The following is a 72,089-nucleotide window of genomic DNA, read 5'->3' as shown; positions in this document are numbered from 1 at the left end:
TTTTTGAGGGTAAATCCAATGGATTATTATAATTGTAGAAAACAAACTCCTCTGTACATAATGCAAATTTTTTGACATACTCAGAGATGTGTAGAGAAAAGTCTTCTCTCTGTTTCTGGTAAACACTTGGGGCATTTACACATGCTATTCTGCCACTTTTTTTAGTTAGCTATACAACTGTTTCCTCTGTAAAACTTTAATATGGTTTCCTGACTATACCAAAGCTGGCTCAATTGGTTCTTGAAGCTAGGGGTCTGAAATCAAGGAGTTGGCAGGATTGGTTCCTTCTGGAAGCTGTGAGTGAGAAACCATCCCATGTATTTCTCCTTGCTTCTGTGGTTGTTGGTAATGCTTGGTATTTCTTGGTTTGTAGGTGCATTACTCCGGTCTCTACCTCCATCTTCACATCACCTTCTTCTCCCTCTGTACCCCCTTTGTGTCTCTATCTGTGTCAAATTTTGACACATTGTAATTTCATTTTCATTTGGCTCAAAATATTTTCTGTTTCACATATTTAGGATATTTATCTGAAACCCTTTTGTAATCAATTTTTAGTGTATTTCTGTTATGGTATTTGAAGCATTTTTATGTTTATAATATTAATATGTAATCCTATATTTTTATTTGGAATTTTATTTACTTGTCCTTTTTTTCAGTCCTTATTTTTTCCTCTTGACTTTGGGATTTGTCATGTTTCTTTCTGATTTTGTTTTTCCATTATTGTTTGGACAATATAATTTCTTTTAAATTCTTTTGATCATTGTTATTGAAATTGTAATGTTCATACTTTATAATGTCTAAAATTAATAGAATTTTTACCCTTTCCTTGAAAAATAAAAGTTTAATTCTGGTCACCATGCTCTTTCCAGTTCACTCAGTAATGTTATCCAAACTTAAACTCTGGAGATTTTTTTTTAAATCCAACCAATTCAACATTAATATAATTTGTTTATATAACCACTATTTGTTTATTCTTACCTACATTTTAAATAACTTAATTTATTCACAATTCCTTCTAGAATCCAAGAATTTCCTTCCAGGGTTATTTTTCTTCTTTATTTTTATCCTTTACATATTCTTTTAGTGAGGGTCTGTAGGTGATTGTTGGAGTTTTCAAAGGGTCCCTTGTAAGTTGTGCCCTTTATCCCTGTCCATGTTCTGACAGTTGAGAAAGACATTTGGATAGGTATAAAAGGACACAATTTTTCTTCACTAGCTAAAGAAGCTATAAAACAGTGGCAGAGGGCGCCTGGGTGGCTCAGATGGTTAAGCTTCTGCCTTTGGCTCTGGTCATGATCCCAGGGTCCTGGGATCGAGTGCCGCATCGGGATCCCTGCTCAGTGGGGAACCTGCTTCTCCCTCTGTTTCTCTCTCTCTCTCTGTCTTTCATGAATAAATAAGTAAAATCTTAAAAAAAAAGTGGCAGAGGTGATGTCTTTAGAGGAGCTGAACAGAAGATATGCTTTCTGTGGGTAGCTCACTCTTAAGCAATAAGAGATTCACTCTGTAGAGATGTTTCTCTTAAATTTTCCTGAGTTTTCTTGGTTAAAGGGATAGATGGAGGTCTAGATTTGCACTAGTTTATATCTTTGGAGGAAGCTATTATGAGTGACATGTCTCAACAGAGCAATAATGTTTCCCATTAATAATAATAAACTCTCTAAGTTTTTGTTTAGTTTCTTTTTAGTTTTAGAATAATTGTGTTTTGAGAATAGAACTCTAGGTTGATATTTGTCTCCTCTTAATATGTGGAAGATATTTTACCACTGTCTTTTGTCTTTTATTACTGCTGTTGAGAAGTAGGTAATCAATTTTTTTTTCAGTTCATTGTAAGTAAACTGTGTTTTTCTTCTGGATACTTAAAAAATTTTATTTTTGTCTTTCATTGTTTTCACTTAGACTAAAGTATTCTAAATGTGTACATCCTGTTATTTATCCTGTTATTAATATTTTGGATATTTTAATGGAGAATATATGTCTTTCTTAAATTCTGGATAAGTTTCAGCCATTATTCCATGTTATTTATTCCTCATTCATCAACACAAAGCTCCATTTTTCTTTATCCTTCATGTTTTCTATCCTTTTTTTTTCTTTTGGTGTTATATTACATGCAGTTTTCCAGTTTTTAACTTCTTTATTAAACCTCCCTTTAATTGCAACTAATCAGTGAATCAACTTTTATTTTAGTTTTAAATTTCACTGTGTATGTATAAACACTCACACACACACACACACACATAATTTATAGACCTTCTCTTTGTTTTGATGTTTTTAGTAATTTGGGTTTGTTAAGTCTTTTTCTTGTGAATTTTCAGTTTAAACAGGATTCAGTGGGGATATCTCTCGTCTCCATTTCACCTGACATTGGCTGGGTCAACTCAACTATGGAGGTAGTATCTACTATTTTTTGGCTATAGATTTTTCTCTGCATAGGTGTCTCCATTGGGCAGCTTGATTTCCTCAGAGTGTTATGTCTGAATTTCAAGAAAAAGTGTGCCAAGATATAGAAAGTGAAAGTTCCTAGTTTTACAAACCTGGGTCCAGACACTAGGACAGCATCACCTCCACTGGGTAAGGAGTCAGAGCCCAAATTCTAGGAGAAGACTTTAACTTCTTCTCTCAAAAAGAAAAGTCAAAGAACTTTGAGGACATGTTTCAAATCTCCACAAATGCACTAATATAATATGATTCATTCTGGACTTTGAAAATCAGAGAAATACAGAATAAAGGAAGCTTTTTTAGAAACTTCAAATGGATAGTCAGAATTTCTAAAAATAGCACTGTTGTCTGAAATAATGACTGTGATCGTTCACTTTGGGCTACATAAATAATGATCAATGTACATAATTCTATGTAACATTATCTCTGCCAGAGTACCCCTTTGCCCTGTTTTGTATTATGTGATAGTCTACTGTTTTTAAGCATAACAAGTGTTTATACACATGTATAAAAATATTTTACTTTTGTTTCTTCAAGAACGTTGCAACATCCCTAGGAACTTAGTGAATGTATGCTGAGTGGTTGGAGAAACACAGTATAACACAACCTTTCAAAAAAGAGAGCCATTGTTGAATGAGTGAAAACAGCAATAAATACAATTTGACAGTAAAGTTCATTTTGGTCATGAAATACTTATAAAATTTCCTATAGACTTGCCACTAGAACTCTTTGATATTTAAGAGTATTATTTAAAAAATTAAGAAGTATAGTTTCTCCCAGGCAGCCATTTTAAGGCCTTAAGAATGAGTGATTTTATGTCCAGACGAAATTTTCTAATTTCATTCTAGTTTGCCTTCTTTTACAATACAACCTCTTGAGTTGGGAGTTCAAGTGCTAAATTTCATCTTGGGCTTCATGTTTTCACTAAGTTTAAAGATGGCTTTACAGTTGTCCTGCTGACAGGGCTTCAAAGACACAATTATAAAAAGGCAGTCAGTTGGTTGCATGATCAGGGAAAGCAAAACAGGGCTTTAGTGCAATTTAAAGCTGAGCATCCTGAAAAGAGCTCTCTGGAAATGACTCATAAATAGTTTCCAACAGGGCTCCAGTCAAATGATGACAAAAATCTTTTAAGTCCCAAATATGTGCAAATGAATCCCAATTTGGCTTTGAATTATGCTTTTCCTTTTATTTGATTCATTTTGAAAGTCAGCATAGTGTCATCATTGTTTCTTTCAGAAGTAGCAAATACATCTAAACTTGGACATATGGAATTATTGTGCTTCTGGTGGATGAATTAATCCCCCCAAAGCTTGAAAACTTAAAAGCCAAACTTTTGGCATATTTTCAGCTAGACTCTCAGGCATCAGACTAAGTGGATCTTAATTTAAATGCATGGATATAAATCTAATAGAGAAGGCTATTTATGCATATTATAAATTATTGGTGAACAGTGCATGAAATACAGTCTGAATTGTCCATTGAAAACCCACATTCAGGTATTTAGAGTGAAATACTATGACTTGTTATGTATTCACTGCCTAAGCATTCTTTTTCCATGGGAGAAGAAACACATTTCCATATGCTAATCTAACCAGGTAGAAAATTATTTTGCAGACACACTGACATATGAAGGCTTTTTCTCCATATACAATGACACCACTGTTCAAATATTGTTTTATTTGAGTTTTATTTAGCCTTTTTCACTCCGGGTTTCTTACATAATTCTTTGCTAATCTAATATCTTAAACTGATCATGTTCAAGATAAAAGTTTCTCCCATTTCTCAGCCTCTTAAGTTAGAACAATCAGAGCCTGGCTTTGACTTTTCCTTCTTCCTCTACTTTCACCTATGCATCCCAAATCCTTTTGACTTTGCCTCCTAAGTGTTTTTAAAATCAATCATTCATTATCAATTTCTTCTGCCACTGCCCTAGTTCAGCCTGTTTCTCATCTTTTGCTTAGATCAATGCAACAGGTTTCTTGCATGTCTTCTGGCTTCCAGATTCTCCTTAGCTTTTTAAATATATCCTTCCCACTGTGGTGAGCAGTTACCTTTTAAAAATACAGATCTATTCATGTCACATTCATTTATAAAGGCACTGGAGTTTCCTATTACATACTACAGAATAAAATCCAAGCTGCCTAGGCTAGCTCGAATCTTTCCAGTCCTACTTGTTGCCACCTTTAACTATGCACCATCCCATGTAGATTATTTGCAGTTTGCCACACATCTATGATTTGGCTCATGTTCTTTCTTCTGCTTGGCACTGTATCTCAATTCTGCCCTATTTGACAGTGTCCTATTCATCTCTCAAGTTTAAACCTAAAGTCACCTTATTTCAAAGTCTTCTTTGAAGTAAAACAAGCTGTTCCAATTTTAGCTTTTTTTTTCTTTTTATGCTGTCAGGATTTTCATATATGATGAATAATATTGTCTAAGTACTATTTAAGCACTTCCTTAGTTAACTACCAATCTTTTAGTCTGTTCAGGCTGCTATAACAAAATACTATAGACTTGGTGGCTTAAACAACAGAAATTTATTTCTCACAGTTCTGGAGACTGAAGAGTCTAAGATGAAGGTGCCATCAAGGTAGGTTTTATTCTGAGAGCTCTTCTTCTGGCTTATAAGCATGCATTGTCTTACCATGTGCTCACCATGACCTCTTCTTTGTGAGCTCAGAGGGAGAGCAAGCTCTCTCAAGTCTTTTCTCATAAGAACATTAATCCTAACAAGAGGGATCTACCTTCTTGATTGCATTACCCTAATTACCTCCCAAATTACCATAACACTGGGGATTAGGAAATCCACATATGAATTGGGGGTGGGGCACAAATATTCAGTCCATTGCATACGACAACCTTATTCTGTGGGTTAGGAAACTGAGGCTCAAGGATTTGCTTGTAAGTGGCAAGTCTGAATCCAGAACCTACAGTGTAACTATTTTGATAACTTAACTTTGAACTCCTTTGATATATCTTATCTTCTAATTCTACTCATCTTTGTCTCCTGATGTCTAGCACATATGAGATAATTGCCTTAGTCTAGGTTCCTGGGTAAAAGAATCAAAGATAGAGAATTATATTTAGGAGGTTATTGGGTATTGTTTTTATGATCGATATGTGTAAGGGAAAGAAGGAGGCAAGATTAGACAAACCAAGGAATTAAACTGTTATGCATTTGTAACAAAACTCTCAGCTCATCCTATAGTCAGGGAGCTCTAGAGCTAAATGGCTCTTAAAATTCATCTCGTCTTGAAACGAGTTGGGAGTTGGAGATTTATATTCCTGCTTTGACTTTACAGGACCCATAAGTACTCTTGCTATCTGTGTCTTCTTTTATACTCTCTGATGGGTTGATTAACTTCTCCTTTTCTACTTTATGTCCCACTAATACTTGGGAAGTCATACATTCAGTATTTTTGATGGATACTTTCCATTTTTAATGTATATACTTATTTGTGTTTGAAGTTAATAAGTATCTCATTTCAACTCCCAATTGACACAAGGATGTCAGAACACTTTGTTTACCTCCTATCATAGCGTATTATATGATATTGTTCAGCACTTTACTTCCACTGTGTTTCTCTATACTAATTTTAGTGGTCATTGTGATTGCTGTTGAATTGGGTAGTTTCTCTAACATGTTTACCATTCATTAGTTCTTGTATTTCACTCTTTTTTGGGGGGTTCAATTTTTCATTTTCTTGATGTATCTCCTTTAGCAGTTCTTTCAGTGCGGATCAATTAAATATAAGTTCTTTCAGTCTTCCTTTGTTGAACTTCTTTGGTTTGCTCCACATTTGGATCATCATTTAGCAGATTGTAGAATTTTAGAGTGATAGGTATTTACTTTCAGCACTTGAACATATTATTCCATTTCTTCTGGCTTCTACTGTTGCCTTTGAGGAGTCTTCAGCTGAAATCCTCAAGAGGGACTTATTGAGAGCCACCAACCCTAACATTCTAAATAGCTGGGGTGGGGTGGGATGGGGGATGAATACCTCAATTCTAGATTAGGGATCTTTTTTCTTTAAGATTTTATTTATTTATGTATTTGAGAGAGCAAGAGCAAGAGTGCACACATGCATAAATGGGGGAGCTCGAGGGGGGAAAGGCAGAGGGGGAGGGAGAAGGACAAGCAGACTCTACACTGAGCACAGAGCCCCATGTAGGCTTGACCTGGGGGTCAATCCCAGGACCCCGAGATCATGACCTGAGCTGAAACCAAGAGTCAAATACTCAACCAACTGAGCCACCCAGGCACCCCTGGAGCAAGGATCTTGATGGCATATCATTGCTTACTAGAGTAAGCAATCTGTTATAAGGAGAAAAGTAGGGAAGGAAGAAAAGATGGAGAGAAACTCCAGCTAACTGTTTATATTAAGGTTAGAGCTTTGGTCATTTTGAAAAGACTCTTCTACCAGGAGTCTTTAGTGCAGTGACCAAATATTTTTTAAAATTCATTTTCTGAAGAGTGCAATATTATTTTCTCTCTCATTTCTAGTGCCTCAACCAGCCATTGAAGCAGCATAAGAATTAGTTATTTAAATTCTTATTTAGCAGAGGGTATATTTTATTTTCATACGCACTCAAAAGGAAAGGCTTATGATAACACTTGTAACCCCATTAAACTGAAAGGTTTAGACTTTAAGGAAAAGACAAGTTCCTCATTAGTGAAGCCTGGATAACCTCAGCATACTCAGTTTATTTAATTGTTCCATTCGGTCCAGGAAATTTCCTTGGAAGAAACTCTAATACTGGTATCTCATTATTTCTGTGAAGCAGAATGGGAGGAAATACTTCTTGAATAGACAGTGCAGTGGATGGCCACAGTGAAGTTACGTGACCAAGAGTTGTCATATTCTCTCTTATTCTGCGTTGACATTGTGCATATTCTATGATTGCTAACCATGAATATTTATTGAATGTTGCAGTATGTAGAGTTTATCTTCTAATTTATACCCCACTGCTTTCATAAAGGATTTGAGAGAGTTTATACAAACACATGATTTTTTAAAATTTAAATGAACTTGAGTAAAAGAAAATGAGAATCAATTAGTGTGAAAGTTAATACACAAAATGCCTGCCCCACAGCTTGACATAGTTAATAAAGACCTCATCACAGCTCTAGACTTCCTGATGACTTATGATAAGAGAAAACCTAACAGGTATGAAATTATGTCTATGCTTTAGATAATGACATGTAGCTATTTTCCTAGTACAGAGGTTTGCAAAAAGAAAACCATTGTGGATCTCCATTTCCAAATAGCACCTCAAAACTAAAAAAGGGAGAGAGAGAGATTGATATCTTACATTATCTAAGGTGTGATGCTAGAAATATGAACTTATATAATATTTTTACCCAGAAAATAGGAACTTAAAATCTGGTTAGACAAATAGGTAAAAAAGAATAAAAAAAAAAGGATAAATGGTCACTTTCCTGTTAAAATGGCAAATGGATAACAACAAATAATTTCCTTCACAAACCTCATGGAGGTGACAAACTATAAAATTATAAAAGCACTGCAAAACTTGAGCAAATACTAGAGGGTAGATGTAGTTATATTGAGAAAATTACTGTGGCTAAGCAACACTTCCAGTTCTATAACCCAAGAGTAAAATTGGAAAGTGTCTTTTTTATCCATTGTCACTTTGTATATTCCACTTTATAGATGCGTTGCTTACATCAAGAAAAGCTGATTTCTGCCATTGTATTTCCTTTGATCTTTCTCAAAATTATCTGTTTCTCTCTAACCATACTCATTTGTCCTTAGGTTATGAATTAATCTCACTTTGGTCACCTTTGCAAAGATGCCCTTGGGCGCCTGGGTGGCTCAGTCCATTTAAGCCTCAGCCTTCAGCTCAGGTCATAAACCCAGTATCCTGGGGCTGAGTCTCGAGTCAGGCTCCTTGCTCAGCAGAGTCTGCTTCTCCCTCCGCCCCTCCTCCCACTCTTTCTCTCAATCTCTCTCTCGCTCTCTCTCTCCCTGTCTCTCAAATAAATAAAAAAATAAAATCTTTAAAAAACAAAGAAGGATGCCCTTGTTACTTGTTTTACCACAGCTGCAGAATTACTGTTTCAAAAGTCTCAGGTCAACCTTCATAAGTTGAAACTCAACATGGCAACAAAAACTCTGTATATACTGTGGCTGCTTTTCTAATCTCATGATCGAGATCATTCTTTTGCAACTTGTGTTGTAATATAAATTTTCATGAAACTTTCATATTTCTGGGTCATTGTATATGCTTTTTTCTCTATCTGGATGTCCTCTCCTGTCTACATGACCATCTCCTACTTGTTCTTTGAATTGTATTAGACTGTTCCTTCTAAGAAGCATTTGTGATACCCCCATCTACATTAGTGTTCTTTTGCACTGCATTGCATTAGCACTCTACACATACTTCTAACAGTTAATACTCTCATAGTTCACAAATATGTCCATTAGATCATGACTCTCTAGTTTTTTAAAACTATGCTCTATTCTATAGAGTTTACTAAATCTGTGCTAGAAAGAAAAAGTAAATTCAGATTAGTATTTTAGCTCTGATAAATGGTTGGTGGCAAGGGGAGTTAAATTGGCCAAAACAAGATTTAGGGTTGGTTCTAGATTTGATATTTCAAGTATTCCATGATTACTTTTATAATGAGTAGTTGAAGGTAAATGTATTCTCTAATGAATAACCTCTCATTCATTTCATGCAGCTCTTTCAAATTCTCTTCATAGATATATTAACTTCTTGTATCAACTTTGGCAAGTCAGAAAAATTTCCTGCATATTCAGCTTTAAATGAAAGGGGCATGTTAGAGATCTCTTCTCTGGGTCTTTTTTTTTCTCTCCAAGCTCTAACAGTACCCAAGTAAGTTTCTGTAACATAACCATATCAGGTTATGACCTTTTATAAGATAATTTCAACATACTGCTTTTTAAAGTTTTCCCTCACTCTGAGTATGCCTTAAGTGTAGGTTTAGTTTGATAAAGCCTCATGTATTTACTAGGATTTGTCCACCCACATTCCAGGAAAGCATTATACAGACTCCTGAGGAATCCATGCTGCTTTCACAAAGCCTTATTGTTGCCATGAGGTACAGTTGGCAGCAGACACATTGTGGCAAGGTCAATATCTACAGGGGCTGAGTTTTAACACTTTGGAACAACTAAGGCTAAATAATATTTGGTTTTCGTTGGTTCTCATAGAAATACACTGAGATTAGGTAATTTGTATCAGGCTTTTTGATAAGCAATCCAAACCAGACTAGATAATGAAAAATCCTTTTTTCTTTTTAGTGAAAATATCTTATGGAGTATAAAGGTAGCAATTCAAGTGTAGCAAGTTACTGCAGATGGGATGGGTACATACTTTCTTTAAGGTGCTTCTGACTTCTGTTCTGGCCTATGTCATGCTGGCCTCCCAAGAAGAGAGGATTTCTCTTAATTTATTTCCTTCCTTTTTACTCTCCCTTTTCTTTTCTTTACTTCAGTTCCCTTTCATGTGGGTTTGGTAAGGGAATTCTTATTTTGGATTAACCAGGCTATTAGGATGTGTGATAAAATATTATCTTTTCATGAGTCATGCTGAATCAGCATCTTATAACTGTGTTTTTACCTAAAGTACTATAAATAAGAGTATTTTAAAAATTGCCTGTGTCTAGATATATATACCAATTTAAACAAGAAGATTAAGAGAAAAAAAAACCCTTTCAAATATAGATTTATTTTATTTTGTCAATTCAAAACAAACCAGAAAACAGTAAATTTTGTGTAGGGGTAGTAAAATAATCTAGGTTTACAAGTTAAATACACAGAATAACACCACCAATTGAATGATGATCTATCACCATTTATGTATTTCCAATTTGGGATAAATATTTTCTGAAAAAAATGGAGTAGTGACTAGACATGAGGATGAGATAAAGGAGCATTTGCTACTTGCCAAGCACTGCTATGAGTTCAGATTTAATGTTTGCAATATGTCTATATGAGCTATTTTTTAGACACATGTTATATAGAGGTACCAAATAAAAAAGTAGAGGTCTCCTTCTCTGAGCTTTTAATATTTTTTACTAAATATTATCACAGTGAACAATTTTGTGTGTATTCTTAGGGAAAGTAATGGGGTTTTTTGGATAATGCTTTGTAAGTAATGTCCTTTTTATATTTTCAAATGAAACCAAACTATTTGCCCCACACACCACCTTGATTTTTTGACTACTAAATAATAAATTTTAGACATTTTTCAATATTGGCTTATAGAGACATGTCTCATTCTTTTAAATACAATGCAGGGAAAAACTGAGAGCTTTCACCCTAAGGTCAGAAACACGGCAGGGATGTCCACTATCACCACTGCTATTCAACATAGTATTAGAAGTCCTAGCCACAGCAATCAGACAACAAAAAGAAATAAAAGGCATCTGAATTGGCAAAGAAGAAGTCAAACTCTCACTCTTTGCAGATGATATGATACTGTATGTGGAAAATCCAAAAGACTCAACCTCAAAACTGCTAGAACTCATACAGGAATTCAGTAAAGTGGCAGCATATAAAATCAATGCACAGAAATCAGTGGCATTCCTATACACCAACATCAAGACAGAAGAAAGAGAAATGAAGGAGTCGAGCCCTTTTACAATTGCACCCAAAACCATAAGATACCTAGGAATAAATCTAACCAAAGAGTCAAAGAATCTGTACTCAGAAAACTATAAAATACTCATGAAAGAAATTGAGGAAGACACAAAGAAATGGAAAAACGTTCCATGCTCATGGATTGGAAGAACAAATATTTTGAAGATGTCAATGCTACCTAGAGCAATCTACACATTTAATGCAATCCCTATCAAAATATCATCCACTTTTTTCAAAGAAATGGAACAAATAATCCTAAAATTTATATGGAACCAGAAAAGACCCCAAATAGCCAGAGGAATATTGAAAAAGAAAAGCAAAGCTGGTGGCATCACAATTCCAAACTTCCAGCTCTATCACAAAGCTGTCATCATCAAGACAGTATGGTACTGGCACAAAAACAGACACATAGATCAATGGAACAGAATAGAGAGCCCAGAAATGGACCCTCAACTCTATGGTTAACTAATCTTTGACAAAGCAGGAAAGAATGTCCAATGGAAAAAAGTCTCTTCAACAAACAGTGTTGAGAAAATTGGACAGCTACATGCAGAATGAAACTGGACCATTTCCTTACACCCCACACAAAAATAGCCTCCAAATGGTTGAAAAACCTAAATGTGAGACAGGAATCCATCAAAATCATAGACGAGAACACAGGCAGCAACTTCTTCCTAGAAACATTGCCAGAGGCAAGGGAAGCAAGGGCAAAAATGAACTATTGGGATTTCATCAAGATAAAAATCTTTTGCACAGCAAAATAAACAGTCCACAAAACCAAAAGACAACCGACAGAATGGGAGAAGATATTTGCAAATGACACTACAGATAAAAGGCTAAAATCCAAAATCTATAAAGAACTTATTGAACTGAACACCCAAAGAACAAATAATCCAATCAAGAAATGGGCAGATGGGTATTAAAGAGGGCACATACTGAATGGAGCACTGGGTGATATATGCAAACAATGATTCATGGAACACTACATCAAAGACTAATGATGTAATATGTGGTGATTAAGATAACATAATAAAATAAATAAATAAATAAATAAAATTTTAAAAAATGGGCAGAAGATATGAACAGACATTTTTCCAAAGAAGACATCCAAATGACCAACAGACACATGAAAAAGTGCTCAACATCACTCGACATTAGGGAAATCCAAATCAAAACCTCAATGTGATCCCACCTCACACCAGTCAGAAGGGCTAAAATTAACAAGTCAGGAAACGTCAGATGTTGGTGAGGATGGAAGAAAGGGGAACCCTCCTACAATGTTGATGGGAATGCAAGCTGGTGCAGCCACTCTGGAAAACAGTATGGAGTTTCCTCAAAAAGTTGAAAATAGAGCTACCCTATGACCCAGCAACTGCACTACTGGGTATTTACCCCAAAGATACAAATGTAGTGATCCGAAGGGGAACGTGCACCCCGATATTTATAGTGGCAATGTCCACAATAGCCAAACTGTGGAAAGAGCCAAGATGTCCGTCAACAGATGAATGGATAAAGAAGTTGTGGTATATGTGGAATATTATGCAGCCATTAAAAACCCCCAAAATCTTGCCATTTGCAACAACGTGGATGAAACTAGAGGGTATTATGCTGAGCGAAATAAGTCAATCAGAGAAAGACATGTATCATATGATCTCACTGATATGAGGAATTCTTAATCTCAGGAAACAAACTGAGGGTTGTTGGACTGGTGGGGGTGGGAGGGATAAGGTGGCTGGGTGATGGACACTGGGGAGGATATGTGCTATGGTGAGCGCTGTGAATTGTGCAAGACTGTTGAATTACAGACCTGTACCTCTGAAACAAATAATACATTATATGTCAAAAAAAAAAAAGAAGATAGTAGGAAGGGAAAAATGAAGGGGGGTGAAATTGGATGGGGAGACGAACTATGAGAGACTATGGACTCTGAGAAAAAAACTGAGGGTTCTAGAGGGTAGGGGGGTGGGGGTATGGGTTGGCCTGGTGATGGGTATTAAAGAGGGCACGTGGAGCACTGAGTGTTATACACAAACAATGAATCATGGAACACTACATCAAAAATTAATGATGTAATGTATGGTGATTAACATAATAAAATAAAATTAAAAAAATAAGCTTTGAAAGACATGTAATCAGGGTACAAATGAAATGAAAAAAATAAAAAATATAATGCAGTTCTATTTTATGGAAATGGCATATTTATTCAACAAATTCCATACTTAATGTGCATTTAGGTTGTTGCATATTTTTCCTACTCTAAATTATACTATAATAAACGTTCTTATTCATATATCTTGAAGTGCTTTTGTAAGTATATACCTAAAACAAAATGCTAAAAGTGCATTTGATGGGTCAAAGGATATCTGTATTCAAAACTCTGATGGGCATTGTTATTTGCTTTTCAAAATCGATATGGCAATTTTATGCTTCTCAACACCATTACATATATGTTAAATATATACCTGTATTTGAATTCTATACTCCAGAAGTTTTTTGAAGATCAGTGATCTAATAACCTGGTTCATGGTAAGAATCCAGCTCAGCATGACTCAAAACCCCTGTACACATCAAAAGGTACCTCAGTGTAGATTAGTAGAATTTGAAAAAAAAAAAAAAAACGAAAGGGTACATAATTAGGCAATAGTATCAATGTACTGAATAAATTAAATAATGTTAGTTTGTAAATTTCATGTTAGATTTTTTAAAATTTCTTGAGTAGATAAAAAATAAAATCTAAGGCAGGGTAAATACTAATGGGGAAATTTTCTTCCTGGGAGAATAAGGAAGAAATTGAATGGAGACATCATGAAGAATAATAAACAAAAAATGCATTATTTTACTTGCATTTGATTTTAACCAAGTACTTGGTGAGTTGCTTTTATGGTGAAGGAAGCATTATACTAAACCTAGAAATTCCAAGAAACCAAAGGAGGATTGTGATTCTCTAGAAGTTTACAGTTAAACCTTGAGGAGTCAAAAGACAGTTTAAGAAAATACCAGAAAAGACCCTACTAAATCCGTATGATTATCAAATAAATAGTACCATAAATAAACACCTAGGAATTCAGGTAAGGAGAGATGGCTTAGACAAGGGAATACTTTAAAGAGATGATAAGATTTGAATTGGGACTTGAAGAGCCTCTAGACTCCAAAGAGGCTGGGTGAACAGGGAGGGTATTCCTGGGATACAGCAAATTCAGTTACTTAATCTGAGGTTTCATACCAGTATTGTTTAATAAGTTAGATCCTTCAGAACTGAGTTGCTTAAAGAAACTCATGTTTCTGCTTTTAGTTTTTTTGATTCTGCCTGGGGCCAAATGCAGAGGGGAGTTTGTTTACTTTCTTTTCCTTTTTTTGTGCAAACACAATTTTGTGAAATAGCTTTGTAGATGAAAACTGGCAGAATTTAATAAAAACTTCAACTGTCTTGTTATCACAATATATTACATTGTATTATGCTATGTTATATTGTATATTTTATATTCCATGACTTCTTTTTTTGTCAAAGGACCTTGTGACTTCTTATCAGCAATGTTAGAATAATATCACATATATTTGGCTGATGAGAGCATAAGGTCAGCCTGAAATAAAGATAGGAAATCAAAGAATATTAAAAGGTTTTATCCAAGTTACCTTCACAGAACTCCAAATTTTTATCATCAGAGTCTTTCTTTTGGGTAAGAGCAAGGTATGCTAATTATGGCTCACTGTCCAAATCCAGTCCACCATCTACTTTTGTATAGCACACAGTCTAAGAATGTTCTTTACTTTTATTTTATCTTTTAAAGATTTTATTTACTTATTTGAGAGAGAAGGATGGAGAGAAGGGGGGAAGAGCAGAGGGAGAAGGACAAGCAGACTCAACACTGAGCAGGAGCCTAACCTGGGGCCGATCTCATGATCCTGAGATCATGACCTGAGCCAAAGCCAAGAGTCAGATGCTCAACTGACTTAGCCACCCAAGTGCCTAAGAATGTTCTTTAAATGGTTGGAATAGAATAATATTTTGTGACACACAAAAATTTTGTGATATTCAAATTTCAGTGTCCATACATAAAGTTTTTGAAACTCACTGCAACAGCAGAGTTGAGTATTACAACACAAACTGCATGACCAACAAAATACACAATTTTCATTATCTGACCCTTTACAGAAAAAGTTTGTTGACCTTTAGGTTGGAGGATGGATTTACAAGGTCACAGTAAAAAGTGCTGCCTCGGTAGGTACCAAGACAGAAAAGCAAGGAGCACATTACCATCCACACTAACAGTTTCCTGAATTTGTTCAGAAAAGGTACCTATGATAATCATCAGTGTTTTTGTCCCCATCTCCCATTAGCCCTGCTGCCTTCACCACAGCTTATCATCTCAGCTGAAAATCAAAAATATTGGAACCAATTTCCAATCAGCTCAAAATTCTCACTCTTAATTCTCTGTTTCAGGACTGAGCCCTTATCAAAACCTCATCTCATCAAAATCCTCCAACTTTCCAGATTTATTTTGGGAACTTCTTTTACTATTATCCCTTCCTGGAAAATCCCTATCCAAATTTCTTTACCTTGAATATGCTGAAAAAGGTTAGAGCATGAACACCCTAGACCAGAGGTTCTTTAAACCTTGTCCATGGACCCCTGGGAATCTCTGTAAGTGTTTCACGGTGTTTGTAAGATCACACTATTTGCATAGTAATACTAAGATGCTATTTGTTTTTCCACTGTGCATCTTTACGTGATGGTACAAAAGCAAGGATGGGCAAAACTGCAGGTGCCTGAATCAACATAGTAACACTAAATTATGTTAGCAGTCTCTATTCATCATCATCCATTCTCATTAGGAAAAAAATCCAGTTTCTCTTACAAAATTTCTGGATGAAGTAGTAAAAAGTATTAATTTTACTAAATATCAGCTCTTGAGACCATGCCTCTTTAATATTCTATATGATTCAATGGCTGTACACATAGAGCACTTCTGCTGTATATCAAAGTACGATGAGTATCTCCAGGAAAGCACTTGCGTAATCATTGGAATTATGGGATTATGGGTCCCTTTGTACATGGTACATATTTTTTACTTGAAAGAATGCCTGAGAGACTAACTATGGTTATTCATACACAAATATATGGAAGACATTTTCTCAAAAATAAACAAAATGAGACTGTCACTTCAAGGAAAACAACTGATAATGTTTGTTGCCTGTGATAAAACTCGAGCTTTCCAAGTGAAAATTAGAATTTTGAAAACCTTGTATCTGCTACCATGATCTTGACAGCTTTCCAATACTTCAAGACTTTTCTAACAAGCTCCATGATGATATTAGTAAATGTGATTTTTGATATTGCATAATGAAATGTGCTAATATTCAGAAGAAATGCACAACTTAGTGACCAGTACTACAAATCATGCATGGGTAAACTATTCTTTTGAAGTGTAAGACCAGTCGATTTTGATACAACAGATATGAAGAATTCATCAGTGTACTTTCATATTACATATTTCATCTAACCTTTAAGAAACTACTATTTGTAAAGATTTGCTATACTGCCACAATTATCTGAAAATTATTAAAATACTACTGATTTTCCAGCTATGTATCTTTGTGAGACCAGGATTTAATATGCTTCAACCAAAAGTATAAATCACAACAGATTGAATGCAGAAGCAGATATAAGAATTCAACTGTTTCCTGATGGAGTGGTGGGAGGGATGGGGTGGCCGGGGAGGGTATGTGCTATGGTGAGCGCTGTGAAGTGTGCAAGACTGTTGAATCATAGATCTGTACCTCTGAAGCAAATAATACATTATATGTTTAAAAAAAAGAAGAAGAAGAAGAAGAAAAAGATAGCAGGAGGGGAAGAATGAAGGGGGGGAATCGGAGGGGGAGATGAACCATGAGAGATGATGGACTCTGAAAAACAAACTGAGGGTTCTAGAGGGGAGGGGCGTGGGGGGATGGGTTAGCTTGGTAATAGGTATTAAAGAGGGCACGTTCTGCATGGAGCACTGGGTGTTATATGCAAACAATGAATCATGGAATACTACATCAAAAACTAATGATGTAATGTATGGTGATTAACATACTATAATAAGAAAATAAATAAACTAAAAAAAAAAAGAATTCAACTGTTTCCTATGACGCCAGACATTAAAGTTGCAAAAATGTAAAATAATGTGATTTTTCACTCTTTTTTAAAGAAAGTGTAGCTATATTTAGAATGTTATTTATGCAAATATGTTTATTGGGAGTTTACTGCTATTTCTAAATAAAGTAATAAATAGTAAAGATATTTTCAGTTTCAGTTTCTAATATGATAAATAAATTGAGCTATGACACTCATCAACAAAACCTCTTTGGAGTCCTCAGTTATAATTAAGATTGTAAGAGGTCCCTTAACCACAGAGTCTGAGAATCATTGTCCTATAGGTCAGAGAAAAGAACTGGAACAAAAGAAAATTATAATCACCTTGCTTAAAGTCAAGGTGAAAACAATTCAGCTGTGGTAGAGACGGTGAATTGGGGTTCAGTTTAATTTAAAACATATGTAGAGTCAGCCCCAGGAGAACCTGGACGTAAGGAAAGAGGGATATGGGGAGGGGAATATTCAAGAAATGTCTACATGGAGACTGACAGAGGGCTGTGACCAGGTTTGGGCAGGGTAGGCTCTAGGACGTCTTGTACTCTTGCTTAGAAGAAGGTGGTAAGTTGTAACCCACACTTTTTAAAAAAATTCCTGGGGTTGTAGATTTTTAAAATTGATATATAATTGACATATAAATATTACATTAGTTTCAGTTATACAATGTAATGTTTCAATATTTGTATATATTGTAAAATGATCACTATAGTAAGTCAAGTTAATATTTATCAACGTAGTTCCAAATTTTATTATTCTTAGAATAAAAATTTTTTAAATCTATTCTCTTAGCAATTTTGAAATGTACAATACTGTATTATTACCTATAGTCATCATGTTGTACATTACATTTCCATGACTTGCTGATTTTTAACTGAAATTTGGATCTTTTTGTACCCTTTCATCATTTTTCTCATTCCCCTTCCCTGCCTCTGACAACCACCAATCTGTTCCCCATACAAGTGAGATCACACAGTATTTATCTTTCTTTGTCTTATGTCACTTAGCATAATGCCATCAAGTTCTATCTATGTTGCTGCAAATGGCATGATTTCCTTCTTTTTTATGGTTAAATAGTAAGCCATTATATATATACACACACACACATATATATACACATATTTTGTTTTTCATTTCTTCTTAATATTTTTATATTATTAAGGTTTTTATTTTATTTCCAGTATAGTTATACATATAAACATAGAATGATATATTAGTTTCAGGTGTACAACATAGTGATTCAACAATTCTATACATTGCTCAGTTGTCATCATGATAAGTGCATTCTTTAATTCCCATCAAATATTTCACCGATTCCCTCCACCTCCCCTTTGGTAAGCCTCAGTTTGTTCTGTATAGCTGAGTCTGTTTCTTGGTTTCTCTCTCTTTTACATACCCTTCGTTTTGTTTCTTAAATTCCACATATAAATGAAATAATCCGGTATTTGTCTTTCTCTGACTTATTTTGCTTAACATTATGCTCTCTAGCTCTATCCATGTTGTTGCAAATGGCAAGATTTCATTCTCTCTTATGACTGAATAATATTTTATTGTGTGTATATACCACTTCTTTATCCATTCATCTATTGATAGACACTTGGGCTGCTTCCATAATTTGGCTATTGTAAATAATGCTGCAATAAACATAAATGTGCATATATCCTTTTTTTAAAGATTTTATTTATTCATTTGAGACACAGAGATACAGAGAGAGAGAGAGAGAGAGAGAGAGCGCATGAGCAGGGGGAGAGGCAGAGGGAGAGGGAGAAGCAGACTCCCTGCTGAGCCAGGAGTCTGATGTGGGGCTTGATGCCAGGGCCCTGGGATCATGACCTAAGCTGAAGGCAGGCGCTTAACCATCTGAGCCACCCAGCCGCCCTGCATATATCCTTTTGAATTAGTGTTTTTATATTTTTTGGATAAATACCCAGTAATATAATTGCTAGATTGTAGGACAGTTCTATTTTAAACTTTTTGAGGAAACTCCATACTGTTTTCCACAGTGGTTACACCAGTTTGCATTCCCACCAACTGTACACGACATTTCCTTTTTTTCAGTATCTTTGCCAACACTTGTTCTCTCTCTCTCTCTCTCTCTCTCTCTTTATTGTAGCCATTCTCACAGGTATTTTTCTTCCAATCCATGAGCAAGGAATGCATTTCCATTTCTTTGTGTCATCTTCAGTTTCTTCCATCAGTGTTTTATAGTTTCAGAGTACAGGTCTTTCATCTCCTTGGTTAGGTTTATGCCTAGATTTCTGTATATTGATTTTGTATCTTACAACTTGACTGAAATTTATTTATCAGTTCTAGTAGTTTTATTGTGGATGCTTAGGGTTTTCTACATATAGTATCATGTCATCTGCAAATAGTGAAAGTTTTATTTCTTCCCTATGAATTTGGATGCCTTTTATTTCTTTCTCTTGTTTGATTGCTGTGGCTAGGACTTCCAGTACTAGTTGTATAAAAGTGGTGAAAGTAGCCATCTTTGTCTTCTTCCTGATCATATGGGGAAAGCTCTGATTTTTCACCATTGAGTATGATGTTAGCTGTGGGTTTTTTACATACAGCCTTTATTATGTTGAGGTATGTTCCCTCCAAACCTACATTGTTGAGGGTTTTTATCATGAATGGATATTGTATTTTGTCTAATGTTTTTCTGCATTTATTGAAATGATTGTATTGTTTTTATCCTTTCTCTTATTGATGTGATGTATCATACTGATTGATTTGTGAATATTGAACCACACTTGCACCCTGGGAATAAATCCCACTTGACCATGATTAATGATTTTTTTCATGTATTGTTGGATTCAGTTTGCTAATATTTTGTAGAGGGTTTTTGCATCTATGTTCATCAGATTTTAGTATATGTGTTGCCGAAGTGAGCACTCTATGTTCATCAGAAATATTAGCCTGTAATTCTCTTTTATTGTAGTGTCTTTATCTGGCTATGGTATCAGGTAAATGCATGCCTTGTAGAATGAATTTGGTGGTTTTCCTTCCTCATCTGTCTTTTTTGAAATAGTTTAAGAATACCTCTTATATTTTTTTGGAATAGTTTGAGGAGAATTGCTATTAAATATTCTTTTAATGTTTGGTAAAATTCACCTGTGAAGCCATCTGTTCCTGGAGTTTTGTTTGGAGATTTTTGATTACTGATTCAATTTCATTGCTGGTAATCAATCTATTCAAATTTTCTATTTCTTCCTGATTCAATTTTGGAAGGTTATAGGTTTCTAGGAATTTATCCATTTCTTCTAGATTGTCCAATTTGTTGGCTTATAATTGTTCATGTTATTCTCTTATAATTCTTTGTATTTCTGTGGTGTTGATTATTATTTCTCCTCTCATTTATGATTGTGTCATACCTTTCTTTTATTTTTGTTTTTATTTTGACGAGTCTGGCTAAAAGTTTATTAATTTTGTTGATCTTTTCAAAGAAGCAGCTCCTGGTTTCATTGATCTGTGGTAATTTTTTTTTCCTATTTTGCTTATTTCTGTTTTAATCTTCATATTTCCTTCTGCTGGTTTTGGGTTTCGTTTGTTCTTTTTTGTAGCTCATTTATTGTAAGGTTAGGTTGTGTACTTGAGATTTTTCTTGCTTCTTGAGGTAGGCCTGTATTTGCCGCATCCCAAATATTTTGGACCACTGGGTTTTCATTTTTTAAATTTTCATGTATTTTTTCTTATTTCATCTATTATTTTTTCATTGACCCATTCATTGTTTACTAACATGCCTCCATTTATCTGTGCTCTTTTCAAACTTTTTCTTGTGGTTGATTTCTAGTTTCATAGCACTGTGTTCAGTAAAGATGGATTGAGGGGCACCTGGGTGGCTTAGCTGGTTGAGCATCTGACTCTTGGTTTTGGCTCAGGTCATGATCTCAGGGTCATGAGATCGAACCCCACATCAGGCTCCACAGTCAGCAGGGAGAATACTTGAGATTCTCTCTCTCCCTCTGCCCCTCACCCTGCTAACACACACACTCTCTCTCTAAAATAAACAAATAAATCTTAAAAAGAGAGATAAGATGAATTGAGTGATATCACTCTTTTTAAATTTTTTGAGATTTGTTTTGTGGCCTAACATGTGAACTGTTTTGGAGAATATTCCATGTGCAGGTGAAAGAATGTGTGTTCTGCTGTTTTAGAATAGACTGTTCTGAACATACCTGTTAAATCTGTCTGTTCCAGTGCCACTTTCTTCTGGTTTGCAAAATTTTTGCTGAAAAATCCACTGACAGCCTTATGGGGTTTCCCTTATATGTACATGTTTTCTTTTCTCTTGCTGCTTTCCAAATTCTCTCTTTATCACGATTTTTTTTTTTGTGCCATTTTAATTACTATGTGTGTTGGTGTGGACCTCTTTGGGTTGATTATGTTGGAGAATCTATGTCTCTCGGTTCTGAATTTCTCTTTCCTTTCCCAGATGAGGGTAGTTTTTAGCCATTATTTATTCAAGTAATTTTCGGCTTCCTTTTCTTTTTTTTTAAAGAACTACAGGATTACCAGTATTCTCTTTTTTTTTTTTAAGATTTATTTATTTATTTATTTATTTGACAGAGAGAGACACAGCGAGAGAGGGAACACAAGCAGGGGGAGTGGGAGAGGGAGAAACAGGCTTCCCGCGGAGCAGGGAGCCCGATGCAGGGCTCGATCCCAGGACCCTGGGATCATGACCTGAGCTGAAGGCAGACGCTTAATGACTGAGCCACCCAGGCGCCCCTCTGCTTCCTTTTCTTTCTCTTCTCTTTCTGGATCCCTGTAATGCAAATGTTATTATGCTTGATGGTGTCACTGAGTTCCCTAAGTCTAATCTCATTTTGCCTAATTTTATTTTCTCCCACCTGTTCAGCTTGATTACTCTCATTACTCTGTCCTCCAGGTTTCTGATTCATTCTTCTGGTTCATCCAGTCACTATTTATTTTATCTAGTGTATTTTTAATGTCATGTATTGTGTTCTTTATCTCTAATTTGTTCTTTCTTTTTACCTCTTTGTTACTGATATCCTCTACTCTTTTCTCCAGCAGTTACTTTGAATTCTCTATTAGGCATATTGCTTACCTATGTTTTACTTAAATTTCTTCCTTTGATTTTTTTCTTATTCCTTCATTTGGGGCATATTCTTCTGTCTTCTATTTTGTCTAACTCTCTGTGTCTGCTTCTGTGTGGTAGGAAAGACAGCAATGTCTCTTGCACTTGAAAGTAATAAGAAAAGGTCCGATAATGTCCTGCCATGCAGTGTCCCCTGTTCACCAGAACCTGGAGCTTCAGAGCTGTCTGCTTTGTGTGACACATGTGCCCTGCTATTGTGGCTGAGCTGCTTTTTTCTTCAGTCCAGTTGTCTGCAATGGCTGGCTTTGTCTGTTGTGGGAAATGTTTGGTTCCTTTGGTGTTAGTGGGCAGTCTGGGAACATTCTGGGCTTGAGTTGAGTCAGGCTAGATATTTTCCAGAGATACATAGCACCAAAGTGTTGGGCACTTTCCCTGTGTTGTCCCCTGAGACACTTCTGTTGGTGGGTGGGCATGCAGTCAGACCACTTCTCTCCCTCCAGCTCACTGCTGAGGCCTAACTCTGACTGGAGTGTGTGGTCTTTTCCTCTTGCTGGAGCAAGAGTCACTTGGAGTGGCATTGGCCCCTGAATTGGCTGCTTGCACACTGCCAGTACTACTTTGGTTGGGCTCCGGCCAAGAGAGTTTTGGAGAAGGTGGATCAGTGGAAGAACAGTGCTGGGGGCAAGATGCAGTAGGGGGTGCTGCTAAAATGCTTTGTGTGCCTGTGGTTGTCTATGGGAGGGGCCCTACAGCTCTGGGACTGAAGCAGCCTGTATGGCTCCCCAGAAGCATAGCATGGGGGTGAGTGGATGGTAGGGCTAAGGTTCTAAGCAAGCTTTGCATGCTGTTGTTCCCATGTGGGAGATCTTGCAGCACCTGGACAGAGTCAGGCTATCTGGAGGGGTAAATTGGTAGAAACAATGTGGAGAGGGGCAGGGCAGCAGTGTTAGCAAGTTAGGTTGAAAGTCCGGTAGGTGGCCATGTGTTTATGCTGGGGGGAAGAAGAGGGAAGGTGCCTGCCAATTCCTTTATTCCTGGAGGAGTTCCCCGGAAATATCTGTCCCTCTGGGACAGGTTTTGAGATTAGTAAATAACTCTCCTTCCTATATGCCCCCAAACACCTTTCAAGCTGCTGCTTGTTGTGCTGTCTCTTTAGAGCATGGACTCAGTTTTCTCTCACCCTCCAGGCTCTCCCAGAACTAAGCCTGCTCATTTTTTTTTTCTTTTAATGCCAGGTATTAGGTGTTTGGGTGGCACAGTTTGTTAAGCATTGACTCTTGGTTTTGGCTCCAGTTGTGATCTCAGGGTTGTGAGATAGAGCCCCCAGTAAGGCTTCACACTCAATGTGAAGTCTGCTTGAGAGTCTCTCTCCCTCTGCCTCTGCCCTTCCTGGTTGTGCTCGCTCTCTCATTCTCTAAAATAAAATAAATAAATCTTTAAAAAAATTCTAAGTTTTGAGTTCCACTGGTTGTAGGAACTTATGAAATTCAGGCTTTCTGGTTTCCAAAGCCAAATGTTATGGGGATATGTCTTCCCCATGCATGTTCCCTGTTGTGGGGGTCTGATTCCTCTCTCTCCTCTCCATGCCTGCAGTGTCTCTCCCTTCTGCAGACAGTCCTGTGTGTCCATTTAGTTCCCAACTGCATCTCTTCCCTTCTTACCCTCTTCAGTGTGGCCTCTTCTCTACTTTAATTATGGAGTTTATTTTGCCAGTGACCTGGGTTATTTACACTGATGTGAGTATTATCTAGTTGTATCTATAGGACAAGGTGAGCCTAAGGTTCTTGTACTCTTCCATCTTCCCTGGAAGTCTTCCCCTTTTTCCTATACCACATGTTCTTTACCCATTCATCCGTGTATGGACACTTAGGTAACTTCCATATCTTGGCTATTATATATAATTTTGTAATGAACATGGGGACGCATATATCTTCTTGAGTTAGTGTTTTAATTTTCTTCAGATAAATACCTGGAAGTGGAATTGTTGGATCATATGATAATTCTCTTTTTAATCTTTGAGGAACCAATATACTATTTTCCATAGTGGCTGTACCAATTTATATTTCTACCAGCACTGTGCAAGGCTTCCCTTTTCTCCACATCCTTGCCAACTCTTGTTATTTCTTGTCCTTTTGGTAACAGCCATTCTAACAGGTAAGAGGTGTTATCTCATTGTTGTTTTGATTTGTATTTCCCTGATGTTTAGTGATATTGAGTACCTTTTCATGTACCTTTTAGTCATCTGTATGTTCTTTGGAAAATTGTGTCCTCAGGTCCTCTGTTCATTTTTTAATTGGATTGTTTGTTCTTTGGTGTTGAGTTATATGAATGCTTTATATATTTTGGATATTAATCCCTTATCAGATGTTTGCAAATATTTTCTCCCATTCAGTAGGCTGTTTTTTCATCTTATTGATGGTTTCCTTTGCTGTGCAGTAACTTTTTAATTTGATGTAGTCCCACTTGTTTATTATTGCTTTTGATGCCTCTGCTTTTGGTGTCAAATCCAAGACAACGTTGGCAAGACTGATGCCAAAGGAGCTTAATGTATGTTTTCTTCTAGGAGTTTTATGGTTTCAGGTCTTACATTCAAAACTTTAAGCCATTTTGAGTTAGTATTTTTGTGTGTGGTGTAAAAGAGTGGTCCAGTGTCATTTTTTTTTCTTGTGGCTGTCCAGTTTTCCCAGTACTATTTATTGAAGAGACTATCTTTTCCCTATTGTATATTCTTGGCTCCTCTGTCATAAATTCATTGACCCATGTGTGTGGGGTTATTTCTGGGCTCTCTATTCTATTCCACTATCTATGTGTCTATTTTAATGCCAATGCCATAATGTTTTGATTACTATAGCTGTGTGATATACTTTGATGCATAATGCCTCAAGCTGTGTTCTTTCTCAAGATTGTTTTGGCTATTTGGAGTCTTTTGCGGTTCCATAAAAATTTTAGGATTGTTTTTTCTATTTCTATGAACAATATCTTTGGAAATTTAATAGGATTGCATTGAATCTGCAGATTGCTTTTGGAGTATGAACATTTTAACAATATTAATTTTCATGAGCACAGACTATCTTTCCATTTACTTATATTTCTTTAACTTCTCTTATAAATGTCTTCTAGTTTTCAGTGTTTAGATCTTTGACCTCCTTGGTTAAATTTATCCAAGATTTTTTTTATATGATTGTAAATGGGATTTTCTTAATTTATCTAATAGTTTATTAGTAGTATATAGAAATGTAACAGATTTTTGTATATTGATTATTGTAATTTTTTTCCTTTACTGAATTCATATATTAGTTCTAATGTTTTTTAAGTGAAGTCTTTATGGTTTTCTATGTATAATGTCATGTCATCTGCATCATTTCATCTGCATCATATCATAATTCTTCCTTTCCAATTTGGATACCTTTTATTTATTTATTTTTCTTGTTCGCATTTTTTTTTTTCATAGTACTTCTGGGCAGGCAGCTTTGGAAAACAGCATTTGGGGTCTCTCTATCCCTTTGATTTAGAGGAACCAAGTTTGTAGAAAACAATGAGAGCTTTTTTTCCCCCTATCCCCTAGCCACTGTAATGTGGTGAGTATACTCAACTTCAATGTCCTCTAAAGTAATGAAAACTCCAGGAATATTGCTTGCCCTTATATTTAACTCTACAACTTTGCTCATGTTTAAAATGTAAATAACATCATTTTATAATTAGAAATAAAAAGTTCAAATCAAATATATGATCAGGAGTTCTTGATTTCCTTTCTCATTCTTTCTCCCCCTTTTCCTTGTAATACTGCTCTTCTTCTCTGTTCTAGGGTAAATAACTTTGTATGTTGCCTCAATTCCTTTCATGGAATGAGGAAGACTACAAATAATAATAAAGTTAGCAATGCAAGAAATAACATTTTGTACATGAATTTAATCTAAACTGTGATTTTAGATTACATCTTTTCTATTTCCTATTTCCATCATACATTGTGCATTTTCCTCTCTTGATGTTGCAAATATTGTAGTTTGGTATTTTTTTCCAATAGTAAAATAATATGATGGTAAAAATGTTAAAAAGGAAAGAAGTAGAGGAAATTTTACATGAAAGTAATGCATTTTGGTTAACAGTACAACACTCCATTAATAATTATTAAGTGTTTATGAATTAACCTTTATGTTGTGACTTTGGTGATGTACTCAAATTGTGTTGCATATGAAGGTTGGCAAGGGAAAGATGGTAAAGGTACAAGCTTGTCAGGTTACTCAGAGGAGGAAGATTGGGTAGTAAAAGCCAACAAAAAAGTAAGTGTCTGCTTTCCTTATTTTCTTCATATATTACTCTTGTCCCATTTAGGGGATGACCAAGAAGACAGTGATGCAACAAATCCTGTGTATAAAACTTATGAGGAAGTAGAAAAGGCATGAACCATTGAGAATGATTTTGCATTCCTTTTAGGAAGAGGATCAGAAGATCATAATAAGTTCTGGAAATTATATATGTATATGTAATTGCAAATTGCTTAGCATAACTGACTAAACTTCAAATTTTTCTGTGAAAAATGTGTTCTTTTCAAGAAAATTTTTCATATTTTAGGGATCATTTGTAATTATTCTTTTTTATATCCAGCTGAAGCGTTGTGAAATGCTTCAGAGTTTGTGTATTGAACAATGTTTTGCACAAACCAGTAATTCACTTAGTATGCCTTCCAGGGAACTTGGGCACATAAAACTAGATGACTTATTTTCCTTTTACACTAAAAAGTTTTGTAGCCCTAGATAAGTCATATACCTGTCACATACACATGGTGTGTGTCTATTTGATGCCAACATAACCAGAAAGAAAATGGAAAAATTGGATCAAACTAGTTATTTATTAATTGTTTTATTGAATTCAACTTCTTCACATTTTCATTTACTTTCACTCTTTCTCTTACACACTGAAATAGGTTTAAACACCCAGTTTACGTTTTGGACTTCTTTTTTTTTTTTCCCAGATCACTCGTGACATATTTTACACTTTTAAAACTTTAAGAAAATAATTTGATTGACTTTATTTTTGCACTTAATGTACTTTAAAATATTTTAATGGATGACATTAAGACTGATTGATTTATATTCCTGAGGGTTTCTAAGCTGACAGAATTTCTTCCTAAAATTCAAATAAAGTTTGTATGAAACTATGTTGCCTATGCATCTGTGTGGGCTTCCTGTGTTTATGAATGGAGTTTTGTCCTATGGAGGTGGGAGGTGGAAAGTTTACACTTAGGATCACTAATGAATGCCTGGCAAGCCCTTGTGAGGTAACATATATCTAGGCAGATTGAAAAGTTTCTTTTAAAAAAATAAAGTTTACTCTGAGAAACAAACTGAGGGTTCTAGAGGGGAGGGGGTTGGGGGGATGGGTTAGCCTGGTGATGGGTATTAAAGAGGGCATGTATTGAATGGAGCACTGGGTGTTATACGCAAACAATGAATCATGGAACACTACATCAAAAACTAATGATGTAATGTATGGTGATTAACATAACAATAAAAATTATTTTAAAAATGAAATAAATAAATAATAAAAGGGGGAAAAACTAATGATGTATGGTGATTAACATAACATAATAAAATAAAATTTAAAAAAATTTAAACCCATTGTCATTTTTAAATGTTTTTATAGATTTAAACAATAAAAAGATGCAGAATTGAATCTGAAATCTCTTCTGTCTATCCCAATTAAACTGTGTTTTTTTTCAATTATGCTATTCTAAGTGCTTGGTTGCCTTTTATGCTACTAAGGTTTTGAAACCAACTAATTTTTTTTAAAGATTTTATTTATTTATTTGAGAGAGAGAGAGGACGCCTGAGTGGGGAAGGGGCAAAGGGAGAAGGAGAAGCAGACTACCTGCTGAGCAGGGATCCCAATGCTAGGTTCGATCCTAGGCCCCTGGGATCATGTCCTGAGCTGAAGGCAGACACTTAGCCTACTGAGCCACCCAAGTGCCTCTAGAAACCACCTTTTATAGAAAAATACCTAGCCTAGTTTTTTGTCATTAAAATGCTATTAAATCCTGTCCACTATTGAAGCTAAATAATTGACAATTAAATAATTTTAAAATATTATAATTGGCTTATCTTAAAGGAAGTTTTACTATTTCCAATCTAAAAATATTCATAAATGCTGATGTCTTTTTGAATGAAAAATGGTTGAGCTAATTATAGTTGAAATAATGCTCATAGTTTGTATGTGACCAACGCATTTGCTGCAATTGTTGACTTCTAAGTAGGTGGTTTTGATGTTATTTAGAGGCAAACTAAGACACATTCAACCTCAAAATCTTTAAATATCTAGAAGACTACTATATCCAAGTATGAAAGTAGTAGAAAATTAATTGACTTGGAGTCATGTGACATAGAGTCACATATATTTTGATTTTTAAAATATCTTTTTCTTTTTTTCCTTCCTTCCTTCCTTCCTTCTTCCTTTCTTCTTCTTCTTTTACTTTTCTTCTTCTTTTTTGTGTTTTAAATACACCTCTTGGAGCAAATGAATGACTTTTATGGGTAGTCATCAAAATAGTAAGTTCCCCTTTTTATAATGAAGACATCTAACTTTAATCCTGAGATATTTCCCTTCAATATAATGAAATATTTAACCAAAATTAACTCTAAAAGAAAAAAAAAAGGAAATCTGATTTGAATGGTAAGTACCAATCAAAAATGATAGAAAATTCTTAACAAAAAGTTGATAGAAAATTCTTTTAAAAAAAAAATTTATTTAAATTCAATTTAGTTAACACATACTGTATTATTAGTTTCAGGAGTAGTATTTAGTGATTCATCAGTTGCATATAACACCCAGTGCTCATTACATTAAATGTCCTCCTTAATGCCCATTTCCCAATACCCCATCCCCTAACTTACTTCCTCTCCAGAAAACTTTAGTTTGTTTCCTATAGTTAAGAGTTTGCCTCCCTCTCTGTTTTCATATTTTTTTAAAGATTTTATTTATTTATTTGTCAGAGAGAGAGAGCACAAGCAGGAGGAGTGGCAGGCAGAGGGAGAAGCAGGCTCCCTGCTGAGTGGGGAGCCCAATGCTGGACTCGATCCCAGGACCCTGGGATCATAACCTGAGCTGAAAGCAGCTGCTTAACCAACTGGGTTACCCAGGCGTCCCTCTGTTTTCATCTTATTTTATTTTTCTTTCCCTTCCCCTATGTTCAATTTGTTTGGTTTCTTAAGTTCCACATATGAGTGAAATCACATGGTAGAAAATTCTTAATATCAATTCTTAATACATTTATAACTGTTATGAGAAACTGAGTTCCTAGTTCTATTTAAGTATTGAGCCACAATTAACCAATTATTTATTGACTTTACAAAAATTAAAGAATTATATGGAGGTGCATCAATGTCATGTCACATATCCTAATATACCATTTTTGTTGTTGAATTAATTCTCTTACCTTAAAAATGATTAAGATACATAGATATCAATTACATATAATATTTTTAAAAACTAAAAATAAATATAATTGATAATGCTTTCAGTAGAGAATATGAATAACAGAGAATATTGCTCTTGGCATCATTAACTGATAACTGGTCAAGACTGGTCTTAAAGCTCTTTTTCTTTCTTCTTTCTTTCTTTCTTTCTTACTTCTTCTCTCTTTTTATTTTTCTCCTATAGTTTTTAAATATGCTTTCTGTTTCCAATCTTGTTTAGTTAATATCTCAAACTTTAAAAAAATATTTTTTTTACAGAATAAAATCAATTTGTATTACCTCAAGCAAAACCATCTTATCTTTATAATAATTTATCAAAAACATTTTTAATAATAAGCTGTTAGAATACTTAGACTTTAGGAAGACATCTAAAAGGTGTTATATTTTATTAATTTACTTAACTTTATTAGAAAGAAAAATTAAGCTTTGGCTAGTACTATCAACATTAACATAAAAATTTAATATATATTTGATCCTCAAATGTTATTGTACCCTGAACCTGACCATGCATTCTTTTACGGTTATTTTTATCTAAATCTTTGTTCCATAGGTCAAAATGGAAAGGTTTTGTAAGAATTCTGAAACAGCAGCTACAAATCTGTTGTTAAATTTATAATAATGAGAAACATATGGATAGGTCCCCTTGGGTACTAGAGTTCCACAATTCAGAGCAAAAAGGTGAGGATGGACATTTGGGAGCTTATTGCTGAGTTCATCACTTTTTGAAGACTAAGACAGGATGCCCCAAATCAAAACACGCCAATTTATCTTGAAATAGAATTTATTACAGATACAAAACTGTGTTAGTTATGTGTTATATGTGTTGTCTTGCAGGGTAGTCAACTACTTACATTTTCACAATTAGTTTTCACATTTATGTTTATCTCCTTTCTTTTGTGTGTAATTGTTTAACAAGTTGTTTCAATGATATGTAAGCCTTGAATGTAGCTGTTCCCAGCTAGTACTATTTTGAGATTTTAGGAGACTCAGCAAATATAACCTCTTTTGCCCTTCCTTAGTTAAAAATTTTAAGAGAGAGAGAAAGCAGTGAAGTTAGGTGGATGGAGTTCAATTATTCAACTGAATAAGGCTCTGTTTTCTGCAACAAAGATCTCCCAAGTCTTGGAACACCAAAACTGAACTTGCCCATCTAGGACAGGCTGCAATGAGACAAAACCTCTCTTAGGGCACTAAGAGAACAGATGACTACGAGCTCTCCTCTGGCTCAAGATGGAAAAGCAGAAGGGGCAAAGCTGTGAGTATCTAGTCCCTCCTCCCAAGCTCAGTGCTCTGGTCACCCACTCTATTTCCCTGGAGATCCAAGGGTGGAGCAAGAGGCCAGGGTATCCAGGAAAACTCCCCTTCATGTAATCAGACATTCAGGAAAGAAATAAGTCCCAAGAGGCTGCTTTACTTATTTTCCCTAAGTGTGCTCATGTTATCAAATAATTGTTTTTACTAAAGAAAATTCATTTATTAGCTAGTAAATATAATTTCCAATTTAATTAATCAAGGCATATAAAACTAACTGCCCATAGAGGGGATGATCAAGAGATAACCAGTGCTTCCACAAATGGGTTAATATTATTTCAAATAAAAGTGAAGAAATTTGGTGTATTATTTAACTTCCATTAAAGTGTTACTTAAATTTTTTAAATACTTCCTCTAGGTCTGTGATAATAATTACTACTTTGGGGGCTCTCCAAAGATCAAGGTATTATGGATTCCCCCTTTATTCTCTGAGGCAGTAAATCACTTCTTGTTCCTTTTACTCAATTCATTATATTAAATGTCACTGCAAAACAGGAAACCTTCTTATTTTGCAACTTGCACAATAAAGCCACATCTCTGGTGATAAGTAGTCATCAACCATAACATATGCTGAGTTCTTGTTTCAAGAAGATTCTATAAATAATAATATCAATACTGATAAATATTCATTGAGAGCCTACCATTTAGAAAACATTGTACAGGGCTCTTAATATTCACTCTGTAATTTATTCTCCAACTAAGGTTCAGAGAGTTTACATAAATATCCCATGACCACACAGCTTATAAGTAATGGACCCAGGATGTAAGCCCTAGTTTGTTTTATTCCAAGATATGTGCTGCTTTCACTCTACCACTGCATGGTAAAGGAAGAGCGCTAGTTCTCAATTTGTATAGGTATGAACTTCTATGCTCATTTATTGCATACATAAAAAAGGAAAGGTAAAACAATGTTTTCTGCTATGAAAGATTAAGAATTTCAACGTACAGTAAGTAAATTTTTCCCATCTCTTCTTGCTCACTCTTCCTCCCAATTTTTGTTAATACTCTATTGTTAATATACCTATTAGTGACAACTTTTGTAATTTTAAATACTACTTTTAAACTTATTTTTCTTGATCTATCAAATTTAAATGGTATTTCTTGATGCCACTTTATATTTGTGTAATGATTTCTTAGACAGATTTTTGTTTTCCCTGGTATTTCTAATTGCCTTTTTTTCTTAGTGACAAAGTGTTTGACTTCACTCTACTACTAAAATCATTCAAATGTTTAATTATAGTATTTGTTCAAGTAATTCTTCTTGAAGACATTCTACTTGGATTTAAATTAACTGGCCACTGCCAACCTGAAATTATTTTTCTTTGTAATCTTGAATTAAATCTACTCTTTCTTGGATACTGTTTCCTTTTTCCACATTTTGTTGGAGAATATTATGTAGGCTTTTTTTCTTTCAGGAAGTGTGTAAAAATAAACTTTCTAAGTCCTTGCACTTGTAAAAATAACTGTTTTTCTTTCATACTTTATAGTCTCATGGGATATAGAATTTTAGATTCAAAAATTTTGCCATTAGGACTTTGAAGGAATTTCTCCATTTTTTTTAACCTGTAGTGTTCCTGATGAGAAATCTAATAACAATTCAATTTATTTCGTTATCTGTAACTTGTTCTAGCTACCAACTTATATAGATTCTTACTTAGTTCTCTGTGTTTTCAGTTGTTGATAAAGAGTCTTGCAATCAGTTTCCTTGTTGAATGTCCTGATACTATTTGGATTCTCCCAGTCACAAGCAGTGCCCTTCCAGCATAACCTATCCCCTCTGATGCAGTCTTTCACCTATTTTTTCTGCTTTGTGACTTTTTATACTCTGGTTTATCCAACAGTTCTTCAATTTGAAATTCACCAATATCTCAGGTTTCCTTATGATATCCATTTTTATTCTCAGCACTGTAGGAAACATTTTTCTTTTGTAAATATTACTGTTATTTCAATGGGAAATTGGGAGGCAAGGCAGGTAATCAAGTATGCCTGGTCAACCTTCTTAAATTTGTATGGGTAGGATTTGGGTAATATCCAATATATAATTTCTAATACAATATTCAATATATAAATAATTTGATATATTATTTTGGTAAAAAATAAAGTGAGAATAAACATTACAAGATATCATCAACTGTATCCATCAACAACATCCAGCAATCTTAGATTTCCCAAACCAGTTAGGTTTCCTATTTGTCACATTTACAATTTTAAACCTTGTTCAATTCCTCAGATTTCTCTGACACCTCCCCAAGCATTTTAGGCCTTCTCCAGAGAGAAAATAAAATTAATTAAAAGTATTTCTTTAGCTTTTCATCCCTATATCTATACCTTGCCTGCATGCATGCCCATTTTTTTCTTCCTTCCATATATTACATTTGGAAAGGATATCCCTCTTCCTGTTCTACAGAATTATTCCCCTATGCCTTGGACCCCTTCATGGCCTAGTTCTACCACCATCCCCATGTTCTACTCTATCTGCAACTTTTTCTTCAAACTGCCTCCTTTGTATTAACATTTGAATATGCTCATCTACAGTCTCAACCAAGCCACCCTCGATTCCATATTATCTAACAGCAATAACTTGTATATTTCACATTACTTTCATAGTCATTTTCAAAAGAGTAATATCTATATTGTTTTCATTTCATCACTTCTGTTACATATATATTTATTTATTTCATATGTGTACTATAACATGTTTAAGTATGGTAATCTACTATACATGGAGTATTATAGCTTGCTTTTTTCACTTCACAATATCATTGAGGCAATATTTAAAAAAAGTTTTTAACAGCTGCAATGTATTCTGTTATATGGTTATAATGTAATTTATCTAACCAGTTTTTTATTGTTTGCCATTTTGGTTGTTTCTGGCTTATATTATGCAACATTCATGTAAAATATTATTGTCCATGTGTCATTTTGTGTGTGTGTGTGCCTATATGAAGAGAAAACTACTGAAAAGTAAAATTGGGTTAAAAGATATTCTTTATGTATATTCTTAATGTGAACAGAGATTGGCAAATTTCTCACTTTAGAAATTATTCCAGTGTCATTTCCCACTAGCAGTGTGTGAGGAAGTCTGTTTCTCTCAAAGTTCTAGTGGTGACTCTCTAGGCTTTCCTCTTCTTTCTTTTTTTCCTCCCTCCTCCCCCTTCAATCTCCTTTGTAGGCCTCTCTTCTTCTTTCATTAAATATTGATACTGGGCACTTGAGTGGTTCAGTCAGTTAAGTGTCTGCCTTCGGCTCAGGTCATGATCCCAGGGTCCTGGGATCGAGGCCCATATCAGGATCCTTGCTCAGCAAGGGAGCCTGCTTCTCCCTCTGCCTGCTGCTCCCCCTGCTTGTGCTCTCTCTTTCTTTCCAATAAATAAATAAAGTCTTCAAAAATTTAAAAAAACATATTGATACTTCTCAATCTCTTTCCTGGGCCTTATGATCTTCTTACTCTACATACTTTCCCTGTTCAATGTCATCTTCTTTCTTGGCTTTATTTCCAATTTATATCTTGAAGACCTCTAAGTCTATCTTCAGCCAGAACACTTTTCTGGGCCTTATGCTAAATTGTCTCTCAAAAATTTCACTAAGCTGTTTTTTGGTCATTGTGAACTTAATGAGTTTACAATTAGTCATCTTTCCTCTGAAGCTGTTTTGCTTTCAGTATATTTTAGCTCAGTGAATTATTGAAGCTCTAGACCTGACAGGAATCCTTGAATCTTGCGCCTTCCATGCACTTCCCCTTCAAAAAAAACCCTATAAAGCTCTATGTTCAGCTAGTTCTATTTTCCAAACATTTGCCAAATCACTGTTTTTCTACACTCTCTCTGCTATCACCCGCATCCAGTTCACCATTAATTCTTGTGAAATAATTTTTATGACCATCTAACTTATATCTGCCCGTAGTGTTCCTCCTCATCCAGCCTCCAAACTCTAGAGTGAATATTTATTTTTGTAAAAATGTGTATCTAGTAATCTCACATCCTTGCCTAAAATCTTTCAATAACATCCCAGTTCCTTAGGATAAAGTGCTTCTGCATCTCACACTACTTCAGTGTGAGACCAGACAAACCTAAACTTTAAGTCCTTTCTCATTTTCATGGTTTATTGTGCATGCTATTCCTTCTGCCTATAGAACACTCTTTTTCACCATTAAATTGCAGCTGAAATGATTACAGCTTTGTAATGGAGCTTGAAGTCTGGAATTGTGATGCCACCGGCTTTGCTTTTCTTTTTCAACATTCCTCTGGCTACTCGGGGTCTTTTATGGTTCCATACAAATTTTAGGATTATTTGTTCCATTTCTTTGAAAAAAGTGGATGGTATTTTGATAAGGATTGCATTAAATGTGTAGATTGCTCTAGGTAGCATTGACATCTTCACAATATTTGTTCTTCCAATCCATGAGCATGGAACGTTTCTACATTTCTTTGTGTCTTTGTCAACTTCTTTCATGAGTATTTTATAGTTTTCTGAGTACAGATCCTTTGACTCTTTGGTTAGATTTATTCCTAGGTATCTTATGGTTTTGGGTGCAATTGTAAATGGGATTGACTCCTTCATTTCTCTCTCTTCTGTCTTGTTGTTGGTGTATAGAATGCCACTGATTTCTGTACATTGATTTTATACGCTGCCACTTTACTGAATTCCTGTATGAGTTCTAGTAGTTTTGGGGTGGAGTCTTTTGGGTTTTCCACATAAAGTATCATATCATCTGCAAAGAGTGAGAGTTTGACTTCTTTGCTGATTCGGATGCCTTTTATTTCTTTTTGTTGTCTGATTGCTGTGGCTAGGACTTCTAGTACTATGTTGAATAGGAGTGGTGATAGTGGACATCCCTGCAGTGTTCCTGACCCGTGGGGAAAAGCTCTGTTTTTCCCCATTGAGAATGATATTTGCTGTGGGTTTTTCATAGATGGCTTTTATGATGTTGAGGTATGTACTTCTCTATCTCTATACTCTGAAGAGTTTTGATCAAGACAGGATGCTGTACTTTGTCAAATGCTTTTTCTGCATCTATTGAGAGGATCATATGGTTCCTGTTCTTTCTTTTATTAATGTATTGTATCACATTGACTGATTTGTGGATGTTGAACCAACCTTGCAGCCCAGGGATAAATCCCACTTGGTCATGGTGAATAGCCCTTTTAATGTACTGTTGGATCCTATTGGCTAGTATTTTGGTGGGAATTTGTGCATCCATGTTCATCAAGGATATTGGTCTGTAATTCTCCTTTTTGATGGGGTCTTTGGATTGGGGATCAAGGTAATGCTGGCCTCATAAACTGAGTTTAGAAGTTTTCCTTCCATTTCTATTTTTGGGACAGTTTCAGAAGAATAGGTATTAATTCTTTAAATGTTTGGTAGAATTCCCCTGGGAAACCATCTGGCGCTGGGCTTTTGTTTTTTGGGAGATTTTTGATGACTGCTTGAATTTCCTTAGAGGTTATAGGTCTGCTCAGGTTTTCTATTTCTTCCTGGTTCCGTTTTGGTAGTTAGACATCTCTAGGAATGCATCCATTTCTTCCAGATTATCTAATTTGCTGTCATATAGTTGCTCATAATATGTTCTTATAATTGTTTGTATTTCTTTGGTGTTGGTTGTGATCTCTCCTCTTTCATTCATGATTTTATTTATTTGGGTCCTTTCTATCTTTTTTTTTTTTTAATAAATCTGGCCAGGGGTTTATCAATCTTGTTAATTCTTTCAAAGAACCAGCTCCTAGTTTCGTTGATCTGTTCTACTGTTCTTTTGGTTTCTAGTTCATTGATTTCTGCTCTGATCTTTATTATTTCTCTTCTTCTGCTGGGTTTAGGCTTTATTTGCTGTTCTTTCTCCAGCTCCTTTAGGTGTAAGGTTAGATTGTATATTTGAGACCTTTCTTGTTTCTTGAGAAAGGCTTGTATTGCTATATACTTCTCTCTTAGGACTGCCTTTGCTGCATCCCAAAGATTTTGAACAGTTGTGTTTTCATTTTCATTTGTTTCCATGAATTTTTTACATTCTTCTTTAATTTCCTGGTTGACCCATTCATTCTTTAGTAGGATACTCTTTAGCCTCCATAGATCAATGGAACAGTATAGAGAGCCCAGAAATGGACCCTCAACTCTATGGTCATCTAATCTTCGACAAAGCAAGAAAGAATGTCCAATGGAAAAAAGACACTCTCTTCAACAAATGGTTTTGGGAAAATTGGACAGACAGGCAGAAGAATGAAACTGGACTATTTCCTTACACCACACACAAAAATAGACTCCAAATGGTTGAAAGACCTAAATGTGAGACAGGAGTCCATCAATATCCTAAAAGAGAACACAGGCAGCAACCTCTTCGACCTTAGCCGCAGCAACTTCTTCCTAGAAACATAGCCAAAGGCAAGGGAAACAAGGACAAAAATGAACTATTGGGACTTCATCAAGATTAAACCTTTTGAACAGCAAAGGAAACAGTCAACAAAACCAAAAAACAAGCAACAGAATGGGAGAAAATATTTGCAAATGACATATCAGATAAAGGGCTAGTATCCAAAATCTATAAAGAACTTCTTAAACTCAACACCCAAAGAACAAATGATCCAATCAAGAAATGAGCAGAAGACATTAACAGACATTTTCCCAAAGAAGACATCCAAATGCCCAACAGACACATGAAAAAGTACTCAACATCGCTCGGCATCAGGGAAATCCAAATCAAAACCTCAATGAGATACCACCTCACACCAGTCAGAATGGCTAAAATTAACAAGTCAGGAAACGACAGAAGTTGGTGCCGATGCGGATAAAAGGGAACCCTCCTACACTGTTGGTGGGAATGCAAGCTGGTGCAGCCACTCTGGAAAACCGTATGGAGGTTCCTCAAAAAGTTGAAAATAGAGCTACCCTACGACCCAGAAATTGCACTACTGGGTATTTACCCCAAAGATACAAAGGTAGTGATCTGAAGGGGTATGTGCACCCCGATGTTTATAGCAGCAATGTCCACAATAGCCAACTGTGGAAAGAACCAAGATGTCCATCAACAGACGAATGGATAATGATTTATATATATATATATATATATATATATATATATATATATACCACATATATATATATAGGAATATTACGCAGTCATCAAAAAAACATGAAATCTGTGCCATTTGCAATGACGTGGATGGAACTGGAGGGTGTTATGTTGAGCGAAATAAGTCATCAGAGAAAGACATGTATCATGTGATCTCACTGATGTGAGGAATTCCTAATCTCAGGAAACAATCTGAGGTTGCTGGAGGGGTGGGGGGTGGGAGGGATGGAGTAGCTGGGTGATAGACATTGGGGAGGGTATGTGCCATGCTGAGCGCTGTGAATTGTGTAAGAATGTTGAATCACAGACCTCTACCTCTGAAACAAGTAGTGCATTATACGTTAAAAAAAAAATGAAGATAGTAGGAAGGGAAAAATGAAGGGGGGAATTTGGAGGAGGAGACGAACCATTAGAGGTTATGGACCCTGAGAAACAAACTGAGGGTTCTAGAGTGGAGGGGGGTGGGGGAATGCGTTAGCCTGGTGATGGGTATTAAAGAGGGTACATATTGAATGGAGCACTGGGTGTTATACGTAAATAATGAATCATGGAACACTACATCAAAAACTAATGATGTAATATATGGTGATTAGCATAATATAATAAAATTAAATTTAAAAATCCGTCAAAAAATAAAATTTTACAACAGAAAAAAATTGTAGCTGAAATATCATTTCCTTCCAAAGATATTCCCTAGTTTCTATAACATGCTAGGTGTCCCTGAGCTTTCCCTATCATGGTAATGTAACATTTGATTAATAAGCACATGCTTAAAGGCTACATTTCATCTTAGAGTATATTTTTAAATACCAAGGACTATTTTGTTCTTGTTCATCAATATATTCCTTGGGCTTACTTAGCACAGTGTCTTGCACACAGTAAATAATCAATAAGTGCATAAAGATATGAATAAATGATTAATTGCATGTGTCTGTAGACACAAGTAAGGCAAAAAGTAAGACAAGAACATTAATTTGTTTTCTTAGAAATGTGAACGGAATCATGCCAATTGATGTTAGTACCCCTGTGATTCATTGCATGCATTTTCAGGATGCCTGGTTAATGGTATAGATGTACAGTCTGTGGCCTTAGGAGATAGTGAGACATCGGGCTCACTGTGGCTGGAACCCATGACACTATCCTCAGCATGGCAAAGTAAGGAGACCAATATGAATACACAGTCATGCATTTTTTCAGGTTTATTAAGGTATAATTGACATATTCAGCTATAAATGTTTAACTAGTGCAATGTATATAAAATTTGGTAACTATATGCAGAAATTCATTACTATGTGAGGGGTTAATAAATGATTTTTAACAATTATTGCTGCAAAGAAAGGTTCAAGAATTTCTATTACCAACTATTTTAGTAAGTTGTTTCTTCTGTACTCTATGCCGCTTGTAAAAAGTGGGAGTAAAAAATCTGAATTATTTGGCATTTACTGGGTAAACAGCATTTCATTTTTACACAAACATTGACATTAATTAAGTCTTCCAACATCTGAGATGTAGGTAAGTATACTGCTAACTTTGCAGAGAAGGAAATGAAATCACAGTGGCCTGGCAGATTGCCAGGGTCACTGAAAAAGTCAGTGTCGGGACTGGGAGTACTACTCAGGAATTTTTGGCTGTGATTCTTCTTTTCAACTAAACTACATTCATAAGGGAAAACCATATTGGACATATTTCTGTTTTTGTTTCCTATCAAACCTGGAAGGCTCAGTAATCTCATGAGAATTCCTGTTTCTAATCTTAATTTTATGACTGAGCACATCATAGTAAGCATAACACAAGCATTTCCAATGTCATACATTCATATGAATCAGAATTTTGGAAAATATTTTTACTTTCCATTCCTTTTTTCTCTTTTTTTTTCTCTTTCTAATTTTCTTTTTGCTCCTTAAAAATGTATTTCAACCCATGGAACTCAACCCTTCCAGAAAAGTAACTGTGATTATAAAGTGAAAGATGTTACACTAAAAACCACTTTGTAGTATATGATATTTTGGCCATATTGTGTAAATAAAAAATATAAGAAAATGCTTATCCATCTTTGAAAGAAAAATTGCATAATTGTTTAGTGTAAAACCTAGGTAATATCAGTCAAGTCAAATGTAAAACAGATCTACCCCCTTTTTCCCAATAGTTCTATCTGATTCATTCAAGTTTATTATAGACTGAGGTAAATTGTCATGAACAGTTTATGGCAAGTACTGAGGGAGCTTGGACTCTGATGTAGGGTGAGTTGGGCTCTAATTCTATCTACATCTACCACCAACATGCTGAGTGACTGTGGGCAAATCTTTTTTTGTGCTTTAATTTCATCATCTGTAAAATGAGGATACCAACAGTACCCACCTCGTGGGTAATCATGACGGTTAAATGACTTAATTTATGAGAAGCATTTAGAAAATTATTTATATTTAATAAATGTAACCCATTTAGAAAGATGCCTGGCACACAGCTATACTTTATAACTATCAGTTATTAATATTGTTTAAGATGTAATTGATATGTTTTGTATTTCTAAAATTAGTTTTAGGTAAATATTCTATATGCAAAAACACATTGAGTATGGAAGGGGAAAAGAAATGTTAGAGCAGGAAAGAGAGATGCAGTTTGGCAGAAGGCCAGGTTTCCATTTGTAGCTTATTTCTGTAACATTTCCATAAACTTCCCTTGAGTACAATGAAAAACTGTGTAAAGCCATACTCCTGGCTTTGAATGAACCCACAGCACAAGGGAATTTTCACAGTAAAATTGAAGAGGCTGGCTAAGAATGTTCAGCTACTTTTCCCTCACAACAATGAATACAGAAAAATGTAGGCATAACATTTTTAGCATATTTTAAAGTTGCTCTCAGACAGTAGCCAATTTTGATAAACATTTGCTAAGGGAATGGCAATGATGTCTATGCCTTACATTTTACTGGGCTGCATAAAACCTGATATTTGAGGAGGAATAGCCTTTACTCTATCATTTTAGAAATAAAGATAGCTGATGAAAGGTGCTTCTTGATAAACAAGAAATTGTTTGTAGGGTACATGCTTTAAAACTACAGCTAGATGCCCCAAAGCAGAATTTAAGGGTAAAAAAAAACCATATTTTTTTAAATTTAGTAATCATCTGTAGACTTAATACTTAGAAATACAGTTCCAAATTTTGGTTGCTAGTAAATTTTAGATAGCATTTGAAGCAAGGGCTGGAGAACAACCTGGAAATTAGAGCATTCAGTGTGTTGGTATATGTTACAAGTGTAGAGAATCATGTAAAAATACACTGATAAAAATTAGAGTATGTACTTAAGTTTATAACATTGTACAACTTTAGAGAAATCTAAATTTAGAGACACCATTCTGTCTGTATTAATCTGAGACAGATTAGTTAGTGTCCCTTTGAGTTTTTACATTACCACATAATAGTAGTGAAAAACATGGATTTTAGTGAGGTAGAACACAGTGTTTGTTTGGTGCTTAAAAAAATGCGTCAAACTGAAATGAAATTGGTCTTCGTGACACAGGCCTTTATCATGATTAACTAGAGTGGTTTTGCGGTGCCACAAAAAAACTGAAAATAACTGTGCCTTATTCAGCATTAATTTTAGGATTATAAAATTTCCAACAAAAATTTCTCCAGCATAGAAATTTAAATGATGAATTAGGAATGCATTGAATGATACCATGCTATTTTCTCTGGGGTTTTGCTTTTCAAACTTCAACTTCCAGATGGAAAACCCTACTTAATGAAATTTCTGGTTAGTGGATCTATGCTTTCAAAAAGCAGTTCAGGAACTACAGTTTTGTCAAAATGGCAATAGAAAAAAAATATCCTATAACAACTGTATGCAATTTTTAGGACAAAAATACAATTTCAGTGTTTTAAGTACCGTTCACATTTTTAGTCAGTTTGCAATTAAAGTTGAATAAATGCAGTTAAACATAGGAGTTGAAAGTAAATCTTATCTCTTTATGGAATCCAAGAAAAGAAGACCTTTTCTGGATATCACTATGTTAGTCATTATGTTAATCATTAGATAATTATTCTGTGCAGCCTAAAAAGTAAAACTACTTTCAGATTTTTTCATGTATTCTTTTCAATTGCATTAAATCAGCTAAATATCCATAGAAAATCCAATTTGTAGTTAGAAAACCTGACACTGTTTATACTTTTTTTCTGTTATCTTATGAACAAACATTGGATTAGAACCGGATCTCTTTTGAAGCATCTTATTTTAATTTCATATAATAGGTTAGGTGGTCTGTGGATCAGAACTGTTAACTTCATATCTTGGTAATTCAGGATCTTGGGCTGCATCCCTGATTTTCTGAATCAGGATCTGTTTTAACAGATTCCCCCTAAAGTTTGAGAATCGCTACTCTGAGTAGCACCTACAAGAGTGCCTGGCTCATAATAGGTGCTTAATAAGTGTGTTGATCAGCTGGCTGACTACGTGAATAAATGATTTCATGGGAAACTGGTCATTAAGAGAGTTTGAAACAAAAAAGTAACAGCAATAGACTTCAGTGAAATATTCTAATCAGTGCATAAAATTTGGTATTTTATCCTGAGATAACCTAAGTAGATACATTGTTAATTCTCAAGGAAAAGCACAGTTGTTTAAAGCTGTCTTATCATGAATGAAGTGGGAGTTCTCTTATAGAGTCTGAGACTGAAAGTCATTTTCTAATGACTCTGGGAGGAGGGAAAGAAGGAAGAAACCCTAGATGGACTTTAAGAGATATCTCTAAGTAGAATTTTTATCTTTGTAGTTGCATAACTGAAAAACTTTGGCAAATTTTTGCATGTTTTTTCTATCAGGGCAGTGATGAAGTCTTAAAATGGATTATGTGATGATAATCAATGCAGTGAATCAATATTAATGTATTGTTTTCACCTGTATGTTAAAAATGACCCTCCCAAATCTCCTTTAGTAAAGCACATACTTTGAGCAGCTTTTCCTGTGGGAAGAATCTCTAAGTGCTGATGCTGGCCTCTTCTCCCAGCTTCTCTCCTGAGATACATAGCCCAACTAGGGGGACAGTCTCGTGGTGGAGCAGCATGTAGCCAACTGGCCACTAGGGAAGTCAGAGCCATGGCTGAGGCCTCTTTAGCACTGTACTCCTAGGAGCCTGACTCTCTTGGGCTAAAAAAGAGTTTTCTCTACTGAATGGAGGATGTAAAATAGTACTTACAATGAAACACTGTTGTGAGCACCCTTATTTTTTAAGGTTAGCTTATGTCTGAAGACAATAGAATTAGTCAGTGATTCACAGAGACATCAAAAATTTACCAACTGGCATTTTATGGCATGATAACATGTTCATGATTAAGGAAATTTCTTGATTCTATTTCACTAAAATGAAGTCTGTTTTTGCAGGGTGAAAGATTTTTCAAAAAGTTTCTTTGTCGTAATAATCTTATACTAAATGCCTTATTTAAAAATATAGGCTCTTGTGGGAATCTGATAAAATACTTATATTATTGTACTATCCATGTCTTCTCTTAAACTGGAAGCCAAAATGTATCAAAATATTTATAGAGAAAAAAATAAAGATTTCTGTTTTGGAAATTAAACAAAACAAAACACACATATAACATATAGCTTAGATGCCATCAATGTGTAGCTGCTACAGAAAATAAAGTCTTGCATTTTGAATTTGATTCTCCAAATAAGATGTTTGGGTATAGCTTTTCCTTAATTAGTGCCTGTGTGCAACCCTGTGTTACATTCCTTGTTAGTGATGCACATTTTTCACTTTCATCCCTCCCTGTCACCAGGTTTCCCCCCAGCCCAAGAAGTTCCTGGAGGGGAAGGTTTTTTGCAGCAATCACTTTGTTCATTCAGGCATTGTGCCATGTCTTTGCTCAGCTTTTTTTATGCATCATTTTAGTTAATATTCAAAATGTCTCTATATTTTTATGAAAGAGGAAACTAAGGATTAGTGGGGAAGGTAATGTGTGCAAAGCTCCCCAGCTGTTATGTGGCAGAGTTGAAGATGATACTTATACCCAGTCTCTCTGACTTTAAAATCTCCATCCCATCCTCTTTATGTCCACAGCATCTCTACAAACCAAAGATACCCCTTTCTATTCCAGAAGTTAAGGTGGTTTTAGGTTCATCTGTACCCATTATTGAAATGGCAAGTAAATGCTATTTGGTAAATATTTTACTATGTCCAAAGCTAATTCCATTGATTTTTAGAAGAGAATAATCAATAGCATTCATCTGCATAGCTGTTGTTGAGGACCTGCTGTACTCCAGGGCTGGGCTGGGTACATAAAAAACTACAAGGAAGAATCAAACAGCCTAATGGGGAAATGCATATGTTAATTGATATGGTGATCAATACTATGATTTTAAACTACAAAACAATGGCTATGGAAACATAGTGGAAGAAGTGACTAACTTTGCCCAGGTCATCCTGGAATATTGTAGAGGGAAATTAAAATCAGAACCATGACTTGAAGGATGAAATGGCATTTCCAGAGTAGGTAAATGAGGGGGACAGTTTGAGAGAGTGGCACGCACAAGATGTGAAGGTCTAAACAGGTGGTAAATTGGGGGAACTATAAATAGCTTAATCCCAGAAGGATTAAGCTTTATTCCAACTTTCAGATCATTCACAGATAATTTAGCTGAATAGTCTAGGCTTGGTTAATTTGAACAGAAGAAAGGATATATTTTGATTCGGGGTGGGGGGTAGGGGTAGGCCTGGTTGGAGAAGAAGGATTAATACTTGGAGAGTTCCAGAGAAGAGAGGAAGCTATTGGACAGAAGCTCTTAGCTTGTTATGCAAATTACTTACAGAGATAGTACTAGCTGGAGCCAATTCCTGAATTGCAGCAACAGGATTAATCTGATCCTTGTAGATCTTCTCTCTTTTAGTTTGTTGTCCACTGAGAAGTTTTCCTTGTTTGTGTAAACTTCAGAATTCAGCTCACACCTGTCTCAATAAAAGGTCTCTAAGAAGGAAGGGGAAAAATTTAGGGAGTCTGAGAAAGGGAATCTTTCCAGTTTATTTCTCCCTTATGACTTCATAAATACTCAGTTTGATTACATAAAGGTGATACTAATTATATTAAAAAATGAATCACCAAAATCTGTAAGATGCTAGCAGTGTTCAAGCTAAACCTTCTATTGCATCATTTCATTTGGCTCCCTTATTAACCCTTTAACATAGAACTAGGTTTATCTCCCATTTTCCAGAAACTGAGTCCCGGAGAGTTTAAGAGACATACCCAGATTGTGCAGTTTGTCAGTAACAGAGCTGAAATTTGAACTTGAGCCTGACTGGGAGTCCAGAGCAAATACATTTTACTATCTTGCATGAGGCTGACTCTCATTTATCTCCAATTACCCGGTAGCCCAGTAACAATTCTCCAATACAATTAAATAAACATTCAACTAATCAATTATTTTGTATCATACTAAATTTGTTTCACACAGTTTCACAAGTTTTCACAGTTTCACATCACTTTCACAAGTTTTGCTCACTTTGCATGGTTGAGCAAATAGAATTTAAATAAGTTGAAAGCAACATTGGTTACAGTGGACAATTTATGACTTTGTCCAGGTTTCTATAGTTTAGAAACTGGAAGCAGCCCTGTACTCAGAAACCTTTTCAGTGTTTGAAAAGAGGCATATATAAAATGCCATTACTTTGTCTAATCATGAGTGGAAATAACCAGGATGAACCTTGATAGAACAGTGTGTTTTAGGTATAGAATAGAATACTTTGGAGTACCAAGTTAATCCTGTGGCCATGTAGCTCTCCCACAGAACTCCTGTTCATTTGCTGGCTTAAATGTAGAATAATAGTGCAGGGTTCTTAAGTTTCCATCACTAGGTTTCTGGAAACTAATTTGGATAAAATAAGAACATTTTCATGTATTTCCCAAAAAGGAGAAAGTTAGATATTAACTATTTAAAGGACTCATATTTATATTTGTTTTTAAAATTATTTTTCCATTTAAAATTTGTTTTATTATACATCCTTGATATTTTCCCACATTTCCCCATAGGTTCTTCATCAAAATTTGACAATATTTATTTTTACTGGCATATGCTGTTTTTTAAAAAATCATGACAGTAGTAAAAGAGAAAATGTTTTGTAAGTCTGAACTTTATGAATGCCTGAGGAAAATTTTCAGGACAGTCTACCTCCGTCTTTAATTGAAAAAGCATAACTCCTAGATTATATGGACTTTAAGGATCAGCTTGTCAGAAAGTCTTGAAGAAAATTTACCATTTTCTTATTGTTCAGGGCCACTTGAACTGTAAAGACTGATAGAACAGTATTTATTTGCACAACAACGTGAAGTGATCTAATCGGAGAGAAAGCTAGCACTTCAGGACAGCCCTGCATGAAATATTTCAATATTAAAACCAAACTTTAGTATACCTGTTTATATGAACTAAATATACATATGTATTTATATTTTACATATATTTAATTAAATAAATAAATATGATATCATTTATATCAGTTTAAAAAGTAAACTTTAGGTTTTATTTTGCCACAAACTCTAAAACAATAATCTGGGAGAGTAACTCAGTTTTTCTCCATTCACTATGGTTTGCAGATAATTTTTAATTATCTGAACTGATGGTTTTTTGTCCTGAGAAGGAGTCCCAGTTATTTTAAAGATGTATCCTGGATGTTTATTTACCTCTGAATTTTATCCTATACTTTAATCAGATTCCTTTTGGAAACCTGCTTTAAATATACTAACATCAAAATATCTTGTTGTGGGGTAAACATTGCTTTTGTAACAAGATCAGTGGATTTGATTCCTAATTCTGCTTCCATATTGAAAGATGTGGGCATGCTTTAATGAAAAGAATGTACCTAATATCTGTTTTGGTGGATAGAATAGAACCCTTTATATTCTAACAAAAAGACATTCAATAGCTCCGTTAATCTAGGGTTTGTTCTATAGTCCTAAATCTACAAACTCTGCCAATTTTGAACATCATAAGTAAATAGAAGTCCAAAGACACTCTAATTCTTAAACAGTCTGAAGCCAAGAAAAAGAACACAAGTGAAAAGGAGCCAAACGCCAACATAATTATATATCCAGTGTTCTATATGTTTTGGATTTGGAATGAAGCTGCTTCACAATCCACTCAGGGAAGCTTTACAGCTTGAAGTCCATCCTAAGCACCATTTCCTGTATCTATGCTGGATCTATGCCTACCCTTTGCAGCTTAGCTGGTAGAGAGAAGTGAGTTTCCTAACAACTTAATTTTTAGGCTAAAGCTATATTTATCATCTGTGAATCAGAAACTGACAGCAATGACAAGAATTTCCTCATCTATCTGCATTTTTATTCAGGTCTTTTAAGAATAGCTCTGCCACATTTTAAAAATTTCAGCAGCAGTAAGATACACAACATACACATCTATCTATCAATCTATGATCTATCCATCCAACATCTAGATAATTGAGATAATATATTTGAAATCAGAAATTGGTGAAAAGAGACCATATATTTTTTACTCTGAATTAATATAAAGAAAATGTTATGCTTAACATTCCTGAACATAGATATTCAATTTATACATATCTCTTATTAAGGTTCATCTTCAATAAGTAAAACACTAATATACCTCGATATTGCATTCTTCTGGGAGGTTAATTCAGTTAACATCATAATATTGTGAGACTCTAAATCAGTTCATCTTCTTTTTAATTTTTATTGTTATGTTAATCACATCATTAGTTTTTGATGTAGTGTTCCATGACTCATTGCGCATAACACACAGTGCTCCACGCAGAATGTGCCCTCTTTAATACCCATCACCAGGCTAACCCATCCCCCCACCACCCCCAGAACCCTCAGTTTGTTTTTCAGAGTCCATTGATTCTGATGGTTCGTCTCCCCCTCTGACTTACTCCCCTTCATTCTTCCCCTCCTGCTATCTTCTTCTTCTTTTTCTTTTTTCTTAACATATGTTGCATGATTTGTTTCAGAAGTACAGATCTGTGATTCAACAGTCTTGCACAATTCACAGCGCTCACCATAGCACATACCCTCCCCAATGTCTATCACCCAGCCATCCTATCCCTCCCACCACCCACCAGTCCAGCAAAACTCAGTTTGTTTCCTGAGATTAAGAATTCCTCATATCAGTGAGGTCATATGATACATGTCTTTCTCTGATTAACTTATTTCACTCAGCATACACCTCCAGTTCCATCCATGTCATTGCAAATGGCAAGATCTCATTCCTTTTGATGGCTGCATAATATTCCATTGTGTATATATACCACCTCTTCTTTAGCCATTCATCTGTCGATGGACATCTTCGCTCTTTCCACAGTTTGGCTATTGTGGACATTGCTGCTATAAACACTGGGGTGCACATACCCCTTCAGATCCCTACATTTGTATCTTTGTGGTAAATACCCAGTAGTGCAATTTCTGGATCGTATGGTAGCCCTATTTTCAACAGTTTGAGGAACCTCCATACTGTTTTCCAGAGTGGTTGCACCAGCTTGCATTCCCACCAAAGGTGTAGGAGGGTTCCCCTTTCTCCGCATCCCCGCCAACATCTGTCGTTTCCTGACTTGATAATTTTAGCCATTCAGACTGGTGTGAGGTGGTAGCTCACTGAGGTTTTGATTTGGATTTCCCTGAAGTCGAGCGATGTTGAGTACTTTTTCATGTGTCTGTTGGCCATTTGGATGTCTTCTTTGGAAAAGTGTCTGTTCATATTTCTGCCCATTTCTTGATTGGATTATTTGTTCTTTGGGTGTTGAGTTTGATAAGTTCTTTATAGATTTTGGATACTAGCTCTTTATCTGATATTTCATTTGCAAATATTTTCTCCCCTTCTGTTGGTTGTCTTTTGGTTTTGTGGACTGTTTCTTTTGCTGTGCAAAAGCTTTTTATCTTGATGAAACCCCAATAGTTCATTTTTGCCCTTGGTTCCCTTGCCTTTGGCAATGTTTCTAGGAAGAAGTTGCTGTGGCTGAGGTCGAAGAGGTTGCTGCCTGTGTTCTCCTTTAGGATTTTGATGGACTCCTGTCTCACGCTTAGGTCTTTCAACCATTTGGAGTCTATTTTTGTGTGTGGTGTAAGGAAATGGTCCAGTTTCATTCTTCTGCATGTGGATGTCCAATTTTCCCAACACCATTTGTTGAAGAGACTGTCTTTTTTCCACTGGACATTCTTTCCTGCTTTGTCAAAAATGAGTTGACCATAGAGTTGAGGGTCCATTTCTGGGCTCTCTATTCTGTTCCATTGATCTATGTGTCTGTCTTTGTGCCAGTACCATACTGTCTTGATGATGACAGCTTTGTAATAGAGCTGGAAGTCCAGAATTGTGATGCCGCCAGCTTTGCTTTTCTTTTTCAACATTCTTCTAGCGATTCAGGGTCTCTTCTGGTTCCATACAAATTTTAGGATTATTTGTTCCATTTCTTTGAAAAAAGTGGATGATATTTTGATGGGGATTGCACTGAATGTGTAGATTGCTCTAGGTAGCATTGTCATCTTCACAATGTTTGTTCTTCCAATCCATGCGCATGGAAAGTTTTTCCATTTCTTTGTGTCTTCTTCAATTTCTTTCATGAGTATTTTATAGTTTTCTGAGGGCAGATCCTTGGCCTCTTTGGTTAAATTTATTCCTAGGTATCTTATGGTTTTGGGTGCAGTTGTAAATGGGATCGACCCCTTGATTTGTCTCTCTTCTGTCTTGTTTGTGTATAGGAATGCCACTGATTTCTGTGCATTGATTTTATAGCCTGCTACTTGACTGAATTCCTGTATGAGTTCTAGCAGTTTTCGGGTGGAGTCTTTTGGGTTTTCCACATACAGAATCATATCATCTGCAAAGAGTGAGAGTTTGACTTCCTCTTTGCCGATTTGGATGCCTTTGATTTCTTTTTGTTGTCTGATTGCTGTGGCTAGGACTTCTAATACTATGTTGAATAGCAGTGGTGAGAGTGGACATCACTGCCGCGTTCCTGACCTTAGGGGAAAAGCTCTCAGCTTTTCCCCATTGAGAATGATATTCACTGTAGGTTTTTCATAGATGGCTTTTATGATATTGAGGTATGTACCCTTTATCCCTATACTCTGAAGAGTTTTGATCAAGACAGGATGCTGTACTTTGTCAAATGCTTTTTCTGCATCTGAGAGGATCATATGATTCTTGTTCTTTCTTTTGTTAATGTATTGTATCACGTTGATTGATTTGCAGATGTTGAACCAACCTTGCAGCCCAGGGATAAATCCCTCTTGGTCATGGTGAATAATCCTTTTAATGTACTGTTGGATCCTATTGGCTAGTATTTTGGTGAGAATTTTTGCATCCATGTTCATCAAGGATATTGGTCTGTAATTCTCCTTTTTGATGGGGTCTTTGTCTGGTTTGGGGATCAAGGTAATGGCCTCATTAAATGAGTTTGGAAGTTTTTCTTCCATTTCTATTTTTTGGAACAGTTTCAGGAAAATAGGTATTAAATCTTCTTTAAATGTCTGATAGAATTCCCCTGGGAAGCCGTCTGGCCATGGGCTTTTGCTTGTTGGGAGATTTTTGATGACTGCTTCAATTTCCTTACTGGTTTTAGGTCTGTTCAGGTTTTCTATTTCTTCCTTGTTCAGTTTTGGTAGTTGATACATCTCTAGGAATGCACCCATTTCTTCCAGGTTATCTAATTTGCTGACATAGAGCTGCTCATAATATGTTCTTATAACTGTTTGTATTTCTTTGGTGTTGGTTGTGATCTCTCCTCTTTCATTCATGATTTTGTTGATTTGGGTCATTTCTTTCTTCTTTTGGATAAGTCTGGCCAGGGGTTTATCAATCTTGTTAATTCTTTCAAAGAACCAGCTCCTAGTTTCGTTGATCTGTTCTACTGTTCTTTTGGTTTCTAGTTCATTGATTTCTGCTCTGATCTTTATTATTTCTCTTCTCCTGCTGGGTTTAGGCTTTATTTGCTGTTCTTTCTCCAGCTCCTTTAGGTGTAAGGTTAGGTTGTGTATTTGAGACCTTTCTTGTTTCTTGAGAAAGGCTTGTATTGCTATGTACTTTCTTCTTAGGGCTGCCTTTGCTGTATCCCAAAGATTTTGAACAGTTGTGTTTTCATTTTCATTGGTTTCCATGAATTTTTTAAATTCTTCTTTAATATCCTGGTTGACCCATTCATTCTTCAGTAGGATGCTCTTTAGCCTCCAGGTATTTGAGTTCTTTCCGACTTTCCTTTTGTGATTGAGTTCTAGTTTCAAAGCACTGTGGTCTGAAAATATGCAGGGAATAATCCCAATGTTTTGGTACCGGTTGAGACCTGATTTGTGACCTAAGATGTGATCAATTCTGGAGAATGTTCCATGGGCATTAGAGAAGAATGTATATTCCGTTGCTTTGGGATGGAATGTTCTGAATATGTCTGTGAAGTCCATTTGGTCCACTGTGTCATTTAAAGTCTTTATTTCTTGTTGATCTTTTGCTTAGATGATCTGTCCATTTCAGTCAGGGGGGTGTTAAAGTCCCCCACTATTATTGTATTGTTGTCAATGTGTTTCTTTGCTTTTGTTATTAATTGGCTTATATAATTGGCTGCTCCCATGTTAGGGGCATAGATATTTACAATTGTTAGATCTTCTTGTTGGATAGACCCTTTAAGTAGTATATAGTGTCCTTCTTCATCTCTTATTACAGTCTTTGTTTTAAAATCTAATTTGTCTGATAAAAGGTTTGCCACCCCAGCTTTCTTTTGGTGTCCATTAGCATGGTACATGGTTTTCCACCCTCTCACTTTCAATCTGGAGGTGTCTTTGGGTCTAAAATGTCTCTTGCAGACAGCATACTGATGGGTCCTGTTTTTTAATCCAGTCTGAGAGCCTGTGTTTTCTGATTGGAGCATTTAACCCATTTACATTCAGGGTAAATATTGAGATATGAATTTAGTGCCATTGTATTGCCTATAAGGTGACTGTTATTGTTTATTGTTTATTGTCTGTGTTCCTTTCTGGTCTATGCTGCTTTTAGGCTCTCTCTTTGCTTAGAGGACCCCTTTCAATATTTCTTGAAGGGCTGGTTTCGTGTTTGCAAATTCTTTTAGTTTTGGTTTGCCCTGGAAGCTTTTTATATTTCCTTCTATTTTCAATGACAGCCTAGCTGGATATAGTATTCTTGGCTGCATATTTTTCTCGTTTAGTGCTCTGAAGATATCATGCCAGTCCTTTCTGGCCTGCCAGGTCTCTGTGGACAGGTCTGTTTCCAATCTAATGTTTCTACCATTGTAGGTTACATATCTCTTCTCCCGAGCTGCCTTCAGGATTTTCTCTTTGTCTCTGAGACTCGTAAGGTTTACTATTAGATGTCGGGGTGTTGACCTATTTTTTTTTATTTTGATGCCTATTTCCTTCCCCACATTAGGGACGTTCTCTGCTATAATTTGCTCCAATATACCTTCCGCCCCTCTCTCTCTTTCTTCTTCTGGGATCCCAATTATTCTAATGTTGTTTCATCTTATTGTGTCACTTATCTCTCGAATTCTGCCCTCATGATCTTGTAGTTGTTTCTCTCTCTTTTTCTCAGCTTCTTGATTTTCCATCATTTGGTCTTCTATATCGCTGATTCTCTCTCCTGCCTCATTTATCCTAGCAGTTAGTGCCCCCCCATTTTTTATTGCACCTCATCAATAGCCTTTTTGATTTCGACTTGGTTAGATTTTAGTTCTTTTATTTCTCCAGAAAGGGTTTCTCTAATAACTTCCATGCTTTTTTCTAGCCCAGCTAGTATCTTTAAAGTCATGATTCTGAGCTCTAGGTCCGACATCATACTAATGTCTGTATTGAGTAGGTCCCTGGCAGACGGTATTACCTCTTGTTCTTTTTGCTGAGGTGATTTTTTTCGTCTTGTCATTTTGTCCAGAAGAGAACAGATGAATGAAAGAACAAAATGCTAACAGGTTAACAACGTCCCCAGCAAATATACTCCATACAAATCAGAAAAGACCTGAAACCAGGGGAAAAGAAAGGGAAAGAAAGAAAAAAGGAAGAGAAAAGAAAGAGAAAAAAAAGAAAGAAAAAGATAAAAACAAAAACAGAACAGTACAAAAAAAAAAAAAAACAGAATACGATCAGATATGATCAGGCCAGTGCATAGATCAGTGTCACACACTAGATTTTGGGTGTATTTTGGTCTCTTAGAAAAAGTGCCTCCTAAAATTTTAAAGGAAGAAAGACTTATATATGTACAAAATAAGGGTTGATATGATGAAGGGTTGGAAGATGACTGTAAAGATGAAAATTATAAAAGATATTATAAAAGGAATTGATAAGAAGTTGTTTGAAAAAAGAAAGAAGATTGAAAAAAAACAAAAAGAAAAAAAAAGGGCGAGAATGTGATCAGGCAGGAGACTAGAACAAAGCCATACACTAGTGATTTAGGGTAGATTTTGATCTGTTAGAAGAAAGTGTATCTCAAAATTTTAAAGAGAGAACAACTTATATATATGTCAAAAGTAAGGGTAACTACTATGAAGGGATAAAATACGACTCTAAAAACGAAAAATAAAAAATGTTTTTTTAAAAAAAGGATTGATAAGATGTTGGTTGAAAAGGGGAAAGAGAAAAATTAAAAAAAATAGTTAAAAAAATTAACTTTGAATTAATTAAGCCATGAATTCTTTGTGCAGTATTCCCCTAGCACTGGAGTTCTCCCGTTCTTCTTGATTGGTAAACTTGCTCTTGGCTTGCTGGCTGTTTGTGCTGATCTTCTGGGGGAGAGGCCTGTTGCCGTGGTTCCCAAATGTCTTTGCCGGAGGCGGAATTGCCCCGCCCTTCTCTGTCCGGGGTAAGCAAGCTGCTCGGGTTTGCTCTCAGGAGCTTTTCTTCCCTGCAAGCTCTCCACATAGCCTTGGAGGACCTGGGTGATAATGGCGGCCTCCCAATCTCCACCCAGAGGAGCTGAGAACTCGGGGCCCCGCTCCTCAGTGTGCCCCCAGGGAAAAGCAGTCACTCCCGTCTACCCGGTCTCCGGCTGCACTCCGTGCTCACCTGGCCTGTGACCGAGCGTTTCTATCTCTGGCACCTGACCCCGTGTAGAGTCTCCAAACCCAGCAGATCCCTGAGGTGCACTCCCGCGCCGCTCCTCCCGGGGGAGGAAGGGGAGTCTCCCTAGCTCTGCCATTTGTTGGGTCCCTGCTGGAGGAGCAGTGGCCCGACTGGGCCTCAGATCACAGTTTATGGCAACCCCGAGCTGAGAGCCCACGCCTCAGCTCCATCTCTGCAGCTGGCTTCCCTGCTCTGATACCTGGGAGCTCTGCTGCCCTTAGGCACCCCTGGTCTTTCTGTGACCCCGAGGGTCCTGAGACCACACTGTCCCATGAGGGTTCCGGCCCCCGCTTAGCCACTGGAGCGACGTCCCTCAGCAGAGCCGACTTCTCAAATTTCCGATTTTGCTCTGCGGCTCTATCACTTGCCAGCAGCAGCCAACGGAGGCCCCCTCCCCCGTGGTCTATCCTCCCGAATATCACCTCGGATTCACTTCTCCACACATCCTACCTTCTAGTAAGTGGTTGCTTCTCTGTTCAGAGAGTTGTTGCTACTCTCTTCTTTGATCTCCTGTTGAGTTCGTAGGTGTTCAGAATGGTTTGATCCCTATTCAGCTGAATTCCTCAGACCAGACGAAATCCAGGTCTCCTACTCCTCCGCCATCTTGCTCCTAAATCAGTTCATCTTCAAACAGAATCCTGATTAAGCGTGGAGTATTGACAACATGTGTCAATCTTTTTTTCCGACTAAAACCCAATAAAATGACAGTAAAGGAATTTTTCAAAAACATTTATTAACCCATAAAGACAATGGGGAGATTTCAGCTGGCAAAACATTTACACTAATTTTAGAAAAAGAGTTAGAGGAGTGATGTGTGATTTGACAAAGTAAGAGACATTATAAAAATTATAATTTGAGAGTCTGCAAAGGTCAATTTTTTCTACAGAACCTCTGAGAAGGTCACTATTCTGAGGTACAGGCCCCACAGGAGGTAGCTGAGAACAAGGCATTGACTGAAATCTGTCTCCATGTCATTTTTCCTGCCCTTCCCAAATAGGATTGGCTTGACCTTAACACTTGTCAGAGACCACAGCCTCATTCTCTGCAAGAAACCAATCTACAGAGGCCCCAGTCATAAGGGAAAGCAGAGATGTTGTGTGGGACTAAAAATAGGAAGAAACCCCCTTTTCATCCAGACTTAAACCTGGAAAAATCCATCCTGGAGAAACTGAATGGTTAAACAAGCAAGCAAACAAACTCAACAAATTTGACATTTCTCTCCAGAAAAAGACACGTGTCCTGTTTGATTGCCCCAGAGTAACTCCCATCCAATAATTTCTACTTGCTCACTCAGGACTTCTGAGCAGTCTTACTGCCTCACCCTTAAATATAAAATGACTAAAATATGAAATATGAAAGGAAGTTTCAAGCTGGAAGGAGTAAAACCTAAACAAATTAAGAAAAAGAGGGAAGGAAGGAAGGAAGGAAGGAAATAGGTTACAGGGGGATCAGAGAAACAAACTTAAAAAAAAAAAAAACACTATTGAAAACATTCCAGTGGTGCCTGGGTGGCTAAGTTGGTTAAGCGGCTGCCTTCGGCTCAGGTCATGATTCTGGGGTCCTGGGATTGAGCCCCACATCTGGCTCCTTGCTCGGCGGGGAGCCTGCTTCTCCCTCTCCCTTTGCCTGCCACTCTGCCTACTTATGCTCTCTCTCTATCTCTCTGTCAAATAAATAAATAAAATCTTTTAAAAAAAAAAGAAAAAAAAAGAAAACATTCCAAAAGAGATGACCTTAAAATAAGAAAAATCTGTGGCTAAGTAATTTTTTTTTAAAAATGAGAACCATAAATAAAAAGAGTGGAAGGAGATAAAGGTGATAATATCTCCCAGAGAATGAGGAAAAAAATGACAAAACTATGTCAAGGGGCACCTGGGTGGCTCAGTCAATTTGGTGTCTGCCTTTGGCTCAGGTCATGATCCCAGGGTCCTGGGATAGAGCCCCACATTGGGCTCCCTGCTCAGCGGAGAGCCTGCTTTTCCTTCTGCTGCTTCCCCTGTTTGTGCTCTCTCCCTCTCTCTGTCAAATAAATAAAATCTTTAAAAAAAAACTATGCCAAACAGTTTAGAATCATAACAAAATTTGAAATTGAACTAAGAAGTTCCAAAATTAAATTAATAGATAATTCAGAAAGAGGAAATAGGAAAAAATCAGAACAAAAAAAAGTATCAATAAATGGATAAAATCAGCTCTCAGAATTGAATGCCATGAATCTCATCCTGATGAAGGACAATGAGTCTTGGCACCACAAATGTAAAAGATCCTACTCACTTTCAGAGGGAAAACTAGTTCATATACAAAGGAATGAAAATCAAAATGGCATTAGACCTTTTTACTTACGGCAACATTGAAAGCTAGGAGACAGTGAAATAATAACTTCATAATTCAGAGGAAAAGTTCTTTCCAATCCATAAATCTTTTTCCAAAAGAAAAAAAATTTATGGGCGAAAATAGACTAAACACGTATTTACAACATACAAACCTTAAAAAAAAAAAACCGACCTACCTAATGTATTCTCCTTATCCATTTTTAGGAAGCTACTAGAGGACATGTTTAAAGAAAATGAAGGATGCAAGAAACAGGGGATTCAGCATAGAAGATAAGCAAAGAGCAGCCTCAGGCTACACTGGGCACCAGTGTAGAAAGATGGAGAGCACCAAGAAGAATATGATGAATTATTTGCTGTACCCAGGCGTTTGATAGATGTGTTAGATCATTTAAGAAAAAAATAATAATCTTGTGCACATTAGGGCAAATGAAAAATAATGGAGCAATTTTAAATATGGTGTAGAAAATGTTAGAATGGAAATCATTAGAATATGAACCATGAGAAATTGGTCAAAGTGTTGAGAGTGTCTGCTCTGGAAGGATGGACTAGTGAATGGAAGGTGGAAGGTGGATCAGATAAAACTGGATAAGAATTGTTCTTTTGTGATATATTTTTGGATCGATTTGACTCATTTTTCTACCTATGCCAATTTATCTAATAAAATTAAAAATCAACATACAGATTAAAAAAGTAACTCAGTTACCAGATAAATTATGAAGGTGAATATAATTTTTTGCTCATCAATTTCTTCTTAATGTTAACTGTCCTGGGGCTTTTGTAAGAGAAACAATTATTTATTCTAAAATGGTTTTTTAAGGGTTAGTATCCAAAACATATAAAGAACTTATACAACTAACACCCAAAAAATAATAATCCAATTAAAAGATAGGCAGAAGACATGAACAAACATTTGTCCAAAGAAGACATAGAGAGCCAACAGACTCATGAAAAGATGCTCAACACCACTCATCATCTGGGAAATGCAAATCAAAACTACAATGAGATATCACTTCACACCTGTCAGAATGACCAAAATCAAAAACACAAGAAATGACAAGTATTGGTGAGGATATTGAGAAAAAGGAGCAATCAACCACTATTGGTGGAGCTGCAAACTGATGCAGCCACTGTGGAAAACAGGATGGAGTTTCCTCAAAAAGTTAAAAATAGAACTACCTTACAATCTAGTAATTGAACTATTGGGAATTTACCCAAAAAATTCAAAAATACTAATTGAAAGGGATACATACACCCCTCTTTTTATTGCAACCTTGTTTACAATATAGCCAACTTGTGGAAGCAGACCAACTGTCCATCAATAGAAGAATCCATAAAGAAGAAGTGGAATAATGGAATATGATTCAGTTGTAAAAAAAGAATGAAATCTTGCATTTTGCAAACACATGCATGGATCTAGACAGTGTTTTGCTAAGTGAAATAAGTCAATCAGAGAAAGAAAAATTCCGTGTGATTTCACTCATATGTGGTTTTCAAGAAACCAAATGAGCAAAAGAAAAAACAAAGAGAAAGAAAGAGACAAATCAAGAAACAGATTCTTAATTATAGAGAAAAACGTGTCATTACCAGAAGGGGGGGGGTGGGGGAAGGAGTGAAATAGGTGATGGGGATTAGGAGTGCACTTGTGATGAGCACTGGGTGATACATGGAATTGTTAAATCACTATATTGTGCACCTGAAACTAATATAACACTGTATGTTAATTATACCAGAATTAAAATGAAAAACTTAATAAAATGTAAAAAATAAAATCTTTTTTTAAAAAGATTATTTATTTGAGAGAGAGAGAGAAAGAGAGAAGGAGCTAGGGGGAGGGGCAGAGGGAGAAGCAGACTCCCTGCTGAGCAGGGAGCCCGATGTGGGATTCGATCCTGGGACTCTGGGATCATGACCCGAGTGGAAGGCAGACGCTTAACCGACTAAGCCACGCGGATGCCCCTCCAAAATAAAATCCTTTTTAATAAATTTTGTAATGTTAACTATGACACATAACTTTTTTCTTTTAAAGATTTTATTTATTTATTTATTTATCAGAGAGGTAGAGAGAGCACAAGCAGGGGGAGAGGGAGAGGGAGAAGCAGGCTCGTGGGACTCAATCCCAGGACCCTGGGATCATAACCTGAGCCGAACGCTTAACTGACTCCCAGAGTCCCGACAGATACTTTTTGAAATAATCTTGAAATATTTGAAACAATACAGCTTCAAAGTCTTAAAAAAAATTTTTTAAAGAATAACAGTAGAAAAATGAATATTTTTTGACCACTTGAGTAATTGTTAATGGATATGGTAAAAACAAGACCAAAACCAAATATTATCTTGCCAAAACAGGTTTTTATGTCTAAATATATTGACTTAAAGATTATATACCCTAAGCTAATAATCCATCACTTAGGACAGTCTCTTGACTGTGAGAAAAATGTTTTCTTTTAAATTTTTGATATAATTGTTGCAAAGGTCTGAACCTAGACTTAAATAATTAGAAAACAGTATTTACCATAATTGCATTAAAAATGATAATCATTTAAAAAATTAGAAAAGAGTAGTGATGGTTGCAAAACAACGTGAATGTACTTAATATCACTGAAATGTACACAAAAAATGGTTAAAGTGGTAAATTTTGCTATGTACATAATAAAAATAATTTATTAAGTATAGAAAATTATAAGGAATTAAATTAACTTAATGATATCACAAAAGATTAACACTTTTTTTATTTCCCTCCAGATAAAAATATTATTTATACTTGATAAATATTTATATACTTGGGATCATAATATATGAAAAATCAGTACTTTGCTAATTTATTCAATATTCTATACTGTCTATTTTCTTATTATGCTGAATATTCTTCAAAATAATTTTGTAGTTTATCAGTCAATAATACAGATGCACCATAGTTTCTTTAATCATGATCCTAGTGTTGGACACTTAGCTGTCATTTGCAATGTTTTGCTAGCAGAGATAGTACTGAAAAAAATTCTTACACATACTTTTTGTCAGGATCTCTGCTTATTTCCTAATTATATTCCCAAAGTGAATTCTTGGAACTGGGATTAAATACTAGAATGCTCTAATTAGAATAAAAATTAACACTATTTTCAATATCCTTAGAAAGCATAAAATACTTAATATATTTAACAAAAACAGGAGACCTCTGCAATAAAAACTACAAAACCTTTATGAGATAAAATAAAGAATACCTCAAAAAATACACAAATAAACCATCTTCAAGGGTCAGAATACTCAATGTTATTAATATGTCAATTCTTCCTAAATTTACTTATAGATTTAATGCAATACCAATCAAAATCCTAGAATTATTTTGTAGAGACTGACAAGTTGATTTTAAAACTTATATAGAAAACAAAGTGCTTAGAAAATTAAACAAATTTGGAAGACAAAATTCCAGACTTAAGACTTACCATAAAGCTAACAGTAATCAAGACAGTGTGGTACTGCAGTAAGAATAATCAAATAGTTTAAAATGGGACAGAATAGGTAGTCCATAAATACACTTACACATATAGCATTAATCGATTTTCAGCAAAGCTGGCAAAACAAATCTTTAAGTTCTTTTAACAAATGATGATGAAACAACTTGATATATAGACATACACACACATACATATATAGATATTTTGCATATATATGCACATACTGGATACACATATCTTTTAACAAAAGATGCTGGAATAACTGGAGCTATAGCCTGTACTTCTCTGATAAACAAAATTACCTTTTTTAAAAGAGATTTATTTATTTATTTTAGAGACAGAGAGAGAGAGAGACCGTAAGCAAATGGGGGGAGGGCAGAGGGAGAAAATCAAGCAGACTCCCTGCTCGGGAGCAGGGGAGCCCAAGATTGGGAACCCACAACCCATGAGATCATGATCTGAGCTGAGACCAACAGTGGGACGCTTAACCGACTGAGCCACCCAGGCACCATAAACAAAATTACTTTGAAATGGATTATAGGCCAAACTATAAATGCTGAAATTATAAATCTTCTAGAATAGATTATAGAAGAATATGTTCATGACTTTAAGGTAGGCAACTATTGTATAGGACCCAGAAACTAGTAACCAACAAAAGAAAAAATTTCATAACTTAGATTATATCACATTATAAACTTCACCAAAAGACATCATTAAGAAAGAGAAAAATAAAGCTATTAACTAGAATAAAATAGTCTCAAAACATAATCTTACAAAAAAAAAAGCCAAAACATATTCAGAATAGAAAAAGAATTCCTATAACTCAATAGCAACAACAGCAGCACAACAACAGTAACAAAAACCAATAAAAAATAAGCTAGGCACTTTGCAAAAGGAGAAATCTGAGTATCCATTAAGCATATGAAAAAGTGCTCAGCATTATTAGTAATTAAAGAAATCCAAATTAAAGCCATGATAAGCTATTATTATGCATCCCCTAGAATGGCTGAAATTAAAAACGAAAAAGACTAACAACAAATGTGGGTGAAGATGCATTTCTAGTGGTTGTGTAAAATGTTACAACTACTACAGAATATGGTTTTGCAGTTTCTCATATAGTTAAATATAATCCTATAACTCAGAAAATTACTCTATTAGATATTTATCTTGAAAAAATAAAAATATATCATCATGAAAAGACTTGTAAAGAATATTCATAGCATCATTATTCATAAATAATCTCACACTGGAAAGATCTCAAATGCCTATTAACAGGAGGATGGATTAAAAATTTGTATTCAATGAAATATTACTCAGTGATAAAAAGAAAATACCTACTATATATGCAAGATATATAAGATATATGAAATATATCATGCTGAAAGAAAGAAACTGACATAAAAAACTACTATAATAGTAGTAAATAAACATTAATAAAGTAGTAAAGTACTAGTAAATAAACAACAAATATTGCACGGAGTTTTAGAAGAGGGTAAACTAATATTGGCTCAATAAATAAGTCATTTACTGGGGGAGGCAGTGCTTCAGAATTGATTGGAAGGGGCATGAGGAAAATTGTTGGGGTGATAGGAACTCTCTATATCTTTTTTTAAAGATTTTATTTATTTATTTGTCAGAGAGAGAGTGAGCACAAACTGGGGGGAGCGGCAGGCAGAGGGAGAAGCAGGCTTCTTGCCAAGCCAGGAGCCTGATGCAGGACTCGATTCCAGGACCCTGGGATCATGACCTGAGCTGAAGGCAGATGCTTAACTGATGAGCCACCCAGGTGTCCCAGAATGCTCTGTATCTTGATAAGAGTGTTTGCTACTTGTGTTTTCCAAGAATAGCCATAGGAATATTTCCTGTTCTACATGCTCTTTTAGAACCTTGCTTTGCTATCCTCATCAAGAACAGACCTAGAAGATATTGTATTAAGTACAATAAGTTAGACTGATTAAGACAAATACCATATAATTTCACTCATATGTGGAAGTGGAATCCAAAAAAGAAGCAAATAAACAAACAAACAAAAAGCAGAATCAGACCTATAAATACAGAGAACAAACTGATTGTTGACAGAGAGGGGGTGGTGGGAGGATGGGCAAAGTGGATAAAGGCAAGTGGGAGATACAGTTTTCCAGTTATGGAATGAATAAGTCAAGGGGGAAAAAGGCACAGCATAAGGAATATAGTCAGTGATATTGTAATAGTGTTCTATGGTGACAGATGGCAGCTACACTTGTGATAAGCATAGCATAATGTACAAACTTGATATCTTGCTGTGTTGTACACCTGAAACTAATGTAGCATGGTGTGTTAACTACAGTCAAATTAAAAAGAAAAAAGAAACATATATGAGAAGTTGATTTCCATTAAACCTGGGTGGGCTTGTGACTTTCAAGCCTAGGTCATTAAAAGGAGAAAGGTTAATGGTTGGCTCCCTCTCTTTTGGGATGCTTCCCTTTAGAACTCAGCCACCAGGGGCACCTGGGTGGCTCAGTTGGTTAAGTGGCTGCCTTCGGCTCAGGTTGGGATTGAGCCCTACATCAGGCTTCCTGCTCAGCCGGTTGGTGCCGGGGGGGGCTGCTTCTCCCTCCTCTTCTGCCAACTTGTGTGCACTCTCTCTCTCTGTCAAATAAATAAATGAAATCTTAAAAAAAAAAAAAGAACTCAACCACCTTACTGCAAGGAAGCCCATGTAGACAGACTCCAAAAAGCAGCAACCTCTGCCAGACAGGTGAGTAAGCCTAGAGATTATCCTGGACTCTTGTCTTTACATCTATGAAGTTAAGAACCTGGACATCATGGATCAAGATAAGCCACACATGTTATGCCCTGTCTGAATTCCTTACCCTCAGAAACTGCAAGCACAATAAATAATTGTTTTATGTCATGGAGTTTTGGGGGTCATTTGTTACACAGTCATAATAACTACATAATTAAATATACTACATGATCAATTGTGTATCTTTCCTTCCACACATAAAATTTTTCACTCGGCTATACCAAGTTATAAATTTGACTTATACATATTTGGCATCTATTTTGCATTCTGAACCTAAACCAATCCAAATACAAATGAAAGAGCATTATCTATATATTGGTCTATTCTGTTCCATGCAAAACGATGAGAATAAAACAATTTAATTTTTTAAAATGCCAAAATAGTTTGCCAATTTTCTGACATTTTAGTTTTTATCTTGGGAGATAAATGGTTATAAATTCATTCTTGGATCATGCTATATGCATACGGTACAATGACAATATTACAAGAGGACCCGGACACATTCATTTGAAATATAGCAAAGAGTAACATGAAATGACTAATGCATGTACTGTGCTTCAGACAAAAAAAAATGGGCTATGGTTTTGTGTTATAAATTAGACAAGAACTTAATATTGAACAAGTGAAATTTCTTTGAATGAACATACCTTGGAGGAGTGATACTTCTTGGAACCTGCTCAAATTCACAAAGTGGTGCCGTTTAGTGAAGACAGACCAAATTTAGAGTTTTGTGTATCTGGTTTTCCTTGTGGGGGAAACAATAAGCAGTTATTTCCTAAGCTCTAGCTTCTAAGTGAAATCATATGAATGCTTTGTCTTTAACATTTTTTTGATTCTAGAATTTCTCTACAAAAACTTTTTAAAAAATAAAGTATGAACTTTTACTATTATTCAAAGTTGTTTCTTCTAAAGTGATCTAAACACCTGTAAGGGAACAGCTGATTTGGAAATGAATAGAATGAGATTTCAAGGCTTTCCTATTTGTTAATATTGAATCACCAAAATGTAAACTAAAAATTAGACAAAATTTATATATTCTCTAAACAGTATTGACAGTAGTCAGGCTGCGCATATGCTTGTTTATATTTTAATGTAATTTTAATTCTAGGTTGGGAAAACAGAAAGCAAATGTGCCTTATACTCTACATTTGATAGACTGGTTTGATTTTGGAGGCCCTGGATCAAGTATGTAAATTTTGACTTCGGATGTGAATCTGGTCCACGCCAACTCTGCTGACACAGCAAACAAAAAGAAGAGAGTGAAATTCAGGTTTCCCTCAGGCCACAAAAAAAAAAAAAAGATCTAGCCTGCAGCAATCAGAAATGTGGTCTGACACTGGGATCTATGGAAAGTACAGCCTGCTCTCAGGTCACAGGAGGGAAGTTCTATTTTACCAACAATCCAAATTACTCCTACTTATTCTTTAAAACAAAACAAAACAAAAACAACAGTTTCCAAAAAGAGAGTTGATGTTTACTATATTGGTTTTTCGGTTTTGTTGTTCCCTAGATTTTGTTGTTGTTGTCGTTTCTTTGTTTTCCCCCAATTGCTGCCTTTAAAAAGGTTTTAAGTACTGATCAGAGACATTTACTTTGAGTATAACATTCCTTGGGATTCTTTTTTTTTAAACAAATAATTTCTTGATAAAGATAGAAGAATGCTGACACTTACTTAGCATCTACGATGACTCTGCTAGGTGATCCTATAACATTTGTATATCTGTATATATAATTTAACATACGTAAAAACAGTTGAGAAAACCTTGTCAGAGAAACTGGGACAACATGGCAGGTGACCAAGGGACTCAACTGAACTCTTTGTCATGGTGCTCAACAACTACAAGCTCTCAACCATTGTTTCCAATGTGAGTGAGGGGAAAAACAAATGGATGGATTAAGCAATGAATTAATGTATGGACAAACTATGAAATAAAAGGAATTAAAAACTAAACAGTATTTGCCAACCTTAATGAGTTTATAATGGATTAGGGCATATGAAAGGTACACACAACTATATAGTAAAAAAAGATATGTTAAAGTGTCTTAAGGCTGAAGGTTTATGAATTCTTAATGAAGCTAGAAATATGTCAAGCAATGGCTTTATATGGGAGATGGGTGAATCTAAGCTGGAGACTGATAAATGGAAGTGTTTCTGGAGGCATCTCTGGAGGGTGGAAACCTAAATACATAGGTTCCTAAAAAAATCATTCGTCAAATTTCTGCCAAGATAAAAATAAAAGTACTAATCTATGAAGAAGGTATTAAAATACTCATGTGATATGAAAAAAAAATATATATATATACCATATTGTACAATATGCAAGATAATTTGAGGGGTTATAATATGGGAGAGGAACTGATAAGGGAAGAAAGAATACTAATAAAAGACATTAGAAAGGGATAAATACATAGTTTTTGGAGGAGGAAGTGGTCATTTTATTTTTGGTGTTACTGGCAAAAATGGTAGGATGGTAGCAAATATTTGTAGAACTTTACTATGTACCACATTGTGCTAAGCATTTTACTTGTATTATTTCACTTAACCTTTGAAATAACCTTCAAGTGTTAACTCTATTTTATGCTGAGAAAACAGAAGCTAGAGAAGTAAAGTAACTTGTCCAGAGTCATACAGGTAGGAAATGACAAAGCCATAATTTGGGTGTCATTTTTCAAATGTCAAGGCCCAACAAAGGAAAGGATTTGAGTTGGACTCTGAAAGATGGGTAGGGTTTCAGTACCTAGAGATGGTTTGTGTTGGTAAGTCCTCACTGGGAAGATAGAGCGAATGAAGTTCTAAAATTGAAGGAAAAAAAGTTTACTATGTTGAAACAAGGAATATTTTGAGGAGTAGTGGTAGAGAACCTAAAATAATAAAGAATCTTGGAATAAAGAAAACAAACAAGCAATAAAAACTACAGCAATACAAAGGAAGGAAAAAAAAGAAGGAAAGGAGGAAAAGAGGGAGGGAGGGAGGAAACAAGGAAAGAAAAAAGGAAGTCCTTGCATTTGGTTAAGACATTTGGGTAAGCATGAAGCCTTAACTATAAATTAGATTAGGTATTGGAGGACAGTAGCTGTATCTTATTCACCTTTGTTTCTTCCTATAGAATCTAATAAAATGTTTTAAAAATGTTTGAATGAATGTAAACATTAATAATCAGAATTGAACTTTAGGAAGAATAATTTACAAGGGCTGTATACATGGATTTAGGGAGACAATTTTCAGAAACCCTATATACTTTTATATTACTTTCACTTTCTTAAAATTTTTTTCTAGGTCAAATTCATATTTCATGTCAGAAGAACAGTAAGTTGTTCAGTAAATGATTTGCTGTCACGGGATGGGAGTCCAAGTTAGTATGTTTTTTGTTCATTATTATTTCTCCCTAGGTTTCAATCTTGTAAGTTCTAGTTTTTCTTAAATTAGTCCTTTATAATGTGTTATTCAGTTATAAGATATTTTTCATAGGAAGAAAAACTGGAGCCCTATTTTTCTCAGGCCTGTGATATTTACATGTGATTTTGAGGGTCTCTGTCACTTCTGGATCCTACCTCCCTAAATAAGGTTAGGATGAATCTGAATCACATCAAATTCTACATTAGGCAAATGATGTCTGGAAAACTCCAGAGTTTTTACATTTGCTGTATCTCCAACAAGTCACTTGGCTGAATTGTTCCCAAGTTGTATTTATGTTTATCTTGCCCTCCTTTTCTGTCTAGAATTGAGATGCAGTCTTTTAGTGTCCCTGACACACCCAACAGTTCACTGTTGACTAAAGTGACTTCAAGTGTTTTGTGCCATAGGCTTAAATCTACAAATTACTCTTGTTTCTACTTTCTGATCATTATGGTTTAGAAATATGCAGGAAAACATCTTTACAATGATGATTTCTATTTTACCAGGGTATTTTCTCCAATGACATGATATGTTGAATATTCAAAATGTTAATCAATATTATATTTGAGTTTACTGGAAATAATTATTTCAGCTAATTATATTATTGTTTAATTGCAAGCAGAGTTTATTTTCTTCCCAATGTATTTGAAATAAATGAAATTAAATACAAAGAAAAAATGGCAATTAGGAACAAAAATAGATTGATGCACCCAGTTTGAAGGAAGCAGAAAAAAAGCATACTACTAGACACTCGAGATAGTCATATTAATAGAGTTCATTAATGAAACTAGCTTTTAGTTTCCTGACTGCAAAGTGGAGAGTAAAACCTGTCATGTTGTATAGATTCTACTTCCTGACAGATGCACATTTCTCTGTGGAAACAACATTTGTCTTTAAACACAAACAGAAATTTTCTGTCCAGCCTTATAAGGAGGTCTTTGAGTAAGATAGTAAATGATATTTTCTACTAAAATTTAATAAAATCTTATGGCTAATCCTTTATTGACAGTACAGATAGCTTGCGTTACTGATTTTCTTTGCACACTTTCATGTAGATAGAGGAAAAACCAGGGGGAGTGGTTTCTTTGGGACTGACCTACCCTTTATGATTACCTCTTCAGGGGTGTGAACAAGGGAAATCAGAATCAAATCTATAAACTGATGCACAGGGAAGCTGGTTGACAAATTAGAATTTCTAACACCCACAGTGGAGTTCAGTCACAAAATCAAAGCAGAATAGGAGAACAATTTAGGATGGACCCAGTTAATCCCCTCAATCACAAGTGGAAAAACTGAGGTCAGGGGAAAATGTGACCCCAGTTTGTTCAGGGTGTTGGATGTGCCAATCTAGCATCTGGATGACCTATTTCTGTTTCTCACAAAAAAGATCACATGTTCTCTGTTTTAATAGGTCTCCACTATAGTACCCCTCCTTATCATGCCATTCTTTCTCTTTTAATCATTGAGAAAAAAATATAAATAAAATTCAGGAATTGGAATGAAGTTAACATAGGCAGTAGAATCCAAAGGGTGCAATTTTGTGTAAAGTTAACACATGTGTTTTTTATAATCTCATATTAAAAGTTTATGATGAACTTTCAGGAGCAGTTTCAACTTAATGTCATATTGTCTTTTTGATAAAGGTGATTTATATGGTATATAACCAAAGGTAATTTACTTTTACACTGGGTAGTAATACTTATGCCACAAATCAGAAAAAAAAATTATCAAACCATGCGCCTAATTCAAATTTAGTGATTATCAATGTGACACATATTAGATACTAAGCTGAGTAATATTTTCTTCCAACTAATAAGAAGATATTTACTCCAGTAGGAGGTTTTCCTATGCTTCAGTTTGTCAAAGAAGTGATCTTGAAAATTTCAGAATGAGGTTAAAAGGATTTCCTGCTTGTATTTTCCCATTGTCCTTCCTATCCACTCCAGTGAAAATTTCCTACAAAGCCTGTTCTCTGTACAGTCTGTCAAAACATCTCTTTTTCATTACCTCACTACATCTACTAAGGAACTAGAAATTAGCAAGTTCTGATACTAAGCTTCATTACCACTTTTTAGTGCATCCTGTCTGCTTGGAGTATAGCAGTTCTTATCCCTCACAAGAAGCATGGGAGGGTTATTTGTTTTGTTAAAAACGTGACACTGAGCAGCTGTTCCAAGAAAGCCCCAAAATAGAGAAAGTTCTGTCTGTTTACCGACATTTCTTCTTCTGTGCCTTGCTCCTTGGCTTGTGGATGCACAGATGATGGGGTTGGTTATTTAAGCCACTATCCAGTGGGATTATTAAAATCCTCTTGAGCCAAATTTTCAAGAAACAAATGGGTTTCATAAATGTATATTAATCTGTTTAGCTTCAGATAATGAAAACATACTACTCTGGTATGAATCACATGTGGCATGTGAAAACCAAGCACCCCCCCACCCCACCCCCACAGGAATGTTAACCAAAAGTGCTGAGGTGTTGGAATGTGGCCTTGCAGTCAGGGTGCTTCATGGGAGGTATTTGGAATGCAAAAGAACAGATCCAAATTAGGGACAGTTCAATTTTGGAATGACAAGCTAAATTCTGATCTCTGTGTATTCTTAAGTACAGGAGAGGACACTTTGGGTCATGCCTGAATTTGTGGACCCAGTCTTCCCAAGGACAGGTATTTTAGGTAAATGCCTTAGCAGGTGGCTGCAATTAGACTGCCAGGCATATATATCCTTGGTCCTGCTTTGCTTAGCAGCTTTTGCTGGGCCCCTGGTGACCACCACACACATCAGGACAGGGCAGATCTTTGGTTCTCACTTACCAACTTGGAGACTATTCCAGTGGGTTCTTTGCACTCAACCAAGGCTCTGACTCAGAGTAAAGTCAGGCCTGGGACTTATGTGAAAGGTTCATTTACTGAAGGCACAGGATTTCCAATGGGTATGCAGTTTCTGTGTTTGAAGAGAATTTTGCAATGCTCTTGTAGGAATGGTGCCATTAAAGTCTTTTCTTTGGATCGCTACCATACTGGAATGTAAAATCCAGTGGTGTGGTAAATGACTACCCCACCCTCAGGGCACACTGAATGTATTCCCAGAATTTACTTTGGATTATCTAGAATCTCTGAGAAGGCACAGGGTGGAGTGAAAAGTCTCCTCATTAGGGAATCCTAACAACTGTGTTTAGGCCCTTCTATGCTACAAACTGGCTGGTGGTCTTTAGCAAATGACTCAACCTCTGAGAGCCTATTACTTCTTTTGTAAATAGAGAAAGTAACTACCTGTCCTACAGATTGCAGGTAGTTATGTGAGAGTCATGTGACTCTCCCTTTAAAATAAATAGATAATATGTGTAAATTACTATTAAATATTAAGGCTATAGGAATTTAAGAGATAAATTATAGAGTAAACATGATGGAACAATCCTGAATATTTAAAAAGTGCAAAAAAGTAGAAATACAATATTTTAGGGATTAAAATTATTCATAGTGAAATGAATATAAGTGGAAAAAATTCTATTAGTTTATGATTTATACCCACAAGCATACTTAAAAATATGTTTATATTTGCTGACTTAGAACATGAAATTATGTACTTTTTAGTAAAATACTATAATTCTTTTATATTTTCCACAATTTTGCCATGTATAGTTGCTCACAGATATTACAAACTGGTTTACACAGGAATTTCTGGTTTGCTACATCCTCACTTTCCCCTTTGGTTTGTGTACAACATCTGCATTCCATGAACCCTGGGGCAGCAGGATCACCACTGATAAGATAGGTAAATTTGAGGCTGGATGTAAATCAGACTGATCTTCACCTAGAATCAACCTTTAGCCTTCTGAACAATAACTAGATCCAATTCATTCCATTTCCCGGTAAAGTAATCCAAACTGATCTGAATGTATTTGTTTCACAGAGGCCATTTCTCAGTTGCTTGTGCTGGAATTAAACCAAACCTCTTTACTTTGGGGAATGTTCAGTTCGTAAGGTTCAGAGAAGAGAGCTGCAGTTTGCAGACCTCACACCAAGTGATTACACAAGTGAGACACACGCATCAATCCTCCCCACTGCCCTCATCCAAGTAGGCTGTTGGGTTTTGTCACTTTTCTAAGTGCTTGCTTCAGATCCCATTTGTAAACTGAAATGCACCAAGGGTATCTTTGCTGATACTTGTGGAGTTGCTGCTATAGGTTTAAATATTTAGGGTCCAATGTGTTTTTTTCAGTGTAACCTATATGCTTGTATCACTTTGTTCAGTGTTTCAGTAGTGGTGGTGGAGACAGCGCGGCTAGTGAGGACAGTACAGGACTAGGAGGGGCAGCCATCTTTACTTCTGCACCTACCAAGTGCCAGACATTGTGAAAGGAGCTCACATCGATCACTGATAATCCCATAAACGTTTGGCAAGATTATTTTTGTCATCCTCATTTTGTTGATGAGGAAACTGCCAGTTGATTGAGTCTGCCTTTCAAACAAAAAATCCCAGATTCCTTCTCACTCTTAAAACTAGCTAAAATACTAGTAGCAGCTCTATAAATACTCAGTAGTGGTAAAAACATAACTGATTTGCATGAACGTAAGCAGATAATTCTAGAACTTTGCAGAGACTATGAAGGATCCTGTTCTCACAGACCTCTGTATTCTTCCTTGCCTTTTTTCACGATCTGAGGCCCTTTCAGGTTATGTTTGTATGTTGCATTGAACAACAAATTGTTCAAGGGTCTGGTGATTTCCTTGAGTCTAACTTTCAGCCCAGAACTGATACAATGTGACAAACAAAGACCTGCCCAAGGGACAAGGTTTCTACTCACCTCCTGCAGGGCAATCAGCAGCCCTGCCTCTGCAGGCCTCTTCTCTGGGTTGTGTGCAACCATCACTATCTTCTTTCTACAGCACTGGAAATCTAGGATGCTTCACAATGCTCCCACGGCATGAGGCTCCAGGCACTGACAGTCTCGGGATTAAAGAAATACTAAGGAAAAAATGTGAGGGAAGACAAGTCTGCCTAAAACACTTGGAGCTTCACTACTTACTACAATCCCCAAAACTGTTTGCCTCTCTGAAGACACCCATGTGTAATAGAGATCCTGGAGTGTGTTGGTGTGTGCTTTAGGGTACCCAAAGTTTCCCAGAAGCTGACGGTCCCAACTATCAGCTGGTGGGCTGCTGTCATACTACCATAGCCTTCAGTAGACAATCATCAGGATATATTTAGGACAGAATGGCACAATTGAAGAGAAAGTCGATTTTTATTGGGTGAAGAAAATGGAGGACTTCTTGATGACAAAATGTTAATTTTCAGAGAACCAAAAAATAATAATCTAGCCCTACTTACTACATGAAGAATTGAGGACATTATGTTTGATCCTCACCCTATTTATCTTCCACTCTACTCTTTAAGAAATAACAGAATATAAAGATAAGAGAAAATCTAAATTAACCTTAGAAGTTGAAAAAGAAAATTATTCAAATACCAGCATCTTTGGAAGCTTTCTCCTATACATAGCTCTGATGGCACGTTAAATTAGGGCCAACTTGAAAGTGACTTGTCAGAGAAGTGGTATAGCTTCTCAGTATGATGTGGCAAAGATCCTAGACTCACAATCATCCTCACTTCAGTAGTCAAGACTGAATGCTGATTTTGATTTTTACTCTCACTGAGAAGGTTCTATTTGAATTCTTAGTCACTGTGTGTTGTGGTAACAATAGAACTCAAGATTATAGGCATTTGTAAACAAACAAACAATTCCCTGATCGGAAGGCAGAAAGAAATTAAATTCTTACTTAAATGTGAGATGACATGGTTTCCTTTAGCAAATAAGTAAATGAGGATGAGCTGGTAACAAAACAAATGGGGAGTAAACATTAGTTGGATTAGAAACAAGGCAAAAATAGAGAACTAGCAGTGATAAAGAATATTCTGAAATAGAGCAGAAGTGAACACAATATTAAAAGACATTA

This window comes from Zalophus californianus, chromosome 9 (genome assembly GCF_009762305.2).
Source record: "Zalophus californianus isolate mZalCal1 chromosome 9, mZalCal1.pri.v2, whole genome shotgun sequence".
Lineage (NCBI taxonomy): Eukaryota > Metazoa > Chordata > Mammalia > Carnivora > Otariidae > Zalophus > Zalophus californianus.
This window is presented reverse-complemented; position numbering follows the sequence as displayed.